Below are 72,089 nucleotides of genomic sequence, written 5' to 3' on the forward strand. Positions count from 1 at the left end.
TCTGTAACTTCATGTAACCAGGTATGGATCAGGAACTACAACTAGGAACGTAAATAGGATCAGGAACCAGAACGTAGACTGGATCAGGAACCAGGAATGTAGACAGTATCAGGAACAAGCAACGAGCAATGAGCACATGACAAGCATGGAGACCTGTTGCCAAGGCAAGGAGCTAGTGGCTGGGCCCAGTCTTATATTCCAAGACTCAGTGATATAATCCACGCTGCGGGTTGGATTCCCACCGCAGCCCCTTTAAAACCCAATGAGGTGCACACGTGCCTACTGGGCGGCATGGTGCTGGACAGCAGCGTCTCCCCAAGGCAGATGCGGGGAGATCCTCTAAGGAACCGGAGAGTCCATGGAGGATCCGGGGAAGGCAGAGGAAGCTCGGGTGCACAGGTGGCTGCCTACTGCTGCGAGGGAGGTCGAACCGGGAGCAGGAGCTGGATGCCGAGGGTAAGTGGGCCCAAACGTGGGCCTGCCATGGGTGGCACATGCAACAGATCAATGGCGCTCAAATATAGCTTTAAGTATTCCAGAGTGTTAGTTAACATGTCTTTTATTGGTATGCAGAACTGAATATCATCTACATAAATAAAGAAATTAAGTCCTAGTCCAGCTAAGAATCTACATAACAGAATCAGATATAAATTGAACAGCATGCCAAAAAAGGCTTATCCTTGTGGTACCCCAGTATTCATTTTTTAACGGTAGAAATATTATCATTTATGTACACTTGAAATGTTCTATCATGTAAAAAGGAAGGTGTGAAACCATTTGAGTATTGTACCAGACAACCCCAATTCTTCCAGGTGGCCCATTAATATATTATGATCTATAGTGTCAAAAGTGGCGGAAACATCAAGATGAATTAGGAAATAGTCTCGTCTGCCATCAAAGCCTCGCCATATACTATCTAATACTGATAATAATGTCTCAGTGCTATCATTTTTACGAAATCCATATTGAATGGGGAATAATGTATTAGAATCTTCTAAGTATTCAGTGAGTTGTTTAAAAACAAGTGATTCAATAAGTTTGGATAGGAAAGATAAATTAGAAATGGGATGATAATTACGTAGTGAATTTGGATTTAGCTTCTTATTCTTCAAAATAGATTTTATTATAGCTGTTTTTAAATTGGTCAAAAATGGGGAAATCTCTACTTTAATTTGTTTTAATACATTAATCAAAATTGGATTACATTTACAGAATGTGGGACTAAGCTTAGTAATAGCTTGTATTTCAAGGATAGAAATTTTGGTGGAATTTGCCCAACTTGAATCTCTATTGTGAATATCTGATACAAACTTTGAAGGTGGGGGAAGCTTACTAATAATATTTATCTACTTTATAGTGTGTTCTTCACTATTAAAAGGTGACTGAACAAGTCTCTCCGTTAACATCATGGGTCTGGATAAAAATTTAACTGTGGAGAAAAGTAACTGAGTACTAAAGCCGGTGGCATGGATCTTATCTGTGTAATATTTTCATTTGGCGTCATTGATCATTCTTCTATTTTTGGTTAGCAAAATTCCATATTTTTCTAGGTTAATAATTGATTTACATTTTCTCCAGGATCTCTCTCTGGCTCTCAAAACCCGTTTACAATTTTTTAATTCATGATTATACCATGGAGAACATTTACTAGACTTTCTAGGTTTAAACTGGATTTGTTGAATCGGAGCTAATATATCTAATACCTCCTGGTTAACTTTATTCCAAATACTAACAGCTGAAACGCAGTTGTGAGGTAGAGCATTATCTAGTTTCTTTGGAAGCAAATCTTTAAGTTTATCTATATCTATCTTTCCACGCTTTTCAATAAACCTAGGTTTTCTAATATTAGGTGCAGCCAATGACATCACTGGCACAGCCCTATATGGGCAGCTCCCTGGAAGCAACTCACCACAGCAACAGGTCCAGCTGCTTCCTAATAGTGGGTGTTGCTTCCTTGCTTGCTAGTCTTCAATCTACATCCAACTTCTCTTCTGTCTTTGTTCCATGCTATTCCATCCACGTTGCCCATTTGTTCTGGTCCTTGCCTTACAGCTCTTCCTATCCATCCCTCTTTTCTTCCTTCAGACAAATGCCTGGTTTTGACCTTGGCCTGGACCCTGGATACTACTGTCTGCTGCCTTCCTTTCACCATTGTCTAGATCTCAGATATGTCTGACTGCTGCCTACCTCTGACCATTGCCTGAACCTTCTTATCTGCTATCAGCAGCAACTCCACCTAAGTTCTGCCAACCCCGGCACCCAAAGGCTCAACCCAAGAGGAATGTGAGCTAGTATAGTTGAAGGTGGCAACTGCTCTCTGCTTCACCTGGGTCCACCTGGATCCTCCCTGCAGGTAGAGTCAATCCTGCCTTGGCCTAAGGGTCCATAGACGCAGCACTTCTCCAACCCTCCTTTCTTCTTTGGTATAAATCATCTTCTTTCTCTCTCTTCCTGCCACTCTAATTCTTTGACCATTCTGCAAAATGAACCAAAGCATTAAAAAAAATAACATTCGTAATCCATGTTTACCACAGAAAAGCTCAGAGGGGCCAGATCCAGGATGGCTGACTGATTGCACACGGCGTATGGATCTCTCTCGGGCGATTTCTGCATTTTTCTGCTATCCCTGTTTATTTCTTCCTTAATGGGCAGAAAGAGGAAACTGATGGCAGGGCCTTTCCCCACAGCTCCTCCAATGTTCCCCTTGACGGGCCCGATGGACGCCCTTGTCGCGCGAAGCAGCCCAGTGCCAGTGACCCAGCCACTGGAGAGAGTGGGAGGGGAATTTGAGCTCCCCTCTCTCCCTGGCTCACTTTCACCCTTGAGCCTGGCAGAGGGAACACCACCTAGCAATCTGGCAGTGGAGAGAGTCTCCTGGGTGTCAATGGAGATGCCGACAGATCTCGCTGTGGGATCGGCGATTCTAGTGGGGAGTGACGGGGATACTAACGCTGCTTTTTATCCATTATTTCAACTCAGACAGCCGGAAACCTTTCGAGATGGAAGACAGGGAGGCGGCAAAAGAGCCAGCGAAGGTGCTGTGAGTGAACTTATGTTACCCTCTCTATCACTACCTTTGATTCAGAGGCCTTCTGTTTTTTCTTTGGAGGCTATTTGGGACTCTATAGTAGACCTCCAGAGTTCCATTCATCAACAATTGTCTCCCTTAATGCAGAACTATAAAGATTTGGATCAGAAAATTTCAGGTTTATCCACTACATCTGCTGATTTGGAACAACTATATTCATCTCTACGTGTTCAAGTGAACTTAGTTCAGCAAACTCACGCTGCATTGGTTATGGAGAATGCTAATATGGCTTTAAAAATTGAAAATCTTGAAAACTCTGTGAGGAATAAAAATCTCAGGTTCATAAATTTTCCAAAAGTACCCTTAATATCTCCTAGAGAGATGTTTAAGAGATATTTAATAGATGTTTTGCAGGTCCCTGAGAATGCAGTTTCTAAAATATATTACTTACCACAATATAAAAGGTCTATGGATGATGCACAGGGAGAATGAATGGAGTCCCTGGTTCCAGCCACAGGACCCAGTATAGATGTTTCTGCTATGCTTGAGACTTCGGATTCCAAGATGGCAGTCCCAGCAACGCTCATTGTTTCGCTAGTCCTTGAGCCTGATAAAGACTGGTTGTTGAGACACTTCTTATGTCACAGATTAGTCTTTTCTGCAGCTTAAAGTAAGACTCTTTCCGGATGTCTCTAGACAGACTCAAAGAAAGTAAAAGCAATTTCTTCTATTGCGTCCAAGGGTCCAGGACGCAAGGGTCCAGGACGCAATTTTTTTCCTTAGGTTCCCATGTAAGTGTTAAGTATCAAAATAATTCATATATCTTCTATGACCCTCCTCAGCTGACCCGATTTCTGATTGGTAAAACATCTTCTGTTAGTTCTTTTCCTGACCTCCAGTCACAATAACTCGCAAGTAATTCCCTATTTTGATTAAGGTTGTTGTTAGTCGATCAATGTTTCTTTGTATAATTATTCCTAGGGTTGTAGATTGGGACCTCCCCACCAATCTTGACGACTTGAATTTGGAACTGAGAATGTTAATTTATACCCACATTATATGCTGTTTTTTTCTTGTTCTTTATCTCAATTTCAAGTTTTCTTTCAAGATGTATATCTTGTATAATTTGGAAATTACATAAATAAAAAAATGGAAAAGAAAAGCTCAGAGAAGCAGCTACATACAGAACCACAATGGATTGAAATGGCCACCAGTAACAGGACTTAAGTTTTACTTCTGCCCTGTCCCAGGTGTTAAATTTATCGCTGATATGACTTTCTCCTAACACAGATTTCTATATTGTCCTGTAATAGCTAATACCCTCTTTTATATGCAATTTGCATGCATCTGCACTCAGCATATGGTGGGTTTAGTAGGGTGGAGTTTTTTGGCACTAAAACACATATTATATAAACGAGTAAGGTTAGTGCCAAAAAAACAATGCTAAAACTGAAGTTAAAAACCACGGTGGGTTCAGCACAAGTTATCACATCAGCCCCTAGATAATTAGACGTGAAGGAGGTTGTGGATGGGAAAGCAGGAAATTATAATGAAGTGTGTTTAATATAGAGAACTGCTGGTTTTACATGCATGTGCAGAGCTTTCTTTAAGAAAACATGGTAGGTTCTCCATGCCTACTCATTGCTTTAGTCAGACGTGTAAGGTAAACAAGCAGAGGTTTCAGAAACTGTATATTCAGTACAGGACTGTAAACTGGTCATTCTACAGTGTAGCATACAGCACGCTGGTTAATTGCGAATAAGTTCATTTTTGTATTCTCTGCCTTGATTCATGCTCTTTTCTTTTCTAACATTTAGAACAATGGTAGTCAATGTCTTGCATGGTTGCTAGGCTTCAGTTGGCCAGTTCTACGCAGGCGCCATGTCCAGTCTCAGAACTCCTTTGAAGCTCGAGGCAGAATTAGCCCTGTTTCTTAGCAACTATTTCAGCAAAGCAAAATCACACTTTCCAGGCCCTTTATAAAAGCATTTCAAAAGATGAACCTGCCCTTCAAATGTGTGTTGACTCAGCTGGTTTGTTTCTGTGCAGGAAGTGAAACTAGTAAACTACAGACATGGAATGGTGGCAGAGGTAAGCAAGATCCCATCTCTTCTAAACCTGAATATTGCCTATGTATGCAGGAGTAAGTGGGAATTTACGCTCATAAAATAAAATGCTAAGTGAGATAAGAAAATGTAATGAAAGTGTAGTCAAATGTTTCATCCTCTAATTATTTTTTCTGATTTTTAAGCCTTGTGGGCCATTTTTCCTCAATCTGAAAATGTATCCATAAACCAAGAAGTGTGTATATATTTTGTACAATATTTCTTGTTCAACTATAATGGGGTAAGTTTTTAAAGACTTAGTTGCCCTTGTGCAAATAAAGCTATTGTGTATCCATATAAGTCAGCCACATGCGGGTAAATGGATTGTCAGCCACCTGGAAATCAATGTGGGTGTGATGACACTTTGGGGTCATTATGACTTATTTTATTTATTTATTTAAGGGCACGTTTGGAACATCACCTCGGTTTACAGTGGAACATAATGCAGCAACAGGCTTTACAATGAAATACAAAATACAACAGAGTTTGAAAATACATGGAAACAGTGTTAAAATAAAATATTTGGTTAAAATTTTACACATCATAATTAAGAGATTAACCTGTATAATACATGCAAAGGAATAACTACAGATTTATGCTATGGGTATACTTGGCCCTAATTTTGAACCCTGTCTGCTAGGATAGGAAAGGTAGTGGAGGGAGGGGTGCACTATTCAGAACAGCTCCTCCACTGAGGTTGCTGGAATGGCCAACCCCATGCTATATATATATATATAAAAGCAACATGAAACATTTCACAGTGTGGCATTTCGGGTAAGAGTTAAGAGACTAAGCAGTGTTTCTTGAGTTTCTTCCCTTGCTTGGGTACTCGGTTTCACAGTTTGAGCCAATACCCTGGTGGGAAAGAGACCAATGCCTTTCTTGGAGCTATTTACATATTTCGGTTGAAAACGGGATATCTTTTGCCTTTTGGGGGACTCGTTGTGAAAGCCCTTGTATATCTAAATGGAGCATTTTGAGTTATCCACCAGTTAGATTAGATCAGGAGTAGGGAAGACTCCACTACTCTCCAGTCTTCACAGAGTGGCCTGGATCAGAGATGACCCCTGGAAGAGATTTCCAAAATGTCTACACTTTTGTGAAGATTGTTTCTAAGTTTCCAGGAGGAAATTTATGGCCACCCTTCCTGCCTGAGGAGGGGACATCTATAGAGAGAAAAATCCGATTGAGACAACTGAAGAGAACTGTAAGACTTATAATTTAAGTTTGAGGACACCCAACCAGAATCTTCACCCTAGAAGAGAGATAATTTGGGGAGACTGTACAAAGACTGTAATTTTTTTTGCCATCAGTATTTTTGGAAGGGGTTTTCCATCCCAACTAAGGATACATGTCCAACTGGGAACCTTACTTAGCAAAGGAGGATAGGAGTTTTCCCTGTCTAATATTGAGAGACACCTGCACAGATAACCTGGAGAACTGTAAATTATATCTTTTGTCAAGAACTGATATGAACAGTGCCAATTAACTTTTAAGAACTCTGACAGTAAATATTTATTTTTGGACACCAACTTTGTTCCTCTAGTGTATTTTGTTGGCACTCACATCCTTGAAAGTTGCTAGAGACCTGCTACCCCCACCCCCAGTCTTCAACCTCCAAATAACAAGGAAACCCCTTGGTATGTGGTTTTTTTGTGCGGTAGCTATTGATGGACCAACCACTCTGTGGCTGGCCTGCTTCAATAGTTCCCATATTTTATTGTTTTATTTCTCATAAATTTAAATAACTTCCATATTTTATTGTTTTATTGCCCAATTAGCAATGTTTGAATCATTGTGCTTATATTTCCCGATGTGCGCGGTCTGAACCACCACCATTCACTTGTGCAAGTCCTTAATCAGGTACTTATCTTATCTTTTAAAAGCAAATTACTGCCGCTGTTGATGGGTTCAGAGCCGCAATGTCGTGCAATGCCATACATCAAAATGGCGCTCTCCAATGGGGTGAATGCGCTGTAGTTAATTAACTCTGCCATGACCCTAGCACATGGTGTCAGTTTAAATAAGAAAGAAGAGGATGGTATCAACAGAGCTGTGAGGCCTGAGCTCTGGCCCTAGGCCTGACCCTTGGCCTAGGCCCAAGTGTCAGGACCCAGCCTCCAAGCCAGCCCCAAACATTCAGCTTGGGTTTGGGCCAAGGCCCTGGTGTCGAGACCTGGCCTCCAGGCCAGGCTGCAGCATCAGGCCTGAGCCCAGTCTCTGACCTAGGCCGAGGCCCAGGCATTGCAGCACAGCCTCTGGGTTGGGTCCTGGTATTGGGCCTGGGCCTTGGCCAAGGCCCAGGGATAAGGACCCAGCCTGGCCCTCTAATACTCAATGGATCAGATAAGTGGCTGATCAGGGGGCTCAGGAATCAGCCCAGACCTTGGTGTCAGCCCAGACCTAGTCTGAGACTCCAGCATCATGTTTAGGCCTAGGCCGTGGCCCCTTTTTTTGTGCCTCAGCCTATGCTCTAGGCGAGGCCCCTGGCTTCGGGCTTAGGCCTAGGCTGAGGCACCAGTGTTGCACTTGGATATAGGCTACAACCTCTGCTAGGCCTGATGCATTCATTTTAAACAAATGCCACAAATAAGGTTTGTTTCATGTGTGCGGCTCTTCAATTCATTTTGAGGCCCCCCAAATGAAATTAATTGCTCTTGTTTGTCACATTTTTTAAATTCATTTCAGATGAATGCACATCCCTAGTTATATGTAATTTCATCACCCATACAAATTTGCAATTTATGAACACATGCAATCAGAAGCCTATGCTGCCTTCAGGGTTTGTGTTTCATTGTCTGTGTTGTCCTTGTCCTGTCTATTTTGTCCCTGAGTTCACCCTTACTCCCACACACCTCCAATGTTCCAGTTCACTCTTACCTCCACTCAACTCCACTCTGTTCCTGTTTTCCAGTTCACGCTTACCTCCACGCAACTCCAACCTAGCCTGCAGTCCATTCCTGAGCTTCACTCCAGCCTGCACTCTGTTCCTGAGCCTCAGCCCAGCCTGCACACCATCCCTTGCTCCAGCCTCGCCAGACTGCACAACCTAACTGTAGTCTGCCCTGCCATCCTGTGCTACCCTGGAGGTGGTGTCCACCATCTTTCCCCAGCTCCGAACTCACAACAGTGGCAAATATATCTAGGAAAATTTCCACATATAACTTTTCACTGATATTCAACAAGACTTACATGAACAACTATCCTGCTGAAAATACTCGGATAAAGTTACATGCATAAATTTATCTGACTAAAGATAGGGATGCTGTTTTTCCGGCCAGACTTGAACGAGTTACTTTAGCCACAGAGCGCTCAATATGTGTAGCCAAAGTTTAGCCCAGGCCCTGAAATGCCTTCATTGTCACCCCTTTTTGTCTGGATAATGTTTGTGCTTGGTGGGGGGAAACTCAGCTTTTGTGCACATAACTCCAAAGTTACCCACACAAAAGCTTTTGAACATTGTTATCTTAGTGTTCCTGAGGAATTAAATGAAATTAAAGAAGAACGGGTTTAAAGAATTGTTTTTAAAAACAGTTTTGTTAGTGCTGTTGCTGCTTCAAGGAAAACAACATTACTAGGTAACAAAAATTAATTCTCAGCAAGAAATATAAACGAGTATAAAAGTTAATGTGGCTTTTTTGATTCATTATCACAGATTAGACATATTGTATGAGCAGCAAAGGACCAACATGTCTACTGCAATGCAGCCTGGCAATGGAGGAGAGCTCTCTTACCTATTTGCAGGAAAAATCAAATTTTCTGCAAGTCGCAACCTAGCCACCAAATGGAGCATAACTTCTCAACAATCGCATTCAGCCCCAGACAGCGATCCCTGGAAAAGAATGCCTCCTGATTTTAGTGTCCGACTATACAGATCTTTTAAATTGCCTAAGCAATCCATGAAGGAAGGAAAGGAAAAAAGAGAATCAATGCAGAGAACTGGGATCAGGTTCCTGGAGCCTGGGAAAGAGTTATGCAAGATACAGGAATGCCACTTCCCTTCTGTGGTAAAAAAGGGTGAGCCTGAAAGATTTGTGACCAGATTTCAGCATGTGGGCCCATATGAAGCCATGCTAATGTTTGTGAAGAATGGAAAATATCCAAATGCCATATACACGGACCCAAAGCCACATGACTTTAGACAGGTAAGCATTAGCTATTAGACTAGTGAAAAAAAAGCACCTTTGAGTACAATATTTCTATCTTTCTTGGCTATTTTTCATATTTGTTATAGGTCTAAAATTTTATTGACATTTACATTTATGCAACTCAATTTCTACCCTGTATCACTACTATTCACCAGTAAATAATAAATCAGTCAGACTAGGCATTTTAAATTTTTCCAGCAAATATATTTCTGATTGCTTGTCATTATGGACTGCATTTTCATCCATAAAACCCGGTTTTATGGATGAAAATGGCTGTTAGAAAATTGCCAGGGGCTCAGTGAATGCAAAAGTGTGGAAATAACCTGTTTATGCATGTACGTTTAATCACACTGCGAACAGACATTTTGGAGGTGGAGTTGGAGCAGAGTTGGAACTAGGGAGGATAATTTTAAAACATGCATGCATGCACGCATAAACAGTGCATGTATATATGGGTACGTGCAAAACTGCTCTGCTGTTTTATAACCTGTGCATACAAGATGTACACAGGTTAAAAAATATATGTAAATGTATACCAAAACATGCATGCGCATGTAAAAAATGTGTGAATACATGTTTGCGCTTATCCGGATAATTTCTGAGTTAACCAGCTAAGGGGGTTATTTTGTAAGGCTTATCCCATGCGAAAAGTCCCTTTTCGCGTGCGATAGCAAGTAAGGGCGGAGTCGGGGCGGCGAGGGTAGGATTCGGGTCGGTGAGGAAACGGACTCGGTACTGTCTTCACTGGTGGCAATAAGGTAAGCCATGTTATCATCAGTAGCATGCCCAAGAGCACCATCTTTCATGATGGCGCTATTGGGTGCGAATGCCGGAAGCAATAACACCGTGGTGGTGAGATGGCTGCCGGCTTTCGCAGGCCTGCCCTCCCCAACCCCCGTTACCGCTGGATTCACCATTCTGTGCAAGAATAGAAAATCCAGACCTAAGTAACTACACTTATCCAGATAAGTTCCAATTTGTCCGGCTATCTGACTTAGCCAGATAACTAGTGTTTTAACCCTTAACCAGCTACGTAGTGACTTTCTCAATTTCTTAGCTGGATAAATTGGAACTTAGCTGGATAAGTAGCAGCAAAGTGCTACTTAGCTGGATAAATCGGAATTGCGTCGGATAATTATGTGCAGCTGGTATACCCCCATATTTTTAATCTGCAGATCATCGATACCCTCCGGCTCTTAAGCATGAAGTCCCCTCACCCAGTCATTTTTTTCACTTTTACAATGTTTATGATCACTTACTCCAGATATTGAGCAGGAGTAAATATATGCAAGTAAGCTGCCAAATGTACATGTATAAATTGCTTATAAAATAGTAATTTACTCATATAAATGTTGGCCCCCATCCCAAAATGCCCCTGGCCTACCCTTTTAACATGTACAAATTTATTCATGGACTCTTATTTACACATACAGTATATGTTGAGGATTCTAATAGCATATACTTGGGTTCATGCTATTTTACATGTGTATCTACTAATTTTTACGCATGCAAGTTTTGAAAATTCACCTTTTTGTGCATACTTTGTATCCTAAAGAGTATGAAGATAACTTTCAAACAGCACCATGTGGCCCCATATACATGTGTATATGGTCACATAGAGAGCAACTATAGGAATTTTATAATCTGTATGAATCAGGTAATCTCAGATTATAAAATAGACATATGTCCACCCCAGCATACACCGGTATATATGCTTATATGCAAGAGCCTACAATGCATTGAAAGAGCATAATTCAATGTATTGAACATGCATATTTTCCTACCTATTTTATAATCATACTTGAGCATATTTTATGCATGAAAAAAAAGATTTCTTACATAAAACCACAATTTATGCGTGTAGGTTGGTATATTTTAAAAATTGCTTGCCTAATTGAAATGACCAGTTTTCCAATTTCTCCATCACTTCACCCAGTTTTTCTCCAGGTCGAGACCCTCCTAGTTATTTAGCCTCAGCTCCTCCCATTTCAATCAGACTTCCCACCCAACCAATAACTGACAAAAGACCCATCTGATATCAATTGCAAGAGACAATTAGCAGATGTAAAATTGCACAAATAACTTGCCACACACATTCATGTAAGTCTCTCATAAAATAGAAACGTATGCATGTAAATCTTGAACCTGCCCCTTTTTTATGTGTGCAGTTACGCATGTGAAAGGAAAAATATGAAAGGAAATGTTTATAAAATAACATGTAGACAAGTACATGTTACGTGTGCATATGCTAATTTTACATGCATAACTCTTTGAAAATTCACCCCTATGTACCTAAATTATGGTTATGCCCTTGATAAAGCAAGCATAGCTATTTGTGAGTGAGTTTATGCATGTTCCTGCCTACTTACATGGGAATTTTCAAGGCAAACTTCTGTGCGTGTGTTCTCTCTGAAAATTTGAAAACCTGCTCTTAAGAAAGTATATCCACACTTTACCCCAACCCACATACTTATAAAATTTGTCTCTCTGAGGGCTTGAAAAGGTTTTCAAACAGCAGCTTTATAGCTTTATAGTGGTCCCTGTAATAAAGGGTAGAGATGTGCATCTGTTTTCATTCGTTTCAGTAGTTTTTGTGCATACATTTTTGAGATGCATACAATTCAATTTTATGTGTACGAAATGGCTTTTACATGCATAAAATACCGAAATGAATGAAACAAACCAAAAAGAAACACACCAAAAAAACTGACAAAACAAATGAACAAACCAAACTGAAAATGTTTGTGTGCACATCCTTGATAAGGGGTATTAGAATTAACATCTGCATTAATGCATTTTAATGCAGGCATTAGTTAACACTCACTTACAATGCATGGTATTTGAATGAGAATCGGCCATACTGTAGACTGATAAGTTTCAATGGGAGGAAGCCCCAGGGACCTGACACTGTTTCAGAAGGATGGGGACAATTTGTGGGCAGAGTGGACCTGGAGACCTGTTACACTTTCAGTAGGGAGGGGGCCTTGAGGCTTGACATACTGTTATAAGATAGCGGAGAATGCAATATTGTGCCCCTACCAGAATTTAAGTATTCTTTAAGAATTCAGTTACATTACCAATGAGAATTATGTAGTCAAGGGAGAAGAAAATAGCAACATAGCATTGATAGAGAAAAATAGAAATGATAAATAAGTTATTTTGTTCAGTTCAAATGGCAATAAGTAATGTTAAGAAGAACATGATAAGCTTAGGAAAAGTGCATATACTTGTCAGTATTAACAATAAAATATACCACAGTGACATTTTGGGATCTGCACTAAACTACATGAAGCTGAAAATTTCTTTGTGAATATTCTCAAATTTTCTTGGCATTACCACAGATTTCTGGAAAATTAACAGAGTTGGTTCTATAGTGTCTATACAATAATTCAAGGATGAAAAATGAAATAGTATGTCACCTTTTTTTATAAACAAAACAATTTTGACAATGTGCACAGCTAATTTAATAAGTAGGATTAGTATATCTCTTTTCATCTAATCTTCATCCAGTTTACTTTCATATAATTTATGAGGTACCATGACTCAGTTAATGTTTCAATGTTCCCTTTTATATACAGTATGAAAATGACATACCAGAATTTGTGACCAGTTGTGCAAAAGATCCTTTGAATTTAAAGCTTAAATCACAGCAGCTGAGTACAGGTAAATAATGTGAGCATTCAGTTTGTGAGAATTAACATTTGTACAACCAGAGAAAATCATTAGCCCTGTATGATAGCATACTTGTAAAACTGTTTATAACATTTATTATAACTTTAACCTTGTGTAGAATACTATGAGACTGATATTCCAAAGGGTTTGTCTGGCTAACTTTTGAAGTTAACCAGACAAATCCCATAGTTTACATTTCCTGCCCTGGTACAAGTTTAGCTGGATAAGAAAGAGGTGGTGCAAGGGATAGGGATGTACATTCATTTGAAACAAATGGGCAAAATGCAACAAATAAGTCCAATTTTGCTTTGTTCATTGACCCCCAAAACAAATGGAATGTATCCATGAAATAAAAATATTTGTCTCATTTGTTTATGTTTCCCATACAAGTCTATGGCCCATTCAAGTCTATGGCCCATTCATGTCTATGGCTGTACTAAGCAAAGAGCAGGTACAGGCAGGGACTAACTGGTAACTAAAGAAACCAGTTCTTGCTTATGTGACAAAGAATTCTCTTAGGAGCCAAAGTGAGAGAAGTTGGCAAGGAGAATGGATGGAAGACATATCACGGGAAGCATCTTTTTAAGTAGCCTATAGCTCCCATCTGGAACAAGGGGCATGACATCCTCCCACTGAAAGGTCTGTGCATATGCAAAGAAACTACATTTGCTCTTTTGCATTTTGCAGAGACAAGAGAGTGAGTACTAGTAAAATAATAATAAATTCTATTGTGATATCAAAAACTCCAGTAGGCACTTCAAACTCTGTCTTGCCACTGAGAGGAAAGGGCAAAGGAAGGAATTGAAGGGACAGAGGATTTTCTGTAGAGCCAGCCCAGAGAGAGAAGTACAAGCTTTACTAGTAGCAGTGAGAACAAAGGCAGTCCTGCCCCTAACCTTAAAAGAGACTTTTTTTTAGCTGTAGATAGCCAGGAATGGAAGCAGCTCAAGCCAGAAGAAATTGACATTGGGAGAAAATGTGCTACCACTTCCTACTGTTCTTCCTCTTGTTTTGAAGTGGGGCAAAAGGCAGGAGAGCCATAGGAGGTTGGTATTAGTGGGTAGGGACAAGGACTGGGGCAACAGAAGTGCAAATACCTAGAGCACTTTCCATGATTTCTGCTTCTAAAGTAATGGAGGTAGTACTCTCAACAACATATTCTGAGGAAGAATCTTGTCTAGATTCCCTGAATCAGAAGTGATTGAAGAAATAGTAGTTGAAGAAAATTTGGCAGGTCTAGGCAGTAGTTTTTTAGCCTCCAGTGAGGAGATGGGGGTGAGAGATGATATTTACAATGTTAAGAGTAACCTCCAGGAAGAGCAAGCAGTGCAGGTAGAGCTTGGCAGTTAAGATTTAATGCTAAAAAATGCATAGTAATATATTTAGGGTCAAAAACTCAAAGAGATGAACAGTATTGGAGGCAAAATTCTTCTAACTGCAAAAGAAGAACAGGATCTGGGGCTAATTTTAACTGATAATACAGTTGGATTAAGAAATGGCAAAAGCCAGAAAGATGCTTGGCTATTTAAGGAAAGGAATAGTCAACAGAAAAAGGGAGATAATATTTGAAAACCCCAATTTGGAAGCCCAAAATAGGATGCATTGGTTCCCCCTTTGACCTTAGTGGGAAAGAAATGAACAAATAAAGCAAATAAAGAATGTTTTTTTTTTCTTTTGAAATGAATCAAACAAATGACTGCAACTTAGAAAATGAATAAATGAACTGAAATGCATTTTTTTGCCTCTGCTCATGCCTGGCAGGGAATGTGGGAGTATTCTGGGACATGGCTTAAGTTTATCCAGCTAACACTGAATATCAGCACTAGCCAGAGATAGTTATCTGGCTAACTATGGTCAGAAAAATGTCTGTCCTAAAGTTAGCCAGATAATAAAAAAAATACTGAGTGGCTGAGCAGAGACTGAACCCACCCCCCACCAACCCTAATATGACAAAAAATGTGCAGCCAAATGGACTCACCATATACTCCAATGTAATTTATAATTGTCCCATTGTAAGCAGTGATGATAACCTCCCCAACCTATACCCTAAGAAAAGCTTTCCCAAAAATCATCACTCCCGAACTCCTCACCACCAAAACTGTCCCAAAAGCAGAGCTGGAGGAGGAGAAACTGTTATCTTGTCCCACTTTGCTGAATACTAAGTGCCAATTGCTCTGATAGCTACTAGAACTTTGTATCAATTTATTCCCTGCACTTGGACAATGATTGATCCTTTCGCTGACAGAACATAAGAAAATAAGTTATGCCATGCTGGTGGGACAAAGAAGGTTCATTGTGCACTGCACCCAGTCTCCGACAGTGGCTAGTCTGGGTCACAAGTACCTAGCAGATCCCAAAAAGTTGAACTATTGCTTGTTACCCACCCCCAGGGATAGCAATGTTTTTCCCTAGACTACCTGGCTAATAATGTTTTATGGTCTTTTCCTCCAGGAACTTGTCCAAACCTGCAATGCTAGTTGTCATGGCCACATCTTCTGGCAACAGATTCCACAGCTTGTTTGTGTGCTGGTTGCTAGTTTCATGAAGTGTCCACTTATTATTATTAGTATTATTTGAAAGAGTAAATAACTATGTGTTATTTACCCATTCTACCTCACTTATGAATTTATAAACTTCTATCACACCCCTTCTCAAGCGTCTCTTTTCCAAGCTGAAGAGCCCTAACCTGTGTAGCCTCCCAACATAGAGGAACTGTTCCAGACACATTGTCATTTTTGTTACCCTTCTCTGTACCTTTTTTAGCTCTGTTATGTCTTTTTTTGAGACAGGGCAACCAGAACTGCACTACTCAAAGTGCAGTCACACCATTGATCAAGACAGAGGCAATATGATATTTTCTATTTTATTCTTTATTCCTTTCGAGATCATTCCTTACATTCTATTTACATTTTTGACCACTGCCACACACTGAGCTGAAGATTCCAATGTATACCCCAAGATCCTATTCCTGCACGTTGACTCAGCATTGTGTACCTGTTGTTGAGATTATTTTTTCCCATGTACATCATGTTGCACTTTTCCACTTTAAATTTCAATTCACATTCTGGTGCCCAGTCTCCTATTGTAGTCTCACAAGGTTCTTCTGCAGGTCCTCACAATCTGCTGCTCTTTTAACAACTGAATACATTTGTGTCATCTACAAATTTTATCACCTCCCTTGTTGTTCCCTTTTCCAGATCTTTTATGACTATGTTAAACAGCACAGGCCCCAGTACTGATCTCTCTGCTACTCCACTAATGACTTTCTCCATTTGGAAATCTGACCATTTAGTCCTATCCTCAGTTTCCTGTATTTTAACCAGTTGCTATTTCACTGCCTCTGAAACCATTACTTTTATTTTCCTGATGACTCTCTTATGCTTTCTGAAAATCCAAATAAACTAAATTAACTAGCTCACCTTTATCCACATGTTTATTTTCACCTTCAAAAATATCTAAGACATTTGTTGGGCAAGACTTCCCTATGCTAAAATCATTTTGATTCTTTCCATTAAGCTATGTCTATTTGTATGGTCAGTTATTTTGTTTATAAGAATAGCTTCTACCATTATGCTTGACACCAGTATCAGCCTCACTGTCTATAATTTCCCAGATCACCCCTGGAGCACTTTTTTAAAATTGATATTACATTGGCACCCTCCAGTCTATGGATACTGTGGCTGTTTTAAATGATTTATTTATTTATTTATTTATTTATTTATTTATTTAAAGGCTTTTATATACCGGAGTTCATGCACTTGTGCATACCACTTCGGTTTACACAAAACAAGGAACAGAAAATTACATCAAACAGATTGAACAATTAAACAAATATACAATTACATCCAACAATTGGGTATAAATAACATGGCTAACTTAGTAGGAACTTAGAGTTTGAGGTAAAGGAGAGAAATAGTACCAAGTGGTAACAGAACAATGTTAATGGCTAAATAATAAATATAAATAGTAAATACAAATTCTTATAATAAATACAGGTGTTTACAGATTAATGATAAGTTTCACATTAATAGTAACAGGTCTGCCTGAGTGCAGTGAATACAATAATACTGTCAGACCTATCAGCATATAGAGGCCGATATCACAGCCAGTTTAGCAGGATAAGTATGGACTTATCTGGCTAAGTGGCAGTGTTTAAATATCTGACAACATTTAGCAGCCACCACATAAGTGAATCAATATTTATCCAGCTAAATATTTATCCATCTAAGTGGTGGGCAGAGCTGGGGTGTAACAGGGAGGAGTTATATCTCCAGCTAGTTTAGCCGGATAAGTGTCAATATCCAGATGAATCCATCTTACAGGGTCATTTATCATATCGCATTATGGTGTTTTTGCATGCATTAAGCACCTTTAACGCATGCAAAAACGCCTTTAACGCATGGTGCGATGCAAATCAGAAAAAGAGGAGGAGTGGGTTCACAGTTTTGTGAAGCCCTATTACATGGCATCTGGGTACCATTGCCCAGATGCCATGGCCTGGGCAATGGTTCCCAGCATCAGACCAGGGCCTAGGCTTCTAGTCTATGTCTAGCCTTTAATGATGGCACCTGGCTTTGGGCTGATTCTTGGCATTGGATCTGGACCTAGGCCCTAGTTCGGGCTTTGTCAAGCTGACCTGATCTTAGGTCAGGCCTCAGTGGCAGGACTAGGCTGAGGCCTGGTCCTGCTAAATGTCCATTTTAGCAAGGGTGCACCCTATTTGTTAATAGGGTGTAGTATTTCACAAAAACAAAAAATTCACCTATTTCTTATTTTCAGAGCAAAAAATATGGTTAGTTTTAAATGAAAGGGAAAACAGACCCATTCTTCATGTTTTTCATTTTAATTTCAAATAAATGTACATCCCTAATTTATGTAGTTCCTTTGGTTTGATGTTGTTCCGCTTCACCCAGTTTCAACCAGTCTTCTGGCTCCTCCTAAAGATACCACCCCATTTTATTAAAGTGAGTATTTTTGAAATCCAGGACTTTGATCCTCAAGTATCTTCTCTCCATCTTTGCTATATCAGACCATACCATCTGATGATCATTGACTCTTAGGTGGGCATCTACCCAGACATTAGAGCTATTATCTCCATTTGAGAGCATATGGTCTAGCAACGCTCCTTCCTCATCAGTTCCATTAACATTTGTCTAAGGAGAACATCTTGTAGGGCTTCCACAATTGTTCTTCTTCTTACAGATTTTGCAGCAGGGATGGGATACACCAGTCTATATCCAGCAGATTAAAATCTCCAATGAGCAACAGCTCTCCCCTCTTCCTACCTTTCGGATATTTTTGGCCAGAAACTTGTCCAATTCCACAAACTTATTTGGAGGCCTGTAGACCAAACCAGTGTAAATGGAAGTGGCATCATTTTTTTTAAAGACAGCCAATAGCACCTCCTCCCTTCTCCATTGTCTCTGCATTTCAGTTACTAGGATATTGTCTTTAACATAAAGCACTATTTCCCCCCAATTTTCAGTCCTCTCTATCTTTCTTCAACAGGTTATAGTCTGGGATGGCCATATCTCATTCATGAGACTCACCGAGCCTCATCTCTGTAATAGCAACAATATCCAAATCCATCTCCACCATGAGGGCCTGCAGATATGGATCTTTGTTTCTGAGACTATGAACATTTTTGCATTTAGCTTTCCAGATTTTCTCTCTTGGCTTGCTGCTATTCCTTGGCAACATTTCTTCTATTTCGCTTAAAAATGGACCAATTTGGTTCTTTTCTCCACAATCTTTCTGTATTTATGTGTGTTGGGGGTGATATTCTAGGTCCAATGATATCTTTTTACCATCATATTCCTCTTAACTTAAATGCTTGATGGCATAAGTTCTGAGTTTCTCACTAAGAATTCTTTTTTCTGCTGCAGACAGATGTAGACCATCTTTTCTGTATGGCCTGTTACTATTCCATACACAGCCCAAGCCCCCAGTATATCCACATCCTCCTTCTTTGCATCAAGTTTTGAGCCATGTATTGAAGTTGTCTATATGGCTTAGCCTTTCCCTTCCCTTTCCATGAACATGAAGTAGGGGTGGGAAGAAGTAAAATTTTCATTTTGTTTTTCATTTCATTTTAGGTGGAGGGTTTCTCCACAAATTTCTCTTTGTTTAATGTTTATTTAGTTTAAAAAAAGCAAAAGAAACATTAATAAAAAAACAGAAAAAAAAAGAAATGGGGCCTCCAGTCCCCACAATCCATCCCTCCCACCCATAAAACTGCTGGGGCCAGTATCCTCCCTGGCCCCCACTTACCCATTCGGGGGGGGGGGGGGTCAACGATGAGGCCTAGGCTCTACACAAGGACCAGGCTTGGAGGCCTGGTCCTGACACCGGAGCCTAGGCATAGACCAAGGTCCAGGCCCAGACCCAACACCAGGGCCCATTCCAGAGGCCAGGTTCTGGTGTCTGGGCCTCAGCCTAAGCCTAGACCAAGGACTGGCCCAGGCCCAACATCAGGGCCCGGCTTGGAGGCCAGGTTTTAACGTAAAAGTCTCAACCTAGACTAAGGCCTGAGACCATGATCAATGCTGGGAACTGGTCCAGAGTCCAGGTCCCGATGCCTGGGCCTCAGCCTTGGGCCAGGCCTGATGCCAGATTGGGCCTGGTTCCTGGGCCTGACCTAGGCAGAGGCCCAGGCATCAGGACTTGGCCTCTGGGCTGGGCCCTGGCACCAAGCCTGATCTTTGGCTGAGGCCCTGGAATCGGGATCTGGCCTGGACACGGTATTGAACCTATGATGAATAAGGTAAGTGGGAGTCCCACAAAACAGACTGGAAGGTGGTCTATCAAAGCCAGAAGGAAAATAAGAATAAGACAGACCAGTTGCCTTAGGATGAAGATAGTTTATTCGCACATATATTTTGATGAAAGAGCCCATCTCTGGCCGAGTTTTGCACGAGGCTGGATGGTATGGTTTTGGTTCAAGTTTTCAGATGTAATTATAGTCTATGGAATAATGTGCTGAACTAATGTAAGAGAAATCAATTTATAGTCATGACAGATTAAATTTATATGGTGTGCTGTGTGCATCAGTGTCTTGGTTCAAATGATTGTGTAGAACAGCAGTATAATCAACCATAGTTTTCTGCCATAAGTCAACTATCTAATGATGCTGGAAGTGTACATTTACACTATACAGTACACTTCCAGCATTATTACCTAAGTAATTCTGGAAATGGCTGGGATTGTTAACATACTGTAGATAAATAGAAGTATTTAGAAGTCAAAATCAGAATAGTTAAATGATCTTAAAAACAGCAATGTAAACATTTTTGAATCTGCTTTCCTTGTATTTAGCCCAACCACTGCAGTGGCAGTTTCTCTTTCCTGAACCTGGGAAGCATACACCCTGAGTCTGAACACTTAGTGCCACTTCTGCGCAATCACTTGGAATACGCCCCTTCTGTTGCTGTGAATGCTGCCTGCACAGCATTCCATTTCCTGGCCAATCTGAGGATCAGAAACGGCTTGAGAACTGAATCCTAAGCTTCTGCATGGCAGTGGCCCCAAAAAACTCTGAGGTTAATATTCAAAGTACATTCAGGGCTATTTAGCTGGATAAGTGTAACTTATGCAGCTAAGTAGCAGCAGCTGAATATGCTACCTAGCCACACAAGTCACATATATAGCTTAAATGTTAGCCACATAACTTTTGGGTGTATAGTCAGCAGATTGGGATGGAGCGAGTTAGCCATATAAGTTAAACGACTAACTACCGATATGCGGCTAAGTTAGACATATCGGATAAGATATGCGGCTAAGTTAGACATATCATAGTCATATCATTCCCGATGATACAGCCCAATCGAAAGCTAATGAGCTGGCATTATTCTTTCAGAATAAAATCTCAAACACCCTAGCCAAATTACCTACCTACCCAAACTCACTGCCTCCAGATACCCCCCACCGACCAAACACAGACATAAGGTTGGAATCCTTTGACCCAATCCACACTATAGAGGTGGAAAGTCTGATAAAAAGAATGAAACCTTCGACCCACCCGCTGGACCAAATCCCCTCCAAATTCCTGGTTCTCATTCCAGAATACATCTCCAAATATCTAGCTAATATTATCAACTGTTCCCTCTCACAAGGAATATTCCCAGACATTCTCAAATCAGCCACACTTAAACCCATTCTCAAAAAACCGAACCTGGATCCAGATGACCTCAACAACTACCGCCCCATTTCAAATCTCTCGTTTATAGCCAAGATCATGGAGAAAATTGTAAATAAGCAGCTTTCAGACTACCTGGAGGACCATAGTATCCTACACTCATCACAATACGGCTTCCGGAAAGATCACAACACTGAAACCCTCCTCATCTTACTCCTTGATCAAATCTACATTGGTTTCGACAAAGGTCAATCATTCCTTCTAGCCCTTCTTGACATCTCCGCAGCTTTCGATACTGTAAATCACAATACTCTATTAAACCGGCTATCAGATATAGGGATTGCTGGATCAGCTCTCAAATGGTTCGACTCCTTCCTTAGCAACAGAGGGTATAAGGTTAAAATCAATAACAAGGAATCCTCTCAGACTAAAGCCCCATTCGGAGTTCCTCATGGCTCCTCCTTGTCACCCACCCTATTTAACATCTATTTACTCCCTCTCTGCCATATCCTCTCAAATTTAAATCTTAAGTTCTATATATATGCAGACGATGTACAAATTTTAATCCCCATTTCCAGATCACTGGACTTTACACTCAAATTATGGAACTCTCATCTACAAACGATCAACCTCCATCTTTCAAGCATTAACCTGGTACTCAACACTTCCAAGACTGAACTACTGCTAATCACCCCTGAAGGCAGTCCCTTTCATAACCAACTGCATTCTAACATACAAATATCCCATGCCCGAGATCTTGGAGTTATAATAGATAGTCACTTGAACCTAATGCAGTTTATAAGATATACAACAAGGGAGTGCTTCTACAAGCTACAAGTACTCAAAAAACTCAAACCGCTTCTATTTCATTACGATTTCAGATCGGTCCTTCAAGCCATTCTTTTCTCCAAAATAGACTACTGCAACTCCATCTTGCAAGGTCTACCGACTTCTACTATAAAATCTCTCCAGTTGCTCCAAAATGCAGCGGCGAGAATTCTAACAAATACTAATCGCCGAGCGCATATCTCCCCCATCCTAAAAGATCTTCACTGGCTCCCAGTAAACTTCAGGATCCTTCATAAATCACTGACAATTATCCATAAAAATATTCACCATCAAACTCCATTAGATCTTTCACACCCTCTCAAATTGCATTCGACAACCAGACCCTTAAGAGATGCCTAGAAGGGATCCTTACATGTTCCCCCCAATAAAAACAGTTCACCACTCAACATCAGAGACAGGACATTCTCTATCTCAGGACCTTCCATCTGGAATGCCATGCCTCTGGACCTCAGGCAGGAAACCTGTCTACTAACTTTCAAAAAGAAACTAAAGACATGGCTATTCTGCCGAGCCTTCCCAGATACCAGCTCTACAGTCTGACTTAGAATCCTCATATCACTTATGTAAATAATCAAAACACTATTCTTGCTCACATCTTATCATGAGGTTTGGCCTCTGCCTCCATCCCATACTCCATTGTATATAGTAATTTATTGTATTTAATAATTTATCTTTCGTTCTCCCCCTCTTTTTTTCCTTCTCCCAGTTAAGGCAACCTTGTTATAATGTAACTTTTATGCTCCTTCTAAATGTCTCTTGTTGAATTGTTGGTTATAGTTCTGCTTAGTTTGATGTAAACCGAGTTGATTTGATCTGTATCAAGAAAGTCGGTATATAAAAGCCTTAAATAAATAAATAAATAGAGCAAGTATAAACATAGCTGGTTATAACATATACGAATGAGTGCGGATATATACGTGCATGATATATACGTGCGTGATATATACGAGCCACAGAAGCATTCACGGAGCGGGATGCCAGTGGCCAGTAGTTGGTGTTCCACCTTCACGGAGCGGAAGGATGGAGGGCTGCTATCTCAAAAAAATAAAAAAAAATAAAAAAATAAAAACAGGGTGGGTAAGAGTATGGGGTAAGGGTGTGGCCTGCTTGTTACAGCGGTTGCTACCCCTAATTGAGCTGGACGTTCACTTGAATGCAGATACAGCGCTGCTCTCTAAATTGGTGGTGGGGTGGAGGGGAATTAGGGCTGGAGGGTACTGGAAGCCAATAGTAACAGGTGGGAGAGAAAAAAAAGGGGAAAAAATGGATAAAGTGCGTAGCTTGCTGGGCAGACTAGATGGGCCGTTTGGTCTTCTTCTGCCGTCATTTCTATGTTTCTATGTTTCATATTCAGCGGCTTAGCCATGCAGCTGAATGTACCTTGTAACTTATGCCCAATATACCTTTGCTTTATTTCTCTAGTTCATAGACTTCCATCCTTAGCAGACAAGATGCACACTGGTACTGGAAGTTTTATTACATATAAACCACTTGAACTGAAGTGGGATCCAAGGCTAATTCTTCCAAAGAGCTCTTACCCACTGAAATCTGCTTCATATACAGTGAGTATAATGTAGCCGTTTTTTTTTTTGAGTCGTTCTTTTTGGCAGTAACTGTCTTTGCCTGGAATTTGTGTCTATGCCTGGAATTTGTGATGGTGGCCTTTGAGGAATTATTTTGGTTCTTTTATTTGAACTAGTGCACAGAGAATGCTAATAGTCTTTCTATGACTCACATAGCAATAGGTACTATGAGAGCTCTATCTGTTCAGGTGCAATTTAGCAGACCTTCCCCAGCGCAGGCACAAAAAGTATCCTCCAGAGGTTGTTTTCAAGCCAGGTCTGCTAGGTGATAGATATCAGTCTGCAACTAATCAACCAGACTGATTTTCTAAAAACTACTTTGAAAAACACAGAGCCTAAATATTTCAGATTTAAGGCGTAATGAGTTTGTCTAACTAGACACAATCTTTTAGTAAACTTTTTGCCTTCTAGTAAACAGACCCCATAAAACTGTTGGAACTTTCTGGTGATTGTGGTCTAAAGTTTAGAGCAGATGAGTGTATGGTTAGAGTTAACAGAGACACAAATTACAGAACTTGAGTTTATAAGGAACATTTCTTCTAGAAGAAGTACCTCTAGTTGCCAAAAATTTGAAGAAAATCATAATTGATCAAAGGATTAAGGGCTTACACAACTAGAATACAATTCTTGCATTTGTACAGGGCAATAACTTCTGGTGGGGGTGGGAGGCTGTGACATGAATAAGCCTTGGTTGCTTCCTCCAACAAGACCCTCAGTTTCCTCTCTCTTTTGAACTGCTAGATTTCTCTTGGGTTGCCCCCCTCAGCAAAATACCCCCTCCAGTTTTGTGTCAGGCTGCCCTCCCTTCAAGTTTGATTCCTTGATGGCAGCCCAAGAGAAAGCTCCTCCTTTTCCCAATTGTCTCCCCTTACCTAAGCAAGACCCATAGATTTCTCTCTGCTGCTACACACTTTAACAAGACCCTCTAGATTTCTATCTTCTGTCATCCCCTCATTAGCTAGACCCCTTTTGTCTTCTACCTTTCCCCAAGCTCACTGTCTACCCCTCTCGTTCAGGCTCCATCAGTCCTACTGCTCCCTCCTTTGTTCGGGCCATGCAGGCCAAATCTGACCTTGCAGGATCAACTCTTCCAGCCTGTGTGGGTGAACGCCGACTCTCTCAACTCTCTTCCAGTCCACACAGACCAGCCTGCTGCTGCTCCTTTCTAACTTCTAGTTGCAACACTATTTCTTCTTCTTCGTGAGTGACATTGCAGAAGGGTTAGAAGGTAAAGTTTGTCTTTTTGCGGATGATACTAAGATCTACAACAGAGTGGACACGCCAGAAGGAGTACAGAGAATGAGACGGGATTTAAGCAAGCTGGAAGAGTGGTTGAACATATGGCAGCTGGGATTCAATGCCAAGAAATGCAGAGTCATGCATCTGGGGCATGGTAATCCAAAAGAACTATATGCATTGGGGGGGGGGGGGGGGGTGAAGGGCTGATGTGCATGGAGCAGGAGAGAGACCTTGGGGTGATAGTGTCTAATGACCTGAAGTTGACGAAGCAGTGTGACATGGCGATAGCCAAAGCCAGAATGCTGAGCTGCATAGAGAGAGGAATAACCAGTAAGAAAAAGGATGTGATAATCTCCTTGTACAGGTCCTTGGTGAGGCCTCACCTGGAGTACTGTGTTCAGTTCTGGGGACCATATCTCAAAGGAGACAGAGACAGGATGGAGGCAGTTCAAAGAAGCATGAACAAAATGGTGGGTGGTCTCCATCGAATGACTTATGAGGAGAGGTTGAAGAACCTGAATATGTATACCCTGGAGAGGAGGAGGAGCAGGGGTGATATGATACAGACCTTCAGATACTTGAAAGGTTTTAATGATCCATGGTCGTCAACAAACATTTTCTATTGGAAACAATTTAGTAGAACCAGGGGTCACAATTTGAAAACTCCAGGGAGGAAGACTTAGAACTAATGTCAAGAAACATTTCTTCACTGAGAGGGTGGTGGATGCCTGGAATGCCCTTCTGGAGAAAGTGGTAAAGACTAAAACTGTGAAGGATTTCAAAGGGGCATGGGATAAACACTGTGGATCCCTAAAGGCTAGAGGATGGGAATAAATAAAAAAGTTAAACCAGCACGGAGAAGCAGTTAATACCCTTAAGAGAAACATGGGGGGTAACCTGCATGAAGCAACAGTTACTACCTTGTGAAGCTTGCAGAGCAGACTAGATGGACCATTTTGGTCTTTTTCTGCCGTCATTACTATGTTACTATGTTCTAGCCCACATAGTCTCCACTGCCATGACTACTGCTTCCTTGTCCATTCAAGCTATTCTGTGGGAATAATGGACAATTCTGTATGGAAGAAGAATTCTGCACAATTGTGCAAAGCAGAATTCCCCCAAGAGTAAAAAGTGGTAGAGATCCAGAGACAGTCTCTCAATTCATTGAAGGGTATGAATGTTTACATCAGAATGCCTGTATATAGAAAAAAACACAATAAAGTAACCAGGTTCAGATTGAGATATTGTGGCGCACAGGGCAAGCCAATAATTTGTCAACCCCTTTGTAATTCAGTGTCCCCCCCAAAAAGAAGATCCAGAGTTGAAGATAAAAATTGAACTGGAAAACATAACAAATCTAAATATATTATGCAGTATAACAATGTAAAAACAGAAACATCATCATGCCTTGCAAAAATCATGAGATATAAAACATCATTCATAATATTAAAACTATATTAATAAAAAGAATGTCAAAACAACTGATTGAATAGAATATCCAAGAATTAAAAACTCATACATTTGTTCCAATATTTCCCAAGCACAATAAAATATTGCAAAACAGCATCTGAAAATAAAAATGAATAAGGATTAAAAAATCTCTTGCTCTCTATACTTGGTTTCTTTTGATTTCCAGTCACTCTGAGATTGTTGTGGATGGGGGAAGAGGGGGCTGCACAAACTTTATTCTCTCACACACATACACTTACACATACTCATTCATTCATACACTCCTTCACATGCTCTCTTACACACACTCTGACTCCTTCAAATACACCATTCTCACACACTCACTCCCATCTCTCCCTCACACACACACACACACACACACACATACACACACACACACACACACATGTGCAGGCTTGCTCTTTCATACACATGTAGGCTTTCACAAACACATGCAAGCTCACTCTCTCTCTCTCATAGACAATCAGGCTTTCTTTCAGACAAGCAGGCTTGATCTCTCTCTTTCATACATACTGTTGCGCAGGAGGTGGACCCTTGAGCCAAGGTGGGGTTGACGCTACCTGCAGGCAAGCCCTACAGGTCCCCACCGTCGGTAGGCAGAGCTGGCTGACTAACGGAGGCCGCCTGGAGCTTCACCAATATCAGCCCTCGCTCCCGCAGGTTGAGCCCTTGGGTACCGGGGCTGGCTGGAGTTAGGTGGGCCTCCGTCCAAGGTCTTCTTATGGTCGAGGAGGAGGTCAGCCAGGGACCAGCAGTGGTAGGAGTAGAAGGTCTGATCTGGACGAGGCAGAGTCCCAGAGACCCGGGCACCTAATGGAATGAGAGACAGGGGGCACCCAAGTAAGAACAGGCCGAAGCCTGAGAGGCCAAGCCCAGAGTGAGAATAGCAGAGGCATCATTGAACAGGCTGGCGGCAGGGCAGGCGGCAGGCAAGGAAGAATGGTAAGGCAAGGCAGTGGTCAGGTCTGGGAGATAATCAATAGCGTAGTCAGGCAAAGCAGAGGTCGGGTCCAGGAGATGATCAGTAGTGTGGTCAGGCAAAACAAAGGTCGGGTCCAGGAGATGATCAGTAGTGTGGTCAGGCAAAGTAGAGGTCGGTCTAAGAGATGATCAGTAGTGTAGTCAGGCAAAGCAGAGGTCGGGTCCAGGAGATGATCAGGAACACAGACGAGACAGGAACCAGGAACATGAAGGAATCACCCAGAGGAGGCAACAAAGTACACGACCAGCATAGAGACCTGTAAGAAAAGGCAACTAACTGAGGCTGGGCCCGACCTTATATACCGGGACCCAGTGACGTCATCATCTGGGGTCACGGGTTAGTTTCCCGCCGCGGCCCCTTTAAAGGAAGAGGAGATGTGTGCACTGCTGAAGGGTTCAGCTCTGCTGGTGGCCTTGCAACCATCTCCGATCTTTCCCTACTTGCTTTTCTACAATGGTAACCAGTGCCCTAATGGCTAGAGCCCTGGGTGATTTCCTGGATGGCCAGCTCCTTAATCCGGCCCTGAAGGTAACAATATTAATTTAATGGAAAATCTGTAAAACACTACAACATTCTGGTATCAGAGACACAGTGGAACTATGGCCCAAATGGACTTATACAGAATAAAGAAGCTGTGATCATATGGAAAATTCCAACATTAATGGATTAAAAAACTTGAAACCAGAAAACCAGATATAGTGGTAAAGGAGAAAAATATAAGAATGTCTATACAAACATCAGTATGTAATGATTTTTCAACTATGTATGGTGAGACAAAAGATCATCAAGTGCTAAGAGATGCAATCAGAGACAAGGAAATGTTAGCAGAAAGATATAATAATAATCTAAGTCATCATATGTGCCACTGATTTGATTCAAAACCCTCCTCAAAATGCTATACTTGTCTGTGACAACTTACGAGCTCCAGAAGGAAGTTTTCTTTGGTGCAATGGGAGTATAAAGGTCCAATGAAAGCATTTGGTGCAATGGAAGGATTAAGAAGAACAAATGCTGTAAATTTCAGTTCATGTGTGGCTGACTTCGTTCTTGAGGGCTGCAAACCAATTTGATATTCAGAGTAAACAAAATATGCAAATTAACCCAGTTTTTGGACCAGGCCTTTGCAAATATATGATGAATATTTATTATCAATATCCTGATAAAACCAAGCACATTCATTACCCTTCAGTTGACAATTCCTGCCTTTAAGAAAGAGATTCATTGTTGTTATGATGTGTGCACAACAAACCCATTTGGAGAGCCCAGCCTGAGAAGAACATTACCCAATGGATGCTTGTGTAACAAATTCCAACATTTACATGTAAAATACTAGCTGACACCTGCAGAATTTCCCCAAAGGGCCCTATGAATTGCCCTCCCCCCTGAGCCCCAGCCGCTCTAGCGTCCAGAGATATCGGATTCATTCTCTGAAGACTAGGAACAATTCCATCCAGTGCACATATACAACATCTCTCCAAACTGGCAGTGCAAAAGACTGGATAGCTCCCCCTCTCACTGCTGACCACTATCTGCATCTTAATTTTGTTCAGCTGTTACTCTATTAGTTTATTTTAGATTTGTCTGTGAGTGATACTTCAGAGACTACAATTAATCTACTTATGACTACTCGGTTACACACTGTATTGACCCTTGTTTTGAACTAATTCTGTTATTTATCAAATAAACAAATCTGTTGTTGAAAAAATATAGGAAGTAGTGTTTTGGCACAAGCTTTCCCATCCTCTGCTGCTGGAAAGAAGCTGGGCTATGGGAGCTGAAACCTAGAAGGCTTGTGATATCCTCTAGAGGCCTCTGCTAGAGCTGTTGGGAGAATTAAGTAGAAGAGTTGCTGTTGGAAAGAGTTATAAACTGAAACCTAGAAGGCCTGTAGTCTCCTCTACTGGGGCTCCTAGGAGAAGTGTGCAAATGAGCCTTCTAGTTCTCTGAAGCTGAAGCCTAGATAGTTTATGGTATATTGTAGAGTGCTAGGGAAAGTATGCAAATAAGCCTTCAGCTCCTCTGGTGCTAGATAGTCTGCAGGGGTTGGGAAGGCTGATACCTAGATAGCTTGCAGTATCACCTGGAGTCCTCTACTAGGACTGCTGTAAAAAGTATGCAAATGAGCCTTCCAGTTTTACATAAGAACATAAGAACATGGGTCCATCAAGCCCAGCATCCTGTTTCCAACAGTGGCCAATCCAAGTCACAAGTACCTGGCAAGTACCCAAACATTAAATAAATCTCAAGCTACTATTGTTTATTAATTAATAGCAGTTTATGGATTTTCCTCTAGGAACTTATCCAAACCTTTTTTAAACCCAATTACACTAACTATCAAAACCACATCCTCTGGCAATGAATTCTAGAGCTTAACAACTGCCTGAGTAAAAAAGAATTTTCTTTGATTTGTTTTAAAAGAGTTACTTCCTAACTTCATGGATTGCCCCCCTGGTCCTTCTATTATCTGAGAGAGTAAATAATCGATTTACATTAACTTGTTTAAGTCCTTTCATGATTTTTAGACCTCTACCATATCCCCCCTCAGTTGTCTCTTCTCCAAAACTGAACAGCCCTAACTTCTTTAGCCTTTCCTCATAGGGGAGCTGTTCCATGCCCCCTTCTCTTAACTTTCTCCAATGCAACCATATCTTTTTGAGATGCGGCGACCAGAATTGCACACAGTATTCAAGGTGTGGTTTCACCATGGAGCGACACAGAAGCATTATGACATCCACCATTTTATTTGCCATTCCCTTTCTAATAATTCCTAACATTGTTTGCTTTTTTGACCACCACAACACATTGAGCCAACAATTTTAATGTAATATCCACTATGAATTTCTGCAGCTAGAAACAATGCAGAAGCTGTGGAAGCATGACCTAGACAGCTTATGGTATCCTCTGGAAACCTGTGCTGGGTGAAGTATGTAAATAAGCCCTCAGGTTCTGATGCTAAAAAGAAGAAAGGAGCTGTGAAAGCTGAAACATAGATGACTTGCAGAATCCTCTGTTAGGATTGCTGAGAAACGTATGCAAATGAACCCTCAGTTTCTGCAGCTGGAAACTGAATAGCTGAAATCTAGAGAGCTTGTGTTATCCTCTGTAGGACTCTGTTGGAGCTGCTGGAAGAATAATGCAAATGGCAGAAGTATGCAAATGAGCTTTCAGGTCTTCTGCTACAGACAGACAGCACTTCCTCCTATGCACATTATATATATACATACCGCCCAGTTTTATAGTCATAAAAATATATTGTGCTGTCACTTTTCTAAATACATGAATAAAACCTAACACTTCTTTTTCAGATATTTTATTAATTATGCAATTTTTCTGGTTATGTTTTTAGAGACATAGGAGGAGACGTGGTGCATATAGTGCATTCATGGATCGAGTAGAAGAAAAACTAACAAGGTCATGGCAAGAGGTAGGCAATCTAGAATCATTTCATTTCAGAACAAATACAAAATGGCATTTTCATCTTATATTTAAATATTGGTCCCACAGGAAAGAACAGAAAATAGACATTATTCTTTCTACTGGGTCAGTTTTTGCCACTATAAGGTTTCTTGGTAGCTCCTATTTATCCCATATTCTAAATTCTGCCAACTCTTGAAAACATCTGGAAAGGTTCAGAAGTCTTAGGATGTTCAGGAATGACTGAAAAAAACTTTCGGTGGTTCAATGAACAGTTAACAGTTGCTTTAGGATCCCCAGGGCTGACTACATTTGGCTCAGGGGATTTGCGTGTCAGCTTTCAGAGGTCAGTACTGTATATAGGGAATATGTAGAAAAATGAAGATTTTTTTAGATAGTTCTGCAGTTAGATTTGTTTAATGACCAGTATGGAATAGAGCATCAAATGTTAAATTTAGTGTTAATACGTCCTTTGGCTTGATGCAGACTGGGAGTGGACAAAATTAGAGCAAAACATGCCTGCACAATTTTGAAATAGCACACCTTGTGGCCTATGCAGTAAATTTAATCTGCAAGCTAAGTCTATCTTGCTCAAGCTAAAAATAGTAAGCTATGCTAGAAGGTCTTACTATGCATGTTCATGGGATTGTAGAAGACATTAGTGTGAGTATGCAAACATTTGTGAACCTGTGCATGCAAATCAAGGAATACCATGTTCAAATGAGATATTAGTGAGTTCATGCTAAACAGTGTAATATGCTCAGGCTCTATCGGGCACACTGTTAACTCTCGATTGGACGCGCGTTTTTGATGCGCTAGCATTACTCGTTATTCAGTAAGGAGCCGAAAACGCGCGTCCAACCCCCCCAAACCTAATAGCCCCCGCAACATGCAAATTCATGTTGATGGCCCTATTAGGTATTCCCGCGTGATTCCGAAAGGAAAATGTGCAACCAAGCCACACATTTTACTTTCAGAAATTAGCGCCTACCCAAAGGTAGGCGCTAATTTCTTCAGGCACCGGGAAAGTGCACAGAAAAGCAGTAAAAACTGCTTTTCTGTGCACTCTCTGACTTAATATCATGGTGATATTAAGTCGGAGGTCCTGAAAGTTACCAAAAGTAAAAAAAAAAAAAAAATTGAAGTCGGCCTACGGCTCGTGGGCCAAAAACCGGACGCTCAATTTTGCCGGCGTCCGGTTTCCAAACCCATGGCTGTCAGCGGGCTTGAGAACTGACACCGGCAAAATTGAGCGTCAGCTGTCAAACCCGCTGACAGCTGCCACTCCGGTCCAAAAAAAGGCGCTAGGGATGCGCTAGTGTCCCTAGCGCCTCCTTTTACCTGTTTTTACCGCTGGGCCTATTTTGCATACTGAATCGCACGCACAGGAGAGTGGCCTGTGCGCGTGCCGGGAGAGCGCGTGCACAGGCCATGCACTTTACTGTATCGGCCCTTATGAAATTTAGCAAAAGCTCAGTAAACAGCTGCTATTTAATAGCTTCCTTGGTTTTGTGTTAACTTAATGTGAGTCTGTTATATACTAAGAGGAAGCTAAATAGCATGATCATGCAAAACTCAATATGCTCAGTTCTCTTTTCTTTGTGACCTTTTTACTGGCTTCCCAGAACTATATAAGAAAGCCTGGCACATTAAGTTTGCTTGCAAGTGCAGATGGAAGACATGAAAGGCCTACTGCACTCCAAGGGAAGAGATCACGGGAGAGCAGAGAATTCCTGAAGAGGAAAAGACAGTTCAAAATCACACATGCCTCAGATGTCTACAAAGGAGGTAGAAGATGGAGGAAGAAGATGATGAAAGTTTAGCCTATCAGAAAGTCCCAGCTGCTAATTATTCTGCTATTTCTTCACTTTTACTTTTGTAACCTCATCTCCTGGTACAGTCTTATCACAGATGGGGGGCCATAAAAGATTTTATTAGCCTCTTTGGGGCTGGATCACTAAAGCTGTGTTTTTATTTTACCCACTCTCTTTCCCCCAGGGCCCGAATCCTTTGTTAGGTGGGAAGAAAGGAATTTCCTTTCGGGGCCCTGGAGTGACAGGAGTGCCTTAGAACTTCTTTTCCCTGGGAGAGGAAACGTTTTCTGTTCTTTGGTTTAGGGTTTAGTCATGGGACAGGGAGCAGTGTCCTATTATAGATTGGGAACTGGTTAAAAGATAGAAAACAGAGAGTAGGGATAATTGGTAAATTTTTCCAATGGAAAAAGTGAATAGTGGAGTGCCCCAGGGATCTGTTCTGGGACCACTGCTTTTTAATATATTTATAAATGATAAAACATGGCTTTTCAAACAAGCCTTCCCAGACTCAGATTAAAAACAATTCTATCCGATATTCAACCTCCAATCAACTTCTTTTATTATTATAACCATCCTGGTATCCTACCCCTAAGCATTATAATCATCCAGAATCTTCATTACTTATGATTTCGTCTTTATTGTTAAACTACATACTTGTACTGAACAATTTATTGTAAATCTCAAACATCCATTTTTGGAAATTCCTCCATTCTACAGGTTTATACACTTTGTTAAAGTTTCTATCTTGTCTTCTTCTTGCTCCTAGTTGTACGTCTCCTTGTTTATTGTAACTGCATCTATTTTATGTATAGTTCATATTATTTCGTTCTCTGTTCCGGTTATCACCCATTGTTTATTGTAAACCGGCTTGATGTGATATTATCACGAATGCCGGTATAGAAAAAAATTAAAATAAATAAATAAATAAATAAATAAATAAATGTGAACAAGTGAGGTGATCAGATTGGCCAATGACACAAAATTATTCAAAGTTGTTAAATCACAAGAGGATTGTGAGAAATTGTAAGAGGACCTTGCAAAACTGGGAGACTGGGCATGCAATTGGCAAATTAAATTTAATGTGGACAAGTGCAAAGTGATGTACTTAGGAAAGAGTAACTCAAATTATAGCTAAACAATGTAATGTTCCACAATAGGTGTCACCATCCAGGAAATAGGTGTCATTTTTGATAATATGCCAAAATCTTCTGCTCAGTGTGCAGCAGCAGCCAAGAAAGCAAATAGAATGCTAGGGATTATTAGGAAAGGAATGGAGAATAAAACAGAGAATATCATAATGCCACTGTATCTCTCCATAGGGTAACCTCATTTTGAGAACTGTGTGTAGTTTTGGTCACGACGTATCAAGAAAGATATAGATACGGGCGACGGTCACCCGTATGACATAGTGAGGGCAAAGGTAGCGCCGGCGCCATTTTGAAGATTGGCAATACGGCCCGCGTGCAGGAGGTCGCTCCCGGACCCCCGCTGGACTTTTGGAAAGTCTTGTGGGGGTCAGGAGGCCCCCCCAAGCTGGCCAAAAGTCCCTGGGGGTCCAGCAGGGGTCTGGGGGCGATCTCCTGCACGCGTGACGTCGGGAGCCAGGAGCCAAAATGGCGCCGGTGCTACCTTTGCCCTGTCACATGATAAGGGCAAAGGGCCACCGGCACCATTTCTCAACGCAGCCGTGGCCAGAGAGAGAGGGAGATTGCGCCGGGAGCCCCCCACTGGACCCCAGGTAATTTAAAACATTTTGGGGGGTTCGGGAGGGTGGGGGATTTGTTTTAAAGGTTCGGGGTGGGTTTTAGGGGTTTTTTGGTGTGCCGGTTTTCCCGTGCCCTATTTAACGATACAATACAAATGCCCCTGACGATAAATCGGGGGCATTTGTATTGTATTGTGCACTCAAACAATTTTGGACGATTTTAAAATTATCTGACGATAATTTTTTTTTTTCATTTATAGTTTATTAGAATTTTTACAAATTATAAAAATGCAAAAAATCAAGGAAATACAATTGCATATAGCAAAATTAAATCAAGAACCAATTTACAGGCATCCATCCACTATATGACAAAATTATAGTCCACTAATTGGGAGGATATAACAATTAATACATAAACAATATAGGAAATTGTAATTCAGTAATTACATTAAGCTGGATCTATTTTTATTTTTACAACTACTTATATCTCAACCTGGTTCTTTATCAACCAAAAATGTTTCCAGGTGTGACGGATCCTGAAAGATAAATCTGTTCTTTTGATAAACTATAAGGCATTTACAGGGGAACCTCAAAAATATGTTGCCCCCAGGGACAATACTCTAGGTTTCAGTAAAAGGAATTGCTTGCTCCTGTACTGCCTTACAATGTGCTGATCCATCGGGCCTCTAGCTTCCGTAGGCGCCGGGGAAGATGACCACATTTTCGGCTTCCTTTTCCTACCCATAGAATAGGAAAAAATCACAAAGAAAACTTCCAAGAATTTTTACCAAGGGGCCACTCAGCAGCTCTTCTGAAAACTTGCCCCATACTTCGTATACAGAAATGGACACAATTAACTTTGTGATAACCAAGATCAATGCCTGTACCTCAGATGGAAAGTAGGACATCAGGAAATGCTCACACATCTCCTTTCTTTTTCTGGTTCCGCTCATCCTGCAAACTTCTGCACCGGTGCATTAGATTTTCCCTTGTCATCTCGTATGTGTGTGATTGCAGTGAAGACAACAATGAGCATTAAAGAAACCAACATGGTAAGGAGCCTTTGCAATACTTTTAAAGGTCCTCGGTCAACGGATTTTTCCGGCTGAGTTTGGAATTTAGCTGGATAAACCACAAAGTGTTAAAATTGTGGGCCAATGAATGGTTAACTTGCCTGGATAAAAAAAAAAGATGACCGGGTGTGGGGCTTATGTTTAGCTGGTAGCAGCCCTGAAGTTAGCAAACTTATTCCACTGTCTTTGGGTCTATCCAGCGGGAACTCGTACCTGGGTAAATCCAGCTGACTTCCTGCTCTCGGCACCGCTGCATGGACCTATTAGTTTATAAATATAAATGAAGAAACATTTTGTTGGTATTTAGGGATTTCACAATGCTAATCAGTAGGGATGTGAATCGTTTTTTGACTATTTAAAAAAATCGTCAGATATTTTTTAAATTGTCAAAAATCGTCAGCGTCGCGATACAATAGAAATTCCCCCGATTTATCATGAAAAATCATAAATCGGGGGAGGGCAGGAAAACTGGCACACCAAAACAACCCCTAAACCCACCCCGACCCTTTAAAACAAATCCCCCACCCTCCTGAACCCCCCCAAAATGTTTTAAATTACCTGGTGGTCCAGTGGGGGGGGTCCCGGCACGATCTCCCGCTCTCAGGCCATCGGCGTCATTTTGGCTGCCACTAATATAAATGGCACCGATGGCCTGATAAAAGAAAACCCACCCGACCCTTTAAAATGACCCCCTTAGCCTCCCTCACCCTCCCGACCCCCCAAAAACCTTTTAAAATTACCTGGTGGTCAAGGGGTGGGGCATGGTCATGGTCTGGGCAGCGCATGGCCGTGTCAGGGAAGGGCAAGAGATGTATGTGTAAATACTTATGCACACAAGAGCGTGCTGGGGTCCCTAGCCCATAACTTTATTACTGTTATGGATGGCATATAAGTAATAAAATAAAAAATTATAGGGTAATTAATGAAGTTTTACAGTTTGATACTAACAGGGGGAAAGGGAAGCTATTAAACTAGGGAGAATTTGGAAGTCCTTTCCCTTGCCTGGCAAACTGGGAACAAACTGGTGAAGCTGGCAATGGGGTGAACGGGCACCCCTTTAAACTTCATCCACTTACACGGTAGAAGCAGGATTTGCATGCACATGAGTTTGCCCACTTAAAATTGCGTGCACATGTGCACACACTCAGCCTGTTTTATAACATGCACACATTAGCGCACGCATGTTATAAGATAGCCACGTCCATGGGTGCGAGCCGGCAAATGCATGCACATATGCACCCACACGCATGGTTAAAAGTTACTGTCTTATTCTGTTTATTTCTACTTGGATCTCCCTTTTTTGAAGCTTTAAGTGCTAATGCCATTTGAGAGTTATAAGTTTCCTACCTGAATTAATTTATTTCAGTTTCCTATTATACCTTTTCCAGGAAAGACACAAGGTGGCTTACAATAAAAGATATGAATTGAAGTATATAAGTCTGGGGGAAAAGCAGAACATATAAACTGGAAATTGAATAATGCAAAACTAGATTGGAAGCATTACAAGTACATTCATTTCATAGCATAGGGAGGATACCTAGAAGCAAAGATGGTTTACAAATAAATTCTAATAATGTTTATGAATATAACTACTTAAAGGATTTAATAATTTAAATTTGATTAGAAGCACAAAATTACTTTATTAAGATTTACAAATCCAGCAAGGGCAACAATAACATATGCAGACTTTGGGACGATTCATAAGCAGAGACCATTGTTCCAAGAATGAACTCAGTTTTCAATCTTTCATTTCAAATTTTGACATCACATGAAATTAATGTGTTAAATAAGGGATTAACATTTGTCCCTACATGTGAATATGATTCTTTGTCTACTCAAATTCAATTATATACATTTTTTTTGCCGGATGAGGATAGCAAGTTATTTTTCAGATTAGGGTGAGCAAATACCACCCAAGTTTTGTAGACCATCTAATTAGATGCCACTGGATCCGATTGATCCATCTGTGATAGTTTTTGAAAAACCTTTACTTAAAGATCTATCCTTAATGGAACAAGGACATGTCCCTTTAAGATTTAATCTATCCCACCAGCATGTCAAGCTATTGAAAGTTTGAGAAATGACGCATCTATCATTATAAAACCAGTGGAGAAAGGTGGGTTAGTCAAAATGTACAAAGATTACTATATAGGTTGAGCATTATGACAATTAGGTGATAATCAGTTTTATATGCTACTTCCATCAGATCCGATGGTATGTATTCAATCTGAGATCCATGGCATCCTTAAAATGGGTGTTCAAAATAAGGTTATCAATGAAAAATTGTTTTCATACTTATATGAACCATTTCCCATTATACCTATTTTATACTTAGTGCCAAAAATTAATAAGACATTAGAATCACCTCCAGGACTACCGATTGTATCTAGCAGAGGATCGTTATTTAAACCTGTTTCTAAATATTTAGATTTTCTTCATCAACCTAAAGTGGCCAACATAGCTTCATATGCTAAGGACTCTTCCCAGTTTTTACAATGTTTATCCAATATTGGTAATGTACAGGATAGTTGGTGGCTTGTTACAGTGGATATAGCTACTTTGTATACAAATATTCCACAGGAAGCCACTAGGGATGTGAATCGTTTTTTAACGATTAAAATTATCGTCCGATAATTGTAATATCGTCTTAAATCGTTATAGAACACGATACAATAGAAATTCTAACGATTTATCGTTAAAAATCGTTAAATTGTGTTAGTGCGCACTAACGGGAGTTACTGCGCACTAACTCCGAGTTAGTGCGCACTAACGGGAGTTAGTGCGCACTAACTGAAAATGATACAAATTGACACTTTCCAGGTCAGTAAAGGTCAGTTAGGAATGAATATGTGTTCCTATTGGCTGGCTGCCCTCTTATTTATTGATGTTAACCAGGTTCCCACTGAGGTGATGGTTGGGGGGATGGGAAATGGAAATGGAAACTCAGGAACACTAACAGAAAATGATACAAATTATTGACACTATCCAGGTCAGTAAAGGTCAGTTAGGAATGAATATGTATTCCTATTGGCTGGCTGCCCTCTTATCTATTGATGTTACCAAGGTTCCAACTGAAGTGATGGTTGGGGGGATGGGAAATGAAAACTGTTGGTAGTTGACAAAAAAAGTAATGTGATCAGTCAATATGACTAGAACCTGTGCCCTATTCCTGATACCAGGGGTGTTGTGATCTTCCTGCACTCAGTGCCCTATCCCTGATACCAGTCTGAGACAGCTCCCTCCCTGCATTACTAGTGAGAGGCTGGCTTCACAGACAGGGGGGGAGCTACCTGACCCTCACTCCTGACTTCCCCCATGACCCAGCTAGTGAATGGTGTGTGGGTGAGGGGGGGGGGGGGGGAAGATGGTGAAGTCTGAGACAGCTCCCTCCCTGCATTACTAGTGAGAGGCTGGCTTCACAGACAGGGGGGAGCTGCCTGACCCTCACTCCTGACTTTCCCCATGTCCCAGCTAGTGAATGGTGTGTGGGTGAGGGGGGGGGGAGAGGATGGTGAAGCCTGAGACAGCTCCCTCCCTGCATTACTAGTGAGAGGCTGGCTTCACAGACAGGGGGGAGCTGCCTGACCCTCACTCCTGACTTCCCCCATGTCCCAGCTAGTGAATGGTGTGTGGGGGGGGGGGGGAGGATGGTGAAGTCTGAGACAGCTCCCTCCCTGCATTACTAGTGAGAGGCTGGCTTCACAGACAGGGGGGAGCTGCCTGACCCTCACTCCTGAATTTCCCCATGTCCCAGCTAGTGAATGGTGTGTGGGTGAGGGGGGGGGGGGGGAGAGAGGATGGTGAAGTCTGAGACAGCTCAATCCCTGCATTACTAGTGAGAGGCTGGCTTCACAGACAGGGGGGGAGCTGCCTGACCCTCACTCCTGACTTCCCCCATGTCCCAGCTAGTGAATGGTGTGTGGGTGAGGGGGGGTGGGTGGGAGAGGATGGTGAAGTCTGAGACAGCTCCCTCCCTGCATTACTAGTGAGAGGCTGGCTTCACAGACAGGGGGGCGCTGCCTGACCCTCACTCCTGACTTCCCCCATGTCCAGGCTAGTGAATGGAGTGTGGGTGTGGGGGGGGGGGGGGGGGCGGGGGGAGGATGGTGAAGTCTGAGACAGCTCCCTCCCTGCATTACTAGTGAGAGGCTGGCTTCACAGACAGGGGGGAGCTGCCTGATCCTCACTCCTGACTTCCCCCATGTCCCAGCTAGTGAATGGTGTGTGGGTGAGGGGGGGGGGGAGGATGGTGAAGTCTGAGACAGCTCCCTCCCTGCATTACTAGTGAGAGGCTGGCTTCACAGACAGGGGGGAGCTGCCTGACCCTCACTCCTGACTTTCCCCATGTCCCAGCTAGTGAATGGTGTGTGGGTGAGGGGGGGGGGGGAGAGGATGGTGAAGTCTGAGACAGCTCCCTCCCTGCATTACTAGTGAGAGGCTGGCTTCACAGACAGGGGGGTGCTGCCTGACCCTCACTCCTGACTTCCCCCATGTCCCAGCTAGTGAATGGTGTGTGGGTGAGGGGGGGGGGGGAGGATGGTGAAGTCTGAGACAGCTCCCTCCCTGCATTACTAGTGAGAGGCTGGCTTCACAGACAGGGGGGAGCTGCCTGACCCTCACTCCTGACTTCCCCCATGTCCCAGCTAGTGAATGGTGTGTGGGTGAGGGGGGGGGGGGGAGGATGGTGAAGTCTGAGACAGCTCCCTCCCTGCATTACTAGTGAGAGGCTGGCTTCACAGACAGGGGGGAGCTGCCTGACCCTCACTCCTCCGGGGTATTGTGATCTTCCTGCACACAGTGCCCTATCCCTGAAACCAGGGGTGTTGTGATCTTCCTGCATGCAGTGCCCTATCCCTATTAATACCAGGAGTGTTGTGATCTTCCTGCACGCAGTGCCCTATCCCTAATACCAGGGGTGTTGTGATCTTCCTGCACACAGTGCCCTATTCCTGATACCAGGAGTGTTGTGATCTTCCTGCATGCAGTGCCCTATCCCTGATACCGGGATGTGTGCAAGAAGATCCCAACACCCCCCGTTATCAGGAATAGGGCACTTTGTGCAGGAAGATCACAACACCCCTGGTAATAGGGATAGGGCACTGTGTGCAGGAAGATCACAACACTCCTGGTATTAATAGGGATAGGGCACTGTGTGCAGGAAGATCACAACACCCCTGGTGCCAGGGTTAGGGCACTGTGTGCAGGAAGATCACAACACTCCTGGTATTAATAGGGATAGGGCACTGTGTGCAGGAAGATCACAACACCCCTGGTGCCAGGTTTAGGGCACTGTGTGCAGGAAGATCACAACACTCCTGGTATTAATAGGGATAGGGCACTGTGTGCAGGAAGATCACAACACCCCTGGTGCCAGGGTTAGGGCACTGTGTGCAGGAAGATCACAACACTCCTGGTATTAATAGGGATAGGGCACTGTGTGCAGGAAGATCACAACACCCCTGGTGCCAGGGTTAGGGCACTGTGTGCAGGAAGATCACAACACTCCTGGTATTAATAGGGATAGGGCACTGTGTGCAGGAAGATCACAACACCCCTGGTGCCAGGGTTAGGGCACTGTGTGCAGGAAGATCACAACACGCCTGGTATTAATAGGGATAGGGCACTGTGTGCAGGAAGATCACAACACCCCTGGTGCCAGGGTTAGGGCACTGTGTGCAGGAAGATCACAACACTCCTGGTATTAATAGGGATAGGGCACTGTGTGCAGGAAGATCACAACACCCCTGGTGCCAGGGTTAGGGCACTGTTTGCAGGAAGATCACAACACTCCTGGTATTAATAGGGATAGGGCACTGTGTGCAGGAAGATCACAACACCCCTGGTGCCAGGGTTAGGGCACTGTGTGCAGGAAGATCAGAACACTCCTGGTATTAATAGGGATAGGGCACTGTGTGCAGGAAGATCACAACACCCCTGGTGCCAGGGTTAGGGCACTGTGTCCAGGAAGATCACAACACTCCTGGTATTAATAGGGATAGGGCACTGTGTGCAGGAAGATCACAATACCCCTGGTATCAGGGTTAGGGCACAAGTTCTAGTCACATTAACTGATCACATTACTTGTTTTGTCAAGCTACCAACTGTTTCCATTTCCCATCCCCCATATACTGTCAGTGGGAAGCTTGGTAACATGAATAAATAAGAGGGCAGCCAATAGGAATACATATTCATTCCTAAACTGACCTTAACTGACCTGAAAAATGTCAAATTGTATCATTTTCAGTTAGTGCGCACTAACTCCCAGTTAGTGCGCACTAACTCCCGTTAGTGCGCACTAACTCGAGTTAGTGCGCACTAATCGGAAAACACGATTTTTAACGATTTTTTAACTAAAAAATCGTGCCTAACACGATTTTCTTGCCCTGCCACACGATTTCTATCGTTAAGACGATATGGAAAACGATTCACATCTCTAGAAGCCACACTATCTATCATTATCAAGACATTGGAATCCACTGATATGTCAGGGTTACATTTAGATTTTTGATCCAAATTGTCTAGGATTATACTAACTAAAGGATATTTCTGTTTTGATGATGAGATTTATCAAAAATTAAAGCATACCAATGGGGACTTCTATGGCCCTAGAGGTAGTTTGCCTTTATGTGGGGTATTTTGAAAAACAGTTTAGTTATAACTCAGAATTTATGCGCGATATTGTTATTTGGAAGCATTTCATTGACAATATCTTTTTCATTTGGGCAGGAACACATCAAAAGTTAATGCTTTTATAAAGTGGCTTAATAGCCAAGATGAAAATTAGAAATTTGAGTTCCATTACCACCAAGAAATGATCCCATTTTTGGATATCATGGTTACTTTGAATACAGGAACACAGTTTTACCTTATGGCTTGAACCGTAAAATCAAGAGGAATAGTTTACTATAATCCAGTTATGGAGTTCCCTTTTTGGTCAGTCAGACAGAGTAATATACTGTTGCGCGATTATGTGGTCTTCTTTTTGGTCAGTCTTGGTAGAGTAATATATAGCCATTCTATTGACAGTCCTCTATCAGGTTGGTTTATGATGTGAATCCCCTTTTTTCTGGTCGATAAAGAGATTTTAATCTTGTGGGGCTGTTCTGATTTTGTAGGGTGACATTGAGTAATTTTTTTAACTTGGAAGTAGTAGCGTTATTTGGATTGATGTTATTGGGTGCAAAGAGGAAACTTTAATTCTCGGTTCAGTTTAAAACTGGTTGGTCTATGTGCATGCATAACATTTTTGAGTGGAATAGCTCATCATGATGCAGTCTAGCAGTTCTCATTTTGGTCAAGATTAGACAAAGTAATGCCTCACTCTGCGATCATGCACTCTTCCTTTTAGTCAGTCTTGATAGAGGAACATATGACCATTTCATTGATGGTCCTCTATCAGGTTGTCATGTGAAGCATTTTTTTGCTTTGATAAAAACTGTGATATTTTGTGAGGTTGTTTTTATTTGTTGGGTGATATTGAGGAATTCTTTTTTAAAAAATATGGAATTTGAAAGTATTTGAGCTATTTTGAATTGACACTATCAGATGTAAATGAGACTGCAATTTCTGTTTTGGTGAGTTTAAAACCAGTTGGTGTTTTTGCGCATGCTCAGCATTTTTGTGACTGTGAGGTGCGGTGGTAGGATTCCCGATTGGTGGTAGATATTTTTGAAAATTGTATAAGGTTGGTATATAGGTAAATTTATTTTCAATGTGGTGCAGGTTATTACAGTTGTTTAAGTGACTTTTATAGAGGGTTATTTTTTTTGTAGACGTTATCAGTGTTCCGGTGTATGAATTAGAAAAGATGGGTACCATCTATAAGTAGCTACAGATTATAAAGAGTAAGTTAGTTTTGTTATTTGGTAAGAAATCTAGGGGTAGATTTTAAAAACATGCACGTGCTACCTGGCATGCACACATGGACACGCGATTTTATAACATGTGCGAGCGTGTTATAAGATCAGGGGCCGGCGCGCACAAGGGGGTGCACATTTGTGCAACCTACACGTGCCGACACCCGCGGCCTTCTGCAGTTCCCTACCCCCTATACTAAACTTCCTACCCCTTCCCCTAACCTTCCTACCCCCTAGCCCTATCCTAAACCCCCCCAAAATCTTTAACCTACTTTTTGCACCTGCTTCGAGCAGGCACAGGTTGCACGCGCCAGCACTTTGCCGGCAAGTGATCCCCTGGCACAGCGGCAAATGGCCACTGTGGTGGGTGCCTCTAGCCCTGCCCTCCCTGGACCTCCCCGCCCCTGCCCCCCAGACCGCCCCTTTCAGCAATCCTGGGACTTACCCGCGTCCCTGGGGTTTACTCGCGTGGCCGGGCCTTTGCATATAGGCCCGGCACATGTAAGGCCATTTATGAGCGTAAAGTTTTGAAAATCTACCCCTTAACATGTACACATTTAGGTGTTAAATTAATGCTTTAATTTTTTAGATGATGGAGATGTTATCTTTATTTAATTGATAAAGTGTACTGCATTCAAAGAAATAGTCAAAGAACATGAAGTTATTGACTACGTATCCCCGAGAAAAATTAAAATCTGTTACTGAATCAATCTGTGTGTTAGGCTGGAGGGAGAAATATAACAATCCCCCTGAAGAAGCCATTTGGCAAAACAAACAGGACCTGTTGTTGGGGTTTTCTGAAAAGGATTATATGAAAAATTTCATGAAATAGAAGAGGGAATCATATATACATTTCTGACTAGTGCTGAGCAGCGTCACAAGTTGGACATGTTTTTATTACTGAGTATGGATGGATGGCTGTGAATGATGTGAGTTTGGGAGGTTTTTGATTATAGCTATTAAATAGTTTTTGTATATTTTTGTATTAAAAAAAAAATGTGTGTGTATGTATTTCTGCTACATATGATTAGACATTTTTCCCTGGATTTGAAAATCTTAAAGTAATTGTATGTGTCTAATCTAATTTAAATTATTAAATCCTATAAGTAGTTATAAACATAATAATGTAGAACACTGTTTTCATAGTTAAAAGAAGATAAGTGGCAGGATTGCAGAGTTTAGTGAAAGACTTGGCTGAACAGACAGGTTATGATTTTCTTTTTCAAAAGGAAGAGAAGCAGGAAGGTTTTCCTGAATTTTTTTCTGTGTTTATCATGTCTTGCCAATTTCATTTCAACCTTTGTAGTTGAAATGTTTTTGAAAATGTATAAATAGATAAAAGAATACAGTAAAATTAGAAGCCATATTTATAAATAAAAGATATTTCAAAAAAATTACTTTCTACATCCAGACACCATTATTCAAACAGCCCTAAAACAGACAATCTGATCAAAATTAGCCAGATAAATTATCAAGGACATAGAGTGAGATAAAGGTTCCACTGAATATACCTGAATAAAGTTAACTGTGAAACTTAACTGGCTATATTTGAATATCACTGGTTAGGTTTAATTTAACCAAGGATATTTAAAGAATACTGCTGCTGGTTAAAAAATAGCTTTTTGAAAAAAAAAAAAAAAGTTCCTGAGCAGGTTTTCCAGCCTGAACCGCCATTCCTGTAAAACCAATGCCAGCACACTCCACCCAAACTATATAGCAAACATTGCAGGCCTAGAGGCCCAAAAAGCCTCTCCTTCCAACCAAATGTCAATACTGAATTTAATTGAAGTTACCTAGTTTAAGAACACCCTCCCCACACCCTTTTTAACCCCAGCCTAACTCTCCCATCTCACCCAGAATCCCCTTCCTCTAAACCCCTTATGAGGAGCTCAGAGCAATCATCTGGCACCCAGAGCATCCAGTATTGCTGTCAACTGAAAATACATAAATAAACTAATATGTTATTCAGCTAACTCAACTCCTCCTTGGAAGACTCCTGAAACACCTCCCATTTAATCGGATAAAATGTATCCGGACAAGTGGTGCCTACATTCAAATCTCAGCATTCATCAAGATAAATTTAGAGTTATTCTGATTAATTCCTTTAAATATCAATCTTCCAGTTTTTAGAATCATATAAAATCCCAAATACCATCACTAGGCGGTTCCCTTTCAGTTGCTCAGTCATATCCACTACATTAGTTGATACTAGGAGGACATAGCCCTGTGATGGGAATTCAACTTTAGGATAGGTTATAAATAAAAAAAAAAAAAGGAAACTGAAATGTGTACTCTGATGTTTCCTTCGCTGGTCAGTGAAATTAACAAGCTAACAGATACACTGAGGGGTGGATTTTAAAAGCCCTACCCACGTAGGTGGGGTTACGCGTACCAGGTCTATTTTAAAAAGGCCCAGCGACACGCGTAAAGCCCCAGGACGCGTGTAAGTCCCGGGGCTTTACTAAAGGGAAGGGGGTGGGGCAGGGCGGTAGGGGTGTGCATTCGTTTTGACCGCATATGTAAAACGCAACTTTTTTTTTTTTTAACTTAAAAAAGTGATGAGGTGAAAACGATCGGATTTCCAACTTATTCAACATAGCTATGTTGAATACGTTGGAAATTGCGATTGTTGATCCTAAATAAAAATGTAAACCCCTCACCCTCCTTAATCCCCCCCCCCCAAGACTTACCAAAACTCCCTGGTGGTCCAGCGGGGAGTTAGGACGCCATTTCTGTATTCCTTTGCGAGGAGCATGTGACGTCGGCGTCACGTCGGAGTGACGCCGACGTCACGTGATTCCCCGCGCATTCGCTCCGGGACCCTCGTTGGACCCAACGATTCACATCTCTAATAACTAGAGATGTGAATCGTGTGATTGATCGTCTTAACGATCAATTTCGGCTGGGGGGGGAGGGAATCGGATCGTCGCGGTTTTGTTTTTTTAAATATCGTGTAAATCGTAAATCGGGGGAGGGCGGGAAAACCGGCACACTAAAACATCCCTAAAACCCACCCCGACCCTTTAAAATAAATCCCCCGGACTATGGCCTGCGCCATTTTGCAGTACGGCCATATGGCCAAATGGTGCCGGCCGTACAGTCGGTGCCATTTTCCATTACGGCAACACGATTCGAGTGCAGGAGGTCGTTCCCGGACCCCCGCTGGACTTTTGGCAAGTCTTGTGGTGTCAGGAGGCCCCCCCAAGCTGGCCAAAAGTCCCTGGGGGTCCAGCGGGGGTCCGGGAGCGATCTCCTATGCTCGTGACGTCGGGGGACAGGAAGCAAAATGGTGCTGGCGCTACCTTTGCCCTGTCATATGACAGGGCAAAGGTAGCGCTGGCGCCATTTCTATCAATGCACCCGTGGCCCGAGAGTGGAAGATCACAACGGGACCCCCACACTGGACCTCAGGTAATTTAAAACATTTTGGGGGGGGTTCGGGAGGGTGGGTGATTTATTTTAAAGGGTCGGGGTGGGTTTTAGGGTTGCTTAAGTGTGCCGGTTTTCCCGCCCTCCCCCTTCCCCTCCCCCTTCCCCCGATTTACGATTTTTGACGATAAATCGGGGGAATTCCTATTAAATATCACCTCTAACGATTTTTGACGATTTAAAATATATCGGACGATATTTTAAATCGTCAAAAAACGATTCACATCCATACTAATAACTAGAGATGTGAATCGTGTCCTCGATCGTCTTAACGATTGATTTCGGCTGGGAGGGGGAGGGAATCGTATTGTTGCCGTTTGGGTGTTTAAAGTATCGTGAAAATCGTTAAAATCGTGAGCCGGCACACTAAACCCCCCTAAAACCCACCCCCGACCCTTTAAATTAAATCCCCCACCCCAAATGCCTTAATACTTCATCAACTTTGGGAGGGAAGTACTTACTTGCCCTAAACCAATGGCAGGAAAACCGGCACACTAAAACCCCCTAAAACCCACCCCGACCCTTTAAATTAAATCCCCCACCCTCCCGAACCCCCCCCCCCCCAAATGCCTTAAATTACCTGGGGGTCCAGCGGCGATCCGGAACGGGCTCCTGCAATTGAATTGTGTTGTCTTCAGCCGGCGCCATTTTGCAAAATGGCGGCCGCAAAATGGCGGCGGCCATAGACCAACACGATTCGACTGCAGGAGGTCGTTCCGGACCCCCGCTGGACTTTTGGCAAGTCTTGTGGGGGTCAGGAGGCCCCCCCAAGCTGGCCAAAAGTCCCTGGGGGTCCAGCGGGGGTCCGGGAGCGATCTCCTGCCGTGAATCATTTTCCGTACGGAAAATAGCGCCGGCAGGAGATCGACTGCAGGAGGTCGTTCAGCGGGGGTTCCGGACCGCCGCTGAACGACCTCCTGTAGTCAATCTCCTGCCGGCGCTATTTTCCGTACGGAAAATGATTCATGGCAGTAGATCGCTCCCGGACCCCCGCTGGACCCCCAGGGACTTTTGGCCAGCTTGGGGGGGCCTCCTGACCCCCACAAGACTTGCCAAAAGTCCAGCGGGGGTCCGGAACGACCTCCTGCAGTCGAATCGTGTTGGTCTATGGCCGCCGCCATTTTGCGGCCGCCATTTTGCAAAATGGCGCCGGCTGAAGACAACACAATTCAATTGCAGGAGCCCGTTCCAGACCGCCGCTGGACCCCCAGGTAATTTAAGGCATTTGGGGGGGGGGGTTCGGGAGGGTGGGAGATTTAATTTAAGGGTTGGGGGGTGGGTTTTAGGGGGTTTTAGTGTGCCGGTTTTCCTGCCATTGGTTTAGGGCAAGTAAGTAAGTTCCTGCCCTCCCCCTTCCCCCTTCCCCCTTCCCCCGATTTACAATTTTTTAATGATAAATCGGGGGAATTGGTATTGTATCGTGGCCCTAATGATTTTTGACGATTTAAAATATATCGGACGATATTTTAAATCGTCAAAAAACGATTCACATCCCTACTAATAACTGATATTATATGTGCCTGAAAACTGAGATTTGAATCAGCTATTATGCCAAGGCTTTTTACCTAATAGGCAGTAGAGATGGTGGTACTGGTATTCTCAGCACAGAAAGACACAGGAGCTTGATCAGTACCAGGACGCCACAAAACAATTATCTCAGAGAGATTAAGCAGTAACGTACTATGAGTTAACTATATTCTAACAGCAGAAACACACATGGTAATCATCTCTGATGTTTCAGACCAAGAGAAGCATGTTGGAATAAAAAAACTGAATGTCATGGGTATATAAGCATTATCCTTGACATTAATCCCAAAACAAACTAAAAACCTAAGAAATGAGTCAGCTTGCACTTGTGTTAAACAGCTTCTTCTCCTCCTCTGGCTGATTGCTAACTTACATACAGACTTTTTTTTTTTTTTGCCTAGATAGTATTGTCCTTCCCATAATGCACTATGCTGAATGGGAGAGCCTGTTTTCAGAAAAGAAACACATTTTTACAAGACACACTCATATCCAAAGGAAAAAAAAAATCACCTTTTTATACATCAGGTACTACCAGCAAAATTACAGAAAGAAAAAATGTCTAATGCCAGCTGTAATCTTAAGTATGACCACCAAGAGAAGTAGTTGCCATGACTTCAACTTTCTGCATGTGCAATAGTGAAGTAATTTGCCACAATGCCATTAGATATATTCTCTCTCATGGATGCCCAATCATCCTTGCCCCCTCCCCTGACTCCCCACCCATCTCCTACCCTTTCTACCCATCTCCATGATCTTTCTCTTACCTCTTTCTCTCTCCCTTCTCCTCCCATCCTCTCTTCCTGTCTCTCTTCAGTGTATCTTTCTCCCCTCCCTCCCTCTTCCCCCCTTCTGATTCCCCTCCCTCATTCTCACCCCTTCTGCAGTCCCTTCTCCTCTCATGCTATTTCCTCTCCTTTCCCTCTTCTGCTTTATCCTCTCCTTCTGCCCCTTTCCCTTCTCTTAAGGTAGAATAGTAGCACTCCTTAAAGGTGGCTTCAGTAATTCTGTTTAAATCACATGGTATTGGCAGGAGATGTGAGAACAGCACATGACTTGCCAGTGCTGCTGGGTAATAAGGAACAGTGCTTTGAAGAAAAATGTGAGATGAAAAGAGACCGGAAAATGTACATATACTCCATTTATGCCAGATTGTGAAAATAAATTCCCAAGAACTATGCAGAAAAAGCCCAAACAGGATATTGAATAACAAGTAGTTTGCTGGTTTCCTTGACTGACTATGGAGAAGATTATTTCTTTGATTCCTTGTGAACTTTTGGGAAGGGAAATATTACAGTTTAAAATACTTCCACAGTATCTGTGTGATTTCATGCTGCTTCTGACTTCCTACCCTGAAACTGTCATCAAAGTTTGCAAATTCATTAAGATGCAAGCTTTTCAGGTTCATTCATCCTGAAACAAAAACAGTCTGGGTGTTCCTTGTCAAACTGAGCTCAGAGATGAGGGGCAAAAAACTGTGGAGAATCCAAGAGGAAGTCAAGTAAGCTCACTCATCCCTGCTATACGTATGCTGTAGTTTGATTTCTGATCTGTAAAATACTTTGAAACATTTTAACATTTGTGATGATAAAATTTCAATTCTATCACAGCAATTCCTGCTGAGAGGTAGGTATCTGAAAAACAAACAAACCCCAAACCCCCTTTAATATCAGGGTCTTAGAGGACTGCAATGTAAAAATAACCTGAAAAGGGCAGATCACTATAAATTCTATTCACAAATCATAAGCCTTGATCAGATCACTTGCAGTTCCATTTCACGCTCACAATGAAATCCCATAGAGGCATTGACCGTTTCTGATCACTCCCACAGGATTTACTCTTCTTGAGTTCTGAGTCTGCTTAGAATAATCCCCCTCTACCACTGTTCATGAGTGCTGCAGAAACGATTCTGGGGGTGTGCAGAAGAGAAAAGCATAACAAGGAAAAATTATGGTGCCAATCCCAAGACTTATTTGGAGGCCATAATTCTACTTTTCTATTGCATACCTAATTGTCCTTCACTGTTTTTCTTGTCCTAAATTCATTTTGTGCTTAACTCACTAGGTGGCACCAAACACTATGTTCCTGAAGATAGGGTGATAAGGACCAACATTGCAGCAGTATCCGAGATCATGAAATGCCATTAGTAATTTGATGTTAATTAAACTATTATTATTCTAAAAAGAGTTGGGGAAAAAAGCCTTACAGAGCCAAGATGTTAATGTTGGAAGGTGTTCCTCCAGCATTCCTTTTTCTTTTTAATATAACTTAAAAGCAATGGGGTTCATGTTCAGCTGTTGAGTGGCCCAGCTAGTTAGCTGGATAAACATATCCTGCTAACTAGTACGGTATATTCAGCAGCGCAATTACATTGCTGAATATTCCCAGCTATCTTAAAGCTAGCTGGTTGTGTCTAACCCGCTAACTTTAGGCCAGCCCTATGGGCCAACCAGAGTTAGCCGCATAAGTTAAACGGATAACTCTGAATATTGGAGTTAGCTGCTTAACTTATGCGGCTAACTCTGCTCCTCTTCGGAACGCCTCTTACCTGCCCATGGAATGTGCCCTTCTTCTCTAGTTACCTGGCTAGAATATAGCTGGATAAGAGATAAATATAGATGGGTAAGCCATTTAGATAGATAACTATTACGTTAGCCATCTAAATGGCTTCTGAATATCGACCTTGGTTATTTTCTGAAAATAGTACTGTAACACTTGCCATAGTTATAGTTGTTTGTTTTTGCAAGCTAATGGTGGTAAGCTAGCAGTAAGAGACATGGTTGATATGGAATAATAGCACAAATTTCACATTATAAAGGGAGGGGACAATATCAACTCAGTGCAGTCAAAATATATTATTAAGAAACAGCAACAGGATGACTGTGATTCCATTTCTCACGATGAGTGGTAGGATAGGCAGCATACCTCAAGAAAGGTCAACTAGTCTGCCTCAGGGAATCCAACTTCATTTGAACAAAAAATCCAATTAGCAGAAAATATATGGAGCGTGATATGAGCTGGCTCTAAAAAAAATAACAAAAAATACTAGGTGGGATACTCTAATTTGAATTAGGATTTGTGTTCGTTGGTGGTCAGATTATCTATCACTCTACTCAGTTTCCTCTGCATAGTCACACTGCTTAACTACAATTGTTTATATTCACTACACTACTGCTTTCATGACAAATGTTTCAAGCCTGAAAATTGTAATGACATTATCAATATTAAGTTCATAAAGCAAAGGATCAGGAATACAAAAAAAATAAATATTTAATAAAGCAAACTGAAATCACAGATTTGTTCAATAATCATTTCTGCCTGCATTCTTCTCTCTTTTGTGTGCATCAGAAACCAAAGTTATATGAATTGTTTATTAAAAATAAAGGAGTGTTTTGGTGTTCACCAGTTAAAATAAAATCTAGTATGTGCTGGATTCTAAAGTTTACAGAGATCTCATCATCTTCAAGCCTTTTTTTTCCTCACAGATGCACTCTTCTGGTCAAGAAGAGAAATTAAATTTTCACATCAATAAGTCAGTCAAGCAGGTGGTAAAGTGGACAGTTCTTGAGGGTAGATAATAGAAATCATGGGTACCCAGACTGCCCATTTGTCACAGATTTTAAAATCAGCAGCTTCCAGTTTATTTACTAGTTTTACAAATACAATTAAGAATATCAACAGTTTTGAGTCCATTCACTTAATAAATATACCTCATGAGAAAGTTTACATATACAATACATCAATTAGCATGGATTTAGGAGCATCATAATGATTTAGTCCAAACTATAAATATAGTAGGGATGTGAATCGTTTTTTGACGATTTAAAATATCGTCCGATATATTTTAAATCGTCAAAAATCGATAGGGCCACGATACAATACCAATTCCCCCGATTTATCGTCAAAAAATCGTAAATCGGGGGAAGGGGGAGGGCAGGAAAACCGGCACACTAAAACCCCCTAAAACCCACCCCCGACCATTTAAATTAAATCCCCCACCCTCCCGAACCCCCCCCCCCCCAAATGCCTTAAATTACCTGGGGGTCCAGCGGCGGTCCGGAACGGCAGCAGTCCGGAACGGCCTCCTGCAATTGAATAGTGTTGTCTTCAGCCGGCGCCATTTTTCAAAATGGAGGCGCGAAATGGCAGCGGCCATAGACCAACACGATTCGACTGCAGGAGGTCGTTCCAGACCCCCGCTGGACTTTTGGCAAGTCTTGTGGGGGTCAGGAGGCCCCCCCAAGCTGGCCAAAAGTCCCTGGGGGTCCAGCGGGGGTCCGGAAAACGATCTCCTGCCGCGAATCATTTTCTGTACGGAAAATGGCGCCGGCAGGAGATCGACTGCAGGAGGTCGTTCAGCAGCGGTCCGGAACCCCCGCTGAACGACCTCCTGCAGTCGATCTCCTGCCGGCGCCATTTTCTGTACGGAAAACGATTCGCGGCAGGAGATCGTTTTCCGGACCCCGCTGGACCCCCAGGGACTTTTTGCCAGCTTGGGGGGGCCTCCTGACCCCCCCAAGACTTGCCAAAAGTCCAGCGGGGGTCCGGAACGACCTCCTGCAGTCGGATCGTGTTGGTCTATGGCCGCCGCCATTTTGCACCGCCATTTTGAAAAATGGCGCCGGCTGAAGACAACACTATTCAATTGCAGGAGGCCGTTCCGGACCGCCGCTGGACCCCCAGGTAATTTAAGGCATTTGGGGGGGGTTCAGGAGGGTGGGGGATTTAATTTAAAGGGTCGGGGGTGGGTTTTAGGGGGTTTTAGTGTGCCGGCTCACGATTTTCACGATTTTCACGATACTTTAAACACCCAAACGGCAACAATACGATTCCCTCCCCCTTCCAGCCGAAATCGATCTGTAAGACGATCGAGGACATGATTCACATCTCTAAAATATAGTACAACTTTTATTTAATGTTCTTTAACATTTCTCTGGTGTTCCAAATGCATAGGAGTGCATTTGGAAGTTCAATGTAATGCACATACAACTAACTAGACTGACGCACTTTGAATATTCTTGCATAGACTGCTCCTGTAATCACTGGCAATAGTGGCAATTTATTGCTTCCATATCAAAACTCATTTGAGGGAAGTTAATTATAGACTACTTTAGTTGCCTTCAAAAAGAAAGTTAGAGCAGCCTCAGTACCTGTTCCTCTGAAAACTTTCAATGGGTCTTTCCATTCATGTTTGCATTTCTGTGAGGTAACATAAAAACAGAGAAAATGTCAGCAGATAAGAACCACTTTTTCTATATCTGGACACAATGTTCAAGGTGGGGATACCCTTGAGATCTGTAAAGTGAAATATTAACTCCCTCTTCCTATGAATGATGCTGTATATTAGACACCTGATCATATTATGATGCTACCGGAGATGATCCAGGATTCTTTTTCTAATGGGAACTTCAGGAATATCAAGACTTCAGTCCTTTGAAGATAACCTTATTACAAGGACAGGGGATGATGCAGGTATGATACATTTCACCTTTATCCAATGATTTATATGATGCAGTCCAAGATCCTCTCCTAACACTAAGATATGCTCTATCACCACAAGGAACACTGTCTCTAGCTATGGTCTATCTGAGGTTGAGATGACAATTGACAAACACAAAACTGGGTCTTTGTTGACTAGGCAGTTGTCTCTGAAAAAAAGTTGTCTTCTGCTGCAAGCCTAGGCTACTAGAATGAAAGCTTCAATCAGAAAATCATATAGGTTTTTTTTAGATATTGTTTCCCTTCCTTAACACATCCCTCCCCCAATGCTTAATTAAAAAGTCATAGGCTAAGAAATAATGTACTATTGTAGATTGCAAACTAGTTAAAAGATAGGAAGCAGAGAATAGGCCTAAATGGTCAGTTTTATCAGTGGAGAAGGGTAATCAGTGGCCTGCCTCAGGGATCTGTACTGGGATCGGTGCTTTTTAATATATTTATAAATGATCTAGAAAAGTAATCAGTGAGTGAAGAGAACAAATTTTCAAATGATACAAAATTATTCTGAGTTGTTGAGTTATAAGCGGATTGTGAAAAGTTGCAGGAGAATATTGCGAGACTGGAAGGCAAGACATTTAAATGGCAGATGAAATTTAATGTGGACAAGTACAAAGTGATGCACATGGGGAAAAGTATCCCACACTGTAATTACACAATGCTAGGTTCCAAATTAAGAGTTACCAGCCAGGAAAAGGACCTGGACATCTGATTAGACAATACTTTGAAATCCTTAGTTCAGTGTGCGATGGTAGTCAAAAAGCAAACAGAATGTAAGGAATTATTAGGAAAGGAATGGAGAATAAAATGGTGAATGTCATAATGCCCCTGGAACACTCCATGGTGAGGCTGTATCTAGAGTACTGTGTGCAGTACTGGTCTCCACATCTCAAGAAAAATATATTTGCATTGAAAAAGGTATAGAGAACCAAAATGATAAAGGGGATGGAATGGCCCCCCTAAAATGTTGGGTCTGTTCAGCTTGGAGAATAGGTAGGAAATGAGAAAGGTCTATATGATCATGAGTGTAATAGAACAAGTAAATATAAATCAATTATTTACTATTTCAAAAACATTCAAGTTCGTATGTTTCACATTCAAAACAAATGGGAGAAAATTATTTTTCACTCAATGCACAATTAAGCTCTGGAATTCATTAGCAGAGGATGTGGTTAAGGCAGTTAGTGTTGCTGGGTTTAAAAAAGATTTGGATAGATTCCTGGAGAAGTCATTAAATTAATGATTAATAAATTATATAAATTAAATCATTAATCAAGTAGACTTAAGAAATATACATTACTTATCACTGCACAATAGCAGCATGGGGTCTATTCACTGTATGGGATCTTGCAAGATACTTGTGACCTGGATTGACCACTGTTGCAAACAGGATACAAGGCTTGATGGACCCTCGATCTGACCAGGTATGGCAACTTCTTATCTTTTTTTATTAAGTATGCCATTTATTTGGCAAGCTATCTGGCTAAGGTTAGCTGGATAACTTTCCCTGGATATTCAGTGGGATAAACATTCTACTGAATATCCCCAGTTAAAGTTATCTGGCTACCTTTAGCCAGATAACCTTAAACCTAACTAACCAGCTTTTGAATATGGCTGGTTAGATTTAAAGTTAACTGGCTTTATGTGGCCAGATAACTTCCTAGTTAATGGATATCTTTTTAAGATATCCAGTTAACTAGTACTGTCAAAAGGAAAGGAGAGGGGGAGCAAATGAGCCTAGGGCCTGATTCTTCTCCCCCTTCTCACCAAATATCATATATGTGCAAGTCAGGCTGTGGCCTTCTACCCCGCAAACCCTTCTAAAAACAGTTGAAACTGCGACAATCAGCAGGTCATCTGCCCCCTCTTTAACTCTTTCCCATTTAAAGAATATATAAACCCTGCTCCTCCCCAGTCCTTCCCACCCATAGGCTGGCCACGCCCCTTCCACCCCTCCCCCTCCCATCCCACCCTCCAAAACCCCCTGCCAGGGTCACAATCGTACCTCACCAGCTCCCAGTGACACAGCTCGACTTTCAAGCTGGAAGTGTAAACTACCTGTTTTTTTGTGTAGCTGACATTTTCTTTAAATTATGTGCATAGATTTGAAAATGTAATCTAGGCATGCATTTTTCTGCCCCTGACCTAAGCATGCCCCTCTCTCAACATGGCTAAAAGTACACACAGACTTTTTGTGGCACTAAGGATCGGCAATTTTCGAACACTTGATTTATGCGGGTTAAACACTTTCTATCTGTGTAAATCACTTTTAAAATTGTTCCCCCAAATACTCCACCTATATGTAGCCAGTCCTCAGTTTGTGCAAACAAACATCATCCAGGGGTGCTATGGATCCAGGTCCAAGTCCTGGGTCCCTGGCACGCTCAGTCACAACTACAGTCAAAGGCTGATACTCTAGTTCAATGATCACAACTAGGTGCAAGAGTTGTCCAATATAAGAGCAAGTAAGCCAAAAGTATCAGAATGGAGAAAAAGAAATACTCTCACCAGTGTCTATCCATTCAGCCAGTACACTGGGAAAAGAGGAAAAAAACAGGCGAAGTCCAAAGTGGTGTTTAAAATAATCCATTTACTGTAACTTAACTAAAAATATTCAGGCCCAAATCACAAAATTCAAAAATAGCATCAAAAAGATTATCACAATGAAAACAAGGATTTCCTTGTCCATTTTAGAACTTTTCAACACCCTCCTGTCTCTTGCACCTTCATCCATAACAAAAAAATACCCTCCCCTTGTAGGATAGGACAACTAGAGTGCAGCTCCAGCATAGGTTGTTCAAGATGGGGAAAAAGTATCTCCAAGCACAAAAATTCTTAGAAAAATCTAAACTGGGTAAAAAAAACCTCTTAACTCTAATCCAACTTCAAGTCTCTTGAGTTTTCTTCTCAAAAGCCTCAATAATTCTCTTCACCCATGCTGTTCATTGGTCACCTGGGCAAAAAGATCCTTTGATGCAGCCTTTTCAGATACCGGGGGGACGCTCTTCCCTCTGGACTGATCAATCTTCTTCCAAACATCTTCTCAAAAGCAAAACAACAACTTCAAATCAATGGATCCCAAGGGATAAGGCCAAGCCTCTTCAGAGCTCTTTCTCCAATCTCCTTCCACCCACTCTCTCCTCAATCGCCTTCCCATTAAACTCTGAACATGCTCATGGAGATTTTATATCCACACAATCCTTTCCCCCAAAAAGATGGGGTTCTGGCAATGGGAGGAATCCTGAATACCAAAATATCCTTCCCCTGACCAATGCTGGAAAACCACTGGTAAGCAAAATTAGTGACTGGCAAAGCCCCATCACATATTATTCTGAAACTGATTCCTATTTAATAGCAAATGCTTTAAGACCTTTCATGTGAGGCCTGTAAGAGGTACAGAGCCATCAAAATGATTTTGGAACTCAATGTACTGTGCAGACATTTAATGTGTGTGCTAAGGCATACAAAAGTTCTGCACCTTCAGCATGGACAGAACATTATTTTCTAACCACTTCTGAGGTTCAGTGCAGATTATGCATGTTAATTTGTGCATCAATTTAAAATGGCAGTAAGCCATGCTGCTAGAAAAGTCACCTTGACCTTGTGTGCAACACCACCAATAAAAGAATCAAGAACATGGCTTTCACCAACAACCAAGTTTCACAGAAACCTTTTCCAAAAGCAGAAAAATCATTAGAAGAAAAATGATCAGATAGTGAGAGGGATAACATGGCATGAAAATAGCTTTCCTAGAGAAAGTTCTCTAATTCTTCCAAGGTTTATGGCCATGTATCCTTCCTTAGTGTGCTCATGCTGGGAAATATAAAGTGGTTATTCATGGAGTTTTGAAGGTGATCAGTTGTATTACTTGCAAGCAACTTGTAGCATCCCATAGCTTTTCTTTGGTTTGCCATGGCCGGCAAGTGAAAGTAAATGAAGCTGCTGTTAATCCACAAGATGGCAATATTGGCATTTACCGACCAATTCTCATTCAGCATCCCCTCAAAAGAATAAGCATATTTCTATTTTTGGGTCAGTCATGAAAATAAACTATTAAGTCTTTTGCAAGTTGTAATGCCTTTTATGCCTAACACCACTTTAAAAAGGATAAATAGTAGTACTATTGGCCCAACATATGAATTATCCAAAGTTGTTGTATAATTGTGCTTAGGAGTGGTAACTTTAAAGTTGATGCGGGGGTGCACATTTGTGTGCATATGTCAGCCTGCACCCAGGAACGCAGCCGTTTTATAACAGATGCATGCATATGTGCACACTTTATAAAATAGCCCGGCCGCATGCACATGTGCAGCGGATTTTAAATGGGGGTGTACCCCTGCATGCAAATCCTGCTTCTACCAAGTAAATCAGGGGATTTAAAAAGGGGCACGCCCCCAGTTATCTCAGATACTTAAAATCCCGCAGATCTGCCTAGTTTTCTTTATTTTTTAACATACTCGTCATCCATAGCAGAAGTAACATTGTGTGGCAGGGGATCTTGGCACGTGCTGGGGTGCCAAATATTTACTCTCACATCTCTGGTTCATGCCCCACCTAGGCCGTGCCCATGCCCCACCCTTTTTGAAATCTTTGTAGATATGTGCACTATGGGAGATATGTGCATATCCGGGCAGCTTTTAAAAACCGCTTGCCATGCACAAGCCCAACTTATTTGTGCTTACCCTAATTAATGTGCATGCTGGGCTTTTAAAATCGACTTCTACACTTCATTAACCCCTTCTTCAGATAAGACAGTTATTTATTATTTATCTGATTTCTATTCTGCCTTTCAGGTACTTCCAAGTGGATTACACTCAGGTGATGTAGGTGTTTCCCTATCCCCAGAGGGTGCATAAGAAATGTTCTTAAATAAATAAATAAATACAATATACAATTTACAAAGCCTCATCAGGCTGTTTATCATGCCATAAATGGCATAATTCAGGGATGACGTGAGGTATTTTAAATATCTCGTGTCATTCTGCTGCCACCACTGTGCATATTATAATGAGCTGATTAGCTGGAGCAGTGGAAGAAGTGTCCCAAAGTACCAAGACCGGCTTGGAGTGGCGGCGGCAGATGTGGCACTGGTTATTATTAAAAACTGAGATGGTAGGAGCAGAGCGGCACAGCAAGAAGAGTAGCCATAAAACACCTAAGATGTACCTTGAAGGCTGAGGTGCTGGGAGAATGGTATAAAAAGCCCAAGGCCTTTTACAGCAATGTTGCCATTTTCCCTGGGGCTGTGGCAGATGGCCACCTCTGAGCTCCCCTCCAGAATCTCCTTCCCCTCACAAGGAGGTTGAGGCAGGTTTTAAGGGGATGGGGCTCATCACTCCCAGTGTGACTGTCAATTGGAGTGGACTGTCCTTCTGTGCCTAAACCACCCCTGTGAGATAGGATTCCTCTCCCGCTTTGTTAAAGGTGTCCTTAGCCGAGGATTACATATGGGGGTCCCCTGATGTTGCTCTCAAGAGGTCATTGCCAGAAGTCACCTCTCCTATTGTTTATATTAAAAAATGAGCCGGAAGCCCACCTAATCAAGTCTGGTGGTAGGGAGCAAGAGCGGGAATAAGAAAAGCGTAAGGTCAATGTTAGCAAACAAACAAAGTTACAATACCAGATATTCTGTCTCAGATTAATTATTTTTTATTACACTTATGCTACTATAACAATTTCTAATGCTTAACTCTTTTCTTTTGTAGAAGTTCTATTAAAAACTGCAGCTACAAGGAATCTGAGATAAGTATGAACTTAATTATCTTTTTCATAAACCAATAAATGTAATTTTAAATACTGTATTCTATCTAAGAGCTAGATTTATCAAAATCTTGCATGTGATAGGAAGAGGGGCATGTTTTATGGTAATAGCCTATTTATTGCAATGTGTGTTATCTTAGTGCTTTGCATAGGTATTACAACAAAGTGTGTTAACTTTTCACATTTTGTGGTAATACCTACATAATTCCATTTTCCTAACTACAAAGTGCTCATTTCACCAGAGAGAGAGAGAGACTGAGACTGAGACTATCTGCAAGGCCCTTGTAGTAGTTAGCTATTTATTCTACTATAGGAGGCCAGCCTAGTAACTCAAGGTGAGGTTTAGGTAGTAGTGTAGGAGTTAGGGGTCACTTTGACATGCAGAGTGAGACATATGAACAGAACAGTGCACATTTGTGAAAATTTGATGTCTTTCGGAGTTGTGTCTTTCAGAGTCCATCAAGCTAGGTTGAGAGAACATTGTACAAATCTCAACGTAGTGCGAGTTTCCATACTCCAAAAGACATCAAATCTTCACAAGAGTGTACTGCTCTGTTCGTATGTCTCATTCTGCATGTCAAAGTGGCCGCTAACCCCTACACTACTACCTAAACCTCAGCTCAACTTACTAGGTGGGCCTCCTATAGTAGCATAAATAGCTGCTTACTATTGTGCCACCCCCAGAGGCTCTGGCTTTCTCTCTCTCCCCCTCTCCTTCCCCCCACATCTCGGGCCCTTCCCCAGTCCAAAAATGCCCAAATAACAATTTGCGTTATGGGCATATCACACAACACTAATGAAAAAGGCCTTAAAACTGTGCGATTTTATGTGTTATGGCTTTGCACTTTGCGAAGCCAGTCTACTTTTACAAAATTCCCACCTCTAAATTCCCCAATCCCTCCCCTTTTAAAAATTAACATCGCACCATGTGTTATAGTGCTTTTCGCATGCGTTAAGGCATTTTTCGCATGTGAAAACACCACAACATGAGTTGGAAAATGACCCTATCAGAAAGTGAGTCTTTGTGGATTCTTTATAACTTTCAGGTAATCAAGATTTTTGTAATGTCAGCTCGGTAAGTATAATTTCTTTTCTTTCTTTCTTTCTTTTCTTTTCCTTCTGTCTTTTACTCTGTCTTTTTCTGTCTCTTTGTATCTATTAGTTTTTGTTTCTATTCCTTTTTCCATGTAGTGATGGTGTGGGCACACACTTATCTGGCTGTTGTTTCTTTTTCTTTGCTATCTTTTTCTTTTCTCTTTAAGTCAATGTTTCTTCCATTGTCTTCTTCTTTAGCTACTACTCTACACTATAAACATCTCAAAAAGAGAGATTGCCTCCCTAACACTGTCCCATCTTATGCAAACTACAATCAATGAGTTTCCTAATGTGTTATGTCTACGACATCTTGTTGAATGCTGAAACTAATGAGATAGAAAATAAATAATAATTGAAGTTTCCCTAGTTACAAACCAGGACAGTTCCTTACCATTTGTTATATTCAAGCATTCTTGCAGACTTTCAGGATTGTACTGTCACTGCTGAAATGTTGTTTTGCATGAATGCCTCATTTGTTCACCCCAAATAACTTGGTCCTGTCTTAAGGACCATGACTAGCTAGAGATACTTTATTTTTGTTTCTTAGTATTACTTGTAAGTAACTTTTTCTCTTAGCGGTCTCCCTTATTATCAGAGGACGATGTCTATCATGATTACTTTGAAACAATTCTCTTTCTGATTGTTCTCTGTGCACACTGCTTTCTTTCATACAACAGCCTAACTTAGCTGATGCTAAAACTCATGAGTCAGCTACTTAATAACTATCTGTAATGTATCTCTTAACTGGATTGCTAATCAAAGTTAAATATTAAATTTCATACATTCATACATGCATTCACTTCATTCCCCCTGCTCTTGACAGTATTATGGTGTATTTATTTTTTGCTACTTTCAGATCCTTAGTGATGAGCTGAGCAATGTGCTCCTGCTCTCATGAAATCTCACCAGGCTTCTCCTCCAATTCTAAACTGCCTTCAGTCTTTTCCCCTAGTGAATTGCTGCTTTTGCTGATGTCATCTGATAGAATAGTTCCTGTCGGGCTTTAGTTTGTATATTAAATTAGATTTAAAGTTTACATTTATTGGCTGGGTTTTCTAGTAATACTATTTTTTTTTTAATTTTAGTCACTCTTATTTTTTGTGCAGTCTTTTTTAATTTTCTAATTTTCCTTTGTGCTTTAACCTTCTAAACCAATGCTGCACTTGCCCCATCACTGGTTGATAGGGAAGCCATTGTCATGTCCCAGGATATGGCTTTGGTCCATTCATTGGTTGATCATGGCAGTCCTAGTTTCCCCAGGTAGCTTTAAAACTAACCATTGATTCTAGCAGTGGTCAGATGCTACCATTGTGTCACATTTTTAAATGTTACTTCTTAACTTTGCCTTTAAAATATTTTCCTGGGCATCAGTAACTTTTCTCTGATTTACCTTTATTCATTACTGTCATTTTTATTCTTAAAAGTTCTTTCTTTTCTTTTTATTTAGCTCAACATTCATTTTCAGAAATCTCTCACTTTCTCAGCCTAATCAATAACTTCAGAGGGGACTTCTAGGTCCTTTTTGTTAATTACCACCAGTTTTACTCAGATCGTTGTGGGTTTCTAAGGATTTTGAACTCCTAAATAGTCCTTGCTCCAACAGGGCAGATCTACCTTTAAAAATCCACTTTGGTAGTCAGGAGTTGAGTTTGATCATTTGACTAGGGTCCACTTATATGGCCACCATCATTATTTTCTTTAAATTTTCTTTATTTCTCTTTATTTTTTACAAAATTCATGGCCCAGCCTCTGTGAGCCATGGGTACCCACTGATGTCATCAATGACATTAGCAGGACCATGGCCTAGCTTTCTCAGTAGTGTCAGGGACTCCCCTCAGAACCTCAGCCGATGATTATGGCATTTCTTTTTTATTTCATTTTATTTTTAGTTTTAAAAAAATGATGGTGCTTTGGCACTCACCCAGTTACTCAGCGCTCGCAGCAGGATGATATTGGCAGCCACGGTGCCTCTGTTTGACAATCATGGACTGTTCCTGTCTCCCTTTTATCACACCTCATAGACTTGGGCCTGGCAGAGTAAGGCTGTGATGACGGTGAAGGTGTTGGGAGCATCAACAGACTGAAGCTGCCTTGTTGTTCCAGAGTCTGAGCTTATCGCCGGTCTCAGTCAGCTGGTAAGTTATGCTGTTGCTGACACTGCTGTCACCACTGCTTCCATCTCTTGTTCTTACTGGCCTCTCTGCTGCTTTGGGCCTGACACAAATGAGGTGCTCAGCTGTCATTCGGGCTACAGGTAACATCACTGGGCTTGTTGTCTTTGTCCCGCAGTGCTCCCTCCTCGACTGGTCAGCTTTCCTTCCATCCTGAATCAGTTTGCCATCAGCTACAGGAGCTCCTGGCAGAAGCAACAGCCCAACGTCTCCTCACTATGCAACATGGCTTTTGTCTCTCTTGCTGTTGTAGTCCTTCTGCACTGCCTTCTTAATTTCAGGGGGGGGCTTACTGGCAAGACCTGGCTTCATTTGTTATTTCAGTGCGGGTGTTACTGCTGTGGATCTTTGGGTTATCGGGCCTTCGGGCCCAGGTAAGCCTCTTTCTATTTATTTTTGGCCATCCTCATTACATGTGAAATGCCCCAGGCAGGGCGACCCATGCTGGGCACCCTGGATCTGCAGTAATGCAGTGACGCACTATACATGTCTGAAAATACTGACCTAGGAGTCTAACACATGCGTTATTTGTAAGGCCTCCAGAAACCTTGTGGAACAATAAAGGTGAGGGCCGGTATGTGCTGGCTGAGGTGGCATCATGCCATGTTTGGCGGCGGACAAACATCCCATTGCGCAGGTGGAGCATGAGTGCACATGTTTTGACCCAGAGCATGGTTAACTATGCCTCGGCAGTACAGAGCCAGAGGAAACTCTGGTGAAAGTCTGTAGTGGTCCTGACATGCAAATCAATCATCCAGCTTGCGTTTAGAAGCAAAACACTAATTGAACCATCTGGTAGCTGGCTCCCTCCAGAATGGTTAAATGTTTGGCTTCTTGGCATGGAGGTGAGCATAGAATGCAAGTGTCTAATTGGTTACTTTTGGTAAGCAGCACTGGTGCTGCAGGATGAACCAAATCTTGGGTTAAGGTGCCAATGTTGATGCTCATCAGATGCTAGAAAAGGTGTTGGTTAATATAGACTTCAGTACGGTGACCACTGAAGTCAGAATCTTCTAAGAAGTGTGTATTAATTCAGCTGCTGTTTCAGCTACCTACAGTACCTGAATGTAATTTGCTTTGAAGTACCTGAAAGGCAGAATATCAATCAAATTACTAAATAAACTAGCCCTGAAAAAGGATGGCGCTGGAGTATTGGACCCATATCCAGGTTTTGCTGGACATGAGGGCTGCAGGGGCTAAGTCGTGACGAGTAGAAGGACAGCTGTGGTGGGTACGGAAGCCTAGGATGGGAGCCCAGGTGGAGCCCGGGTGGTTGTAACAAATATTCAAAGGAGAAAGATAAAGGTCAAAATGGAGAAGGATTCTATGTGAACAAAAGCTGAACAGGGGTCAGTAAGAGATAAGCGAGTGCAATACAGAAGGGGCAGGTGATGGCCTCTGTTGCATTTGAACAATTGAAAGGGAGTCAAGTTCAGATTCCTGAAACCATAGTACAGGAGACAGGTGAGACATCCAATGCAGTAACACAGTTGATCCATACAAGCTGACAAAAGCCCCAGGGAGAGTTCTCTTTTCTTCGTGAAGGGCTGGGCACCCTGGAATGAGTTCACCCTGAGAGAGGGGCCCAAGCCTTGGAAAGCATCATGGTTTTGGTGGCACCTAGAAAACTCTAGCTAGTCTTTGAAAATCTGAGAGAGAGAATGTAAATCTTGCACTGGGTTATACCCCTAATAACAGCAGGTCTTCAAGATGAACAGTCTCTGGCATGTTAGAACCATTTAGGTAAATGAAGTCAGCTAGTCAGATCCTTAACTTCAGGATAAGGATTGGTTTTATGGGTTGGGTTACTTGGGCTGGTGCACAAAGTAGGGTTGGGCATGTGCCATGGCTGGACCAGGCTCTGCCCATCCTTGGGGCTGGTGGCAACTCTGGATGTGAATTGGGCCCTTCCTGTGGATCGCCCTAGCTCTGGCAGGCTTCTCTCCCCCCCCCCTCCACTCCCCAGGTAACTGGCACAGTGATTGAGACTAGTGCAGCACAGACTAAATTAGAAGCAGCCAAAATGTTTTCTTACAAACTCTGTAAGAGCTCCAAAATACTATGTCCTTCACAGATCAAGCCTAGAAAGGAAATGCAATACTTCCTGCACATGCTCAGAGCTATGGAGGATGTACCCTAAGTTACCAAGACTTGTTTGGAGCGGTAGCGCAGCAGTGGCATTGGTGATTGAAAACTGAAATGGCATTAGCAGAGCAACACAGCAACAAGAATAGCTGTAAAATCTCTAAGTACCTTGAGGGCTGAGATGGAGGATGAACAGTATGAAAAGCCTGAGAAGGAGTGCAATAGGCATGCAAAGCAATGTATGGCCAGGGCAAGAGGAAGAGCACAAGTCACTACCTTGTGCGTGCTATGTTTTGCTGTGCACACACAGCAAAACATAGCACGCACAAGAAATCCCATATTATTTGCATTATATTGGCTCGCAGTGCACAAATTTGAACTTGGCTTATATAAAGTTGCACATAAAGAAAATGTTTGCACAAACAGTTTTTCAAAATGTTGAGGGAACACTGGTCACCACGTACCATAGGGGAAGGGGAATTAGAAGGAATCTCGTAGACAGCTGGAGTGGGGGATGTCTGTCCCACCCAGAGCTATGGCTATCTGGCTGAATCACTAGTACAATATGCTTATGAAATAATAAAGGTTGAGTGGTACCTGGGGTAGCATGAAAGGTCATAGGAATGGTGCAGCAAGTGTGTAAATCAAAGGATGGCCAGGCAAAGAGCAAGAGATGGCAAGAACCACAGAGGAAGAATGGTGTCAATAGCATAAGGAGTGATGCAGCAAGCTTACAAAGTAATGGCCAGAGTAATACCAAAAGTTGGCAAATACCGCAGGGGAAGCCAATTTAGAAAGAATCTCAAAGACAGATAGAGCAGTGGAAAAAGTACTCTAAGGTACCAAGATCAGTTGGAGTGACAGCAATAGCAATGTTGCTGGTGATTATTAAAAACTGAAACAGAGAGATTGTAATACATTCTGCATACCACCCCAGCTATTACTGTCAGTATTATATTTATTGGTATTTTTAGTTTTTGTATCAATATTTTGTTTGGGTTTCATGTATAATATTTTAGTTGGTTATGTTTTATATATTAACCTGAATGTTTTTATGTATGTTTTCATTGTAACACTTGGACATAAGTGGGTTATAAATTGTATAAATAGATAATGTATTACAAGGTGGTGGCAAAAGCCAGAGGATGCTAGGCTACATAGAGAAGGGAATAACCAAAAGGAAATGATAATGCCCTTGTACAGGTCTTTGGTGAGGCTTCACCTGGAGTACTGTGTTAAGGTAAGCAGTCAATTTTAAAGGGTCGGGCCTCACTAAAAAAAAATTAACGATGTGAATCGGAACCGATTCCGATTCACATCTCCAGCGATCAGATTTTTTTCTCCCTCCAGCCGAACCCGATCGTTAAGATGATCGGGCACACGATTCACATCTCTACATGAGGGTAACCTGCTTGGAGTGGCAATTATTACTTAAACAACTTACTGGGCAGACTGGATGGACCATTCAGTCTTTATCTGCCATCTCTTCCTATATTTAATATGTTTTCACACAATTTTCCTTAATGCAGTTGCTTTAGTAAGCATTGCATTATAAGTACAAATAAATGGCATCAAAGCTTGAGTCATTTTTATGGAACATTTGGGAATTACCTCTGCAGGCAGGAAATATAGCATTCTTAGGGACTGCTAAATTTATCTGAAATTATTTCTGATCCTGAGACTTTTTAATATCGTTTTGGCAAGGTTATAATATGGGAGCAAAGTCATAGGACTGCAATTAATCTTTAGAGCAGGTGTATACCTCCAATACCAGACATTTTACATGCAAGACGAGGAGGTGAATTGCCAATAACACAAAGGCTTAGACAAGCCTTGACAGCAAGATGTAAAACCATAAAAAGGAATGGGATGGGAGGAGAAATTTGTATTTCTTTTGTCTTTTTCCATATTGTCTTTTTTTTTTTTTTTTGGGGGGGGGGGAAACACCCCAGTACAATCAACAATAAAGCAAATAGGGTAGGAGAACTAAGCTGAGAGCTAAACAGCAAAACAACATGGAGGTTGGTATGTGATAGAACATAAGAACATGCCATACTGGGTCAGAACAAGGGTCCCTCAAGCCCAGCATCCTGTTTCCAACAGTGGCCAATCCAGGCCATAAGAACCTGGCAAGAACCCAAAAACTAAGTCTATTCCATGTTACCGTTGCTAGTAATAGCAGTGGCTATTTTCTAAGTCAACTTAATTAATAGCAGGCAATGGACTTCTCCTCCAAGTACTTATCCAATCCTTTTTTAAACACAGCTATACTAACTGCACTAACCACATCTTTTGTCAAAAAATTCCAGAGTTTAATTGTGCGTTGAGTAAAAAAGAACTTTCTCTGATTAGTTTTAAATGTGCCACATGCTAACTTCATGGAGTGCCCCCTAGTCTTTCTATTATCCGAAAGAGTAAATAACCGATTCACATCTACCCGTTCTAGACCTCTCATGATTTTAAACACTTCTATCATATCCCCCCTCAGTCATCTCTTCTCCAAGCTGAAAAGTCCTAACCTCTTTAGTCTTTCCTCATAGGGGAGCTGTTCCATTGATTGTTTTGAGTTCTTTTTGCACTTTATGGACTTTATAAGCAGAAAAATTATGTAAAATAAAAAAATAGGACCAGTGATTTACCCACTGTAGAATATGAGTCCATGATGTGTTTCATTTCTTGGTCTATAGCTTCTCCACAGTAAGTTTTCTAATGTAGTCATGTGTGACTTTGCTATTTGTTCTATATGATTGCACTTTGTGATAATTTACTTGGCCCTTTTTCTGCTAATTCCATAAAGAAACATTTTCCAAATCCTCAGCCATTTAGAAATCAGGTGAATAGATTCAAAGTTAATTGTAAAAGCACCCTATGCTTTCTGCCTGAGGAAGTCAACATGGCTGAATAGGGGTGTGTTAAAGCACATTAAAAATAAGTTATCACTGATTAACAAGGAGCTAGAGCTATGTGAACATTTCATGATGCCTAGTTTCTTTCTTTGCTATGGAAAGTTATACATGGTTATGACAACATTTGTAATATATGTTTACATGTAATAGGCATGTAATAGGCATGGCAGGGAGGCATGTAATAGGCATGGCAGGGAGGCATAATAAGAGCATGGAAGGTAAGCAGAGTGGTAGCAGCAAGTGATGCTGAGTAGAAGAAAGATGGATAGCGGGAATAGCAGCAAAGCAGAGTGGCATAGGAGATGTCTGTTTTCCTGTGGAAGAATTGCAACTTGTCAGATTTAGTACAAGAAAAGGATCTGTTGTCAGTAGAATTTTTGTGAAATGAGCTTTTCTTTCATTTCCTACTTGAGCTTGGTCTTGCTACTTGGGGGAATTATGGGTTTCTTGTGAAACTTGCTTTCCAAATGAAACTTTAGTCACATTCAAAACATGTGTAAGCTTTCTCATCAGTGTGGTTTTCCTGGTAAGTTGTGAGGTTTGCTTTATTAAAAAAGGGTTTACCATATCTTCAGCTATCTTCAGCAGGCCCACACCAGTGGAACATACTTCCCCCAGATCTTAGACTAGAACCCAGTCACCAAGAATTCAAAAAAAGACTGAAGACTTTTCTCTTCCAACAAGCTTTCCCAGACGCTTAATTTACAGAGATGGATAGACTTCCTAATTACTAGGTATCCTTTATTTATGGACACTGTACTAAGTAACTGGACACTGTACTAAGTAACTGGACAACTATCTTTGAGTTCAAAAATTCACTTTATTTCTTATATATATTTAGCATTGTTAATATTTATTTCTACTTTAAACAGTTATACTGCTTATAGTAAATAATATAATTCTTTATTTATTACCAGTTAAACTATTATTTTTATTTATTTTTCACTATGTTTAATTGTCATCCATTTATACTGTTCCATATGTTCTACGGTTCCATGTAAAGCTCCACTCTCTGTTGAGCAGTTCTTTGTTTTATGTAAACCGGAGTGATTTGTAGTCCCTACAAGAACTTCGGTATATAAAAATTAAAAATAAATAAATAAATAAAATATTCTGTAGCAGAACATAGTCTCTTGCCTTTGTTGACACTTCTACAACATGGATGCCTCATCTCTTCTCAGATGCTTCTCCCCATCGGCCGCCTCATTTAAACCATTGTTGAATCCACCACCCATACTTGTCTCCTCTCCTCTTATGAGTATTTATGCACCAACATTCCTGTGTATTATTCCTCTTGTTCCACAGTGGTTGCTGGATGGTTAATTTCTAGGCTTCTGATTTGCATTTCTCACTTTTGGTTTTCTTTTCCCTTCTTTCTGCAGGTGGGTGCATCTTCATCATCAACAGTGTTCATCACTGCAATCTGTAAAGATGGTGGCTCCATTCCTGCTTGCTCATTGCTGCTGTTTTGCTGAAGTGGTGGATCATCGACATCATCATGGTCCTTAGTACCTGGCTGAAATGCCTTGAAAATGTTGACTGGTCCATACCAGCCACTTATTCTGGAAATAGCCTGTGGCAAGAAACTACAAGGTCCCAAGAAGCTTGACCAAGCCTGGAATGGCATGTCCACGATTGGTTAGAGCATCAATATCATCTTCGATTTTTTCATAGAGAGAAAGAATTGCTCTGGAGCTATATGTCCACACTACATCTGTCTCCAGTAAACCCATCAGTGTTCTCCTCAGGAAAATATCTGCTGACTGCGTACTCTTCTGTGAAGAACCAGGACAGCCTGCTTTTCTCAGAGCCTCCTTTCTTCTTCAGTGAGAAATCATCTTCTTTCTCTCTTCTTTTTTCTAAAGCTTCTGTCACTCTTATTCTTCAGCTCACCTGCAAAATGTATCAAAGCATCAAAAAAACATGTTTGCCACAGAAAATCTCAGAGATGCACCTACATACAGTATCACAATGCACTAAGATGACCACCAGAAATGCACTTTAACTTATACTCCTGCCCTGACCCAGGCATTACATTTTCCACATTAAGAAAAGCACTAAGATGCCTCCCTACTAACGCTGGCATGCGCAAGTTATAAAATGCCAGGTCGGCGCGCGCAAGGGGTGGGGAGGATTTTCGCAGTTACGCACAGTGACGCATCGGGGCCTTCCCCGGTTCCCAACCCCTTAGCCTGACCTCCCTTCCCCTTCCCTTATCCTGCCCTCCCCCTATCCCTATCCTAAACCCCCCCCAAAATCTTTAACCTACCTTTTGCGACTGCTTCGACAGGCGTCAGTTGCCTGCGCCGGCATCCTGCCAGCATGCGATCCGCCGGCACAGCGGCAAATGGCTGTTCTGCCGGGCGTCTCTAACCCAGCCCCGCCCCTTTCACAAACCCCGGGACTTACACGCGTCCCGGGGGTTTACGCGTGTGGCTGGGCCTTTGAAAATTGTCCCGACGTGCGTAGGTGATTTAAAATCCGGCCCTTAGTGAGAAACAAAACAGACTTTTTAGCAACTAAGCAGGGTCAATTTTTCAGTTAAGCAGTTTCACCTGCATAACTCTGAAGTTAAAAAGGTAAAACCCCACTTAGTCTTTGATCATTTACCCCATAGGACTGAGCTTCAGTGCATAGCATTTTCCCCATAGGTACAAAATGGGAAAATAAACTTATAAGTAACTCTTATTTTAGTGAAAAAAAAAAAATTCTTTGAGCATCTGACTTCAATTTTTTAAAGTTGGCAACTATTTTGAATCAGAAATATTTCTGCTCATCAAAACTGGGTTGAGATCTACAAAGTACTTTTTGAATGTGATGAATGATAGTTAAATGGTTTTAGGGTTCTCTCTTGAAGCTTAGCTGCTTCGTTTCTGCTCAGGCTACTGCTTCATCAGAAATCTGTGATAGCAGTTTTAGTCATATGGGAAAACATTTCATACTGGACAATAACTGTAATCAGAGACCACAAAATGATTTTGCACACATATACAGCTATTAGTAGCAGAGAGCCTAATAATCAAACCTATTTGCAGTACATTTGCATGCATAAGTGGACGCATGGAGATTTATCCTAGCATTTTATGAACTGTGTAGTGGGTTGTAGGGATGTGCATTTGTTTTAAATGAATGTGCAAAATACAACGAATAAGAATAATTCAGTTCATTTGAGGGCCTCTAAATAAAACAAACCTTATTTGTTGCATTTATTTAAAAAGAATGCATTGGGACTAGACCTAGGCCTGAGGCTAGAGCTTCGCCTAGGGCATAGGTCAAGACGCAAAGCAAAGGTCGCAGCCTATACCCGAACACGATGCTGGGTTCTCGGTTTAGGCCAAAGCTGATGCTAGCACCTCGGCTGAAACCCAAGCCCCCGAAAAATTTCACTTATCAGATCCATTGAGTATCCAAGGTTCCGGACCCCGGCTGAACGACCTCCTGCAGTCGATCTCCTGCCGGCGCCATTTTCCGTACGGAAAACGATTCGCAGCAGGAGATCGCTCCCGGACCCCCGCTGGACCCCCAGGGACTTTTGGCCAGCTTGGGGGGGCCTCCTGACCCCCGCAAGACTTGCCAAAAGTCCAGCAGGGGTCCGGAACGACCTCCTGCAGTCAAATCGTGTTGGTCTATGGCCGCCGCCATTTTGCGCCGCCATTTTGCGCCGCCATTTTGCAAAATGGCGGCGCAGAATGGCGCCGGCTGAAGACAACACGATTCAATTGCAGGAGACCGTTCCAGACCGCCGCTGGACCCCCAGGTAATTTAAGGCATTTGGGGGGTTCGGGAGGGTGAGGGATTTAATTTAAAGGGTCGGGGTGGGTTTTAGGGTGTTTTAGTGTGCCGGTTTTCCTGCCCTCCCCCTTCCCCCGATTTAGCTACGGACCGCCGCTGGACCCCCAGGTAATTTAAGGCATTTGGGGGGGGTTCGGGAGGGTGGGGGATTTAATTTAAAGGGTCGGGGGTGGGTTTTAGGGGGTTTTAGTGTGCCGGTTCACGATTTTAACGATTTTCACGATACTCTAAACACCCAAACGGCGACGATACGATTCCCTCCCCCTCCCAGCTGAAATCGATCGTTAAGACGATCGAGGACACGATTCACATCTCTAATGGATGGTGATGTCAGGAGGCATTGGGAGGCCCTGGTTTCTTTTTTTGTTCATTTTTAGGGGTTTGTTTGTTTTTTAATATCTGATTTGTTTTTGTTTTTTTTTCACACCAATGAAATGAATCAAACATTCCATGAACTGAAATTTGTGTGGAAAAAACCTCCCAAAAACAAACCAAATTACGAAAAGAAATGTTTTTATCCATGCACACCCCTAGTGGGTTCCTGCACAGTTTAAAAATAATGTGTAGCTCTGCTCTGAAAGTACAAGCATATGCTTCAGTACACACGAATATTTGCAATGCAATGAAAGTGCTTACTTTACCTATTTTATTCAAGTATGCGTGGAAAACTTACATGCAGAAAAATATAACATGTATGTAATAAAAACATTGACATATGAGGGAGGCAGGTATATTTTAATGTGTGTGTGCACTTACCGC

General features: G+C 41.8%; 1 protein-coding gene across 1 annotated transcript; it reads left to right on the forward strand.

Moving 5' to 3' along the window:
• Positions 1 to 4,941: 4,941 nt before the first annotated feature.
• Positions 4,942 to 33,233, forward strand: LOC115084301. Its single transcript, XM_029588985.1, has 6 exons — positions 4,942 to 5,119; positions 8,789 to 9,278; positions 12,860 to 12,944; positions 23,359 to 23,498; positions 30,557 to 30,634; positions 32,250 to 33,233. Exons 1-6 carry the CDS (start codon positions 5,103 to 5,105, stop codon positions 32,445 to 32,447), a joined length of 1,008 nt encoding a protein of 335 aa, XP_029444845.1. The 5' UTR covers positions 4,942 to 5,102; the 3' UTR covers positions 32,448 to 33,233.
• The last annotated feature ends 38,856 nt before the right edge of the window (positions 33,234 to 72,089 follow it).

This window comes from Rhinatrema bivittatum, chromosome 2 (assembly GCF_901001135.1).
Source record: "Rhinatrema bivittatum chromosome 2, aRhiBiv1.1, whole genome shotgun sequence".
In the NCBI taxonomy this organism is placed as follows: Eukaryota; Metazoa; Chordata; class Amphibia; order Gymnophiona; family Rhinatrematidae; genus Rhinatrema; species Rhinatrema bivittatum.

Excerpts from the sequence above, each read along its gene's own strand:
- LOC115084301 (XM_029588985.1), top strand. Across the intron at positions 9,279-12,859 it reads AGCCACATGACTTTAGACAG|TATGAAAATGACATACCAGA; the intron begins GTAAGCATTAGC and ends TTTTATATACAG. Across the intron at positions 23,499-30,556 it reads TGAAATCTGCTTCATATACA|AGACATAGGAGGAGACGTGG; the intron begins GTGAGTATAATG and ends TTATGTTTTTAG.